This window comes from Macrobrachium nipponense, chromosome 7 (assembly GCF_015104395.2).
Source record: "Macrobrachium nipponense isolate FS-2020 chromosome 7, ASM1510439v2, whole genome shotgun sequence".
NCBI lineage: Eukaryota > Metazoa > Arthropoda > Malacostraca > Decapoda > Palaemonidae > Macrobrachium > Macrobrachium nipponense.
The window spans coordinates 20073569-20134931 of record NC_061109.1 but is presented as its reverse complement, the minus strand read 5'-3'; the positions used below and the strand labels follow the sequence as shown (position 1 = coordinate 20134931).

Genomic DNA, 61363 nt, shown 5'->3' with positions numbered 1-61363 from the left:
TGGAAGAGAAGATTAATTACTCTGATGTTGAAGGGTAAAAGAGGCAGAGGTAAATAAATGAATTATAACAACATAATGTTACTTTACTAGAGAAGATAGTAGATCTCATTTGAAAAGTGAAACAGATAACAGAAGGCCTTATTGATAGTGTTGGTTTAGGCAAGGAAAATTGGACCGTGTGCGTACTGTGAAGCAGTTTTAGAAAAGTTCGAAAGCAAAACGAAAATTCTTTGTCATCAAGAAAAGGTTTCGATAAACTCAATGGACAGTCAGTGGGATGTGTTTTGAAGTTATCAAAATCAAAACGAGAATGTATGAAGGGACTAATAAGCTAACTTTTACTATGGAGGGGAAAAGTATAGACGTTAAATGATGACAGATGAACCAGGGTACAGTGTTCTTTGGGGTCTGAATCCTGGTTGGAACTGCTGAGACGAACTGTTTACGTAATATCTGCGGAGTGCAAAACGGTGATAATGCGCGGATAGGTATAAACGCAAAGTGGTTAACATAGGTGGCAGAATAAAGTAGTTTTTTTGGGGGGGTTCAGTCATGTGGAAAAAGAATGGAGGGCAATAAGTGAAACGTGTATGATTGAAAATTATTATGGTGGACGCGTACACCGCACACTTCTGGATAGATGTGGATGTGCGTTCATATACCAGTGATGAACCTTCTGTTCCAGGTGTCTACAGCGGCCTTATTTTTTAAAACTTCTGTGTTCAATTTAATAGTGAGATTCTGAATGCGACACTAACCTCGTGTTGTTTTTCTCTCTGGAACCACGCCCTGTTAAGGAAAACGGCATATAACCAAGACACATATTGTATATATACGCTTTATATGTATAGGATGTACGATAACGTCGTGTTGCAGTAGCGATTTACGATCAACGCACGATAACTCTCGATTTCTTGACGATAGTTTGTTGTAGGACGGACGCGCCAGGTGCCATTTAGTGAAGACTTGTGCAATTTCATTGTATTTCGTCTATTGTTCTCGCCTGAGGTATGTTGTCTTCTTGCATGCATTCATATTTGACGGGGAAAATGCCTCTGGATTTAAATGGTTCGACCCAGGTGTGGAAAATGGTCAGAGTCAGGTCTGAGGTCAAGAAAATCGAACAGGGGTTTTGTTGGTCACGTCCCTGTCACAGGGACATGGAAACATCACAGATGTCCTACTAATTTAAAACGTCCCAACCATGCCAGGGAAGAATTAGGGGGCAAGAAATACCATAATAAGTAGTTTGTAATCAAATGGCTTTGGTTATTGCAATGCTTTGCAGTCTAACCTATTGACTTCGAGTAGACTCTAGTCCAGGCGAACCTAACCTAAGACCAACAAATTCACCTTAAATGGAATTAAGGATTACCCTACCTACTAGGCTAGTAGGGTAACTACTACTAGCTATACCTACTCTGTTTTTTTCCATCTGTCCATCCACCTGTGGTGTTTTTGTATGGTAACACTGCGTCCCGGGCTGTAAATACCTAGTTACGCTATGTGTAGTAAGTTTTTAGGTAAATAAAAGGATATCTGGGTGTACATTTGCAACTGAAAAGTGTTTTAATAATTTACTGTATGCGAATTACACCGTTAATATTCGAAATAGGATATTGTTATTATTGTTGAATGTAAGCTGAATGTAACTACTAGGCTATATCTAAAGCCCGGGACGCAGTGTTACCATACGCTACCACCACAGGCGGATGGACAGATGGAAAAAAACCGAGTATAGGTAGTATACTAATGACAGGTTCTTATTACGCTATAAGATACTAGGGTATAAAACCGCATGGTACAGGGGTGGACCATGTACGATCAATGTGTACAACCCCAAGAAAAGTACATTATAGGCTAATGTGTCTTGACACCGGAGTAGAGGTCTTTAGCTCTGTTTGATGCCCATCTCCGATGTCAGGACGCGTTATAATGTACTTTTTTTTTGGTTGTACACATTGATCGTACATGGTCCACCCCTGTACCATGCGGTTTTTTACCCTATTTGATCTTCACACCATGAAGGTTACTGCGCTTAATATCACAACCTTTTTTGGTGTTTAATTTTTTGGATAAAGAGGGTAAAACTAGGTAGACCAAATTCACCTCGAATGAGGGTTTCTCATTACGCTGTAAAGTACAATTTAATCTTCACGCCATGAAGGTCTTCGTGCATATAGTAGGCAGGCTAGGTAGCTATATCACAACATTTTTTTGTATACTATACTAGGGTAGAATACCACGGCAGGCCAACCCTCATCACGTTGGACGGGTCTTATTCACTCGATATTTAATTGGTGAAACAAGAATACAATTGCAACTCTAAGCATACCATTTAAAAGACTGAAGTTTCGTCAACATAATGTGATATATGAAAGCCCCATACGAACTAAAATAAGCATGTGAGCTCTTCGTAAAATATGTTTTCAAGGCAGTTTTGAAATCCAATATGGCGGCTACGTTTTGCGTGGACGGTTCTCATCAGTGACGGCCACCATCCTTTCCCCCCTTCCCAGCACTCATTTTGAACAATGTTAGCGTATATATGTAACGTTTATTGATCTTACTCAAGATTGCAAGTTGTAATCCAGCACAATAAAACAACATTTTGTTGTTGCCTATACTATTAGTGAAAGTATGAAACTTGTTATTCCGGGTTATGGGTTGGAAACTGAATTCTTCTTACCTTGTAATCGGTGGTTTTTATCCTTACTGCCATCACAACTGAAACTCCACAGTTGCTTATTTGATTGTAATTATACACATTTTGGTCTTAATTCACTCCACAGTGCACTTGAACCACGCTGTGGTTCCTGGTTCCTAAGCACTCACTCCGCAAACACAGTTACGAGCAGCAGACGACAACACTGATTATGAGATGCAAAGCTTTATTCCTTAATTGTTTACTTTACTCAATATTTAGTTTAACTTACTTCAAAATGTTTATTTAATTCATGTCTATTATCCCTTTTTTGCAACCAAATTAACCCCAAAAATTACAAATGTTTCGGAGTGTATACTTACGAGGCAGAACGACTGTGAGGAAAAATGACTCATCGTTGCCAATCTAGTGGAGCGTCACACATACGCCGATGCATTTACAAACTGTTTCGGTGAATTCTAGTTGTCATAGTAATGCAGTAATGATAAAATTTGCTGTAATATGTACGTATATATAATACAAATAGATACGCTAATTTCACTTATTTCCCCGGTTTTGCGTAAGTCTTATACCTAGTTTGGAGGGTAAACACATACCAATTGACAACACTGATAAACAATTGAAGAGCGCAAAACGCCGCAAAGAATGCCGTAGTCCCCTTGAATAAGTGCTGGTAAGAGGTTGGTTTACGATTGTTGTGATGAAAGTGCCCCAGCGTCTATGGGTACAAGTGGTGTGCAGATTTAGCACAGGAAATGGGAAGTTTGTTGACACTAGCGACTCCGTAAACATCAAGATGGCGTCAATCTTCGAAAACATTTTTAGTTGTAAGTAAAAATTTCTAAGCGTTTTGGTGAGATTTCCACTGCCGTAGCCACCCTTTCACTACCCTCTGTTTAAATCTTAAATTTGGCCTTAATTTCTAACTTTGGAGAAAATACTTACTTCGAAAGGAGAGTAGAGGTCTTTAGCTCCGTTTCTCACCAACAACAAGTCGCGACTGATGCCCATCTCCGGTGTCAGGACGCGTTATAATGTACTTTTTCGGAGGGTGGCAAGCGTTGAATGTAGGTGGCCTGTTTGGCCTGCTGTGATGTTTTACCCTATATAATTTTTGGGACAAAATAAAGGAGGGTAAAATTTCACTTAGGTACATAGCCTACTACCTAGGTAAAACCACAATCGCATTTTGGACCTTCCCATTCCTATGGTTTACTAGGGTAAACAACCGACTGGACTGGCCATCTCACCGACTACCGCGGTTTTGGCCACCCTCCGAAAAAGTACTTTAACACTTCCTGACACCGGAGATGGTCATCAGTCATGAGTTGGTGGTGAGAGAAGGAGCTCAAGACCTCTACTCTCCTTTTGAAGTAAGTATTTTCTCCAAAGTTAGAAATTAAGGCAATATTTTAAGATTTAAACAGAGGGTAATGAAAAGTGAGGCCAACACAGTGCGCCTACCTCCATGATGCTTTAAAATTTTTACTTACGATTAAAAATGTTTAGAAGATTGACACCATCTTGATGTTTGCGGAGTCACTTGTGTCAACAGACTTCGCATTTCCTGTGCTAAATCCGCACACCACTTGTACCCATAGACGCTGGGGCACTTTCATCACAACAATCGTAACCCCGACCTCTAACCAGCACTTATTCGTACTTATTCAAGGGGACTACGGTATTCCTTGCGGCGTTTTGTGCTCTTCAATTGTTTATCAATGTTGTCAATTGGTATGTGTTTACCCTCCAAACTGGGTATAAGACTTACACAAAACCGGGGAAATAAGTAAAATTAGCTTATCTATTTGTAGTATATATACATATTACAGCAATTTTATCATTATTGCATTACTATGACAACTATAGATATCATGGAAACAGTTTGTAAATGCATTGGCATATGTGTGAAGCTCCACTATACTCTGTTTTTGTTCCGATACGAATACAAACCATCGGTCCTTTACAATAGGAATGTAACTTGCGGCAGCTGGAACCGGTCGTAAGCTTCGAACAAGGGAGTTCGGTAGTTAACTGCTTGTCCGACAGTTTGCGTACCGTGCGACTGGGAGGTGAAGATCCACTTTGCTTTCGGCCACGCTGGTTGACAGACGTGTTCTCCACCTCTCTCTGCCCGCCTTTCGTCGTATGCTTTGTCTCTCTCAAACTTGGTTTGCTTTGTGTTGGGTGATTGAAAATACTGTAAGTACGTGTGCTTTTTGTTTGTTCCGGTACGGTATACAAACCATTGCAGAGGACGCTCTTCAACACCCGTGGGACAACCTCTTCGCGTATGCCTTTCCCCCATTCTGCCTGATTCGCAAGGTGATCAGCCGAGTGCTGGTCACCCCGAGTCTCCGGATGATCCTGGTGGCTGAGGCCCTTTGGTACTCAGACCTGTTGGCTCTGCTTGCAGAAGCACCGAGAGAGATTCCCCCTTGGCACAACCTTCTCGTCCAGCCACACTTAGAATGGTACCACCGGTCAATCCAGTCTCTACATCTTCACGGCTGGCTGTTATCCACCATCTCTTGCGAGCAAGAGGCTTTTCTCGCAGAGCAGCAACAGAGATGGCTGGACACGTCAGACAGTCCTCTGCAGCTGTGTACCAGGGAAAGTGGGCCGTCTTCTGTGGTTGGTGTCGTAGACAGGGTCTATCTCCTCTCAGAGCCACTCTTCAGCAGGTAGCGGATTTCCTCGTTTTTCTTCGCCGAGACAAGCTCCTCTCCGTCCCTCCCCACTGTCAAAGGATATAGAGCTGCCCTGGCCCTAGTCCTGAAACTGAGGGGAGTGGATATCTCGAATTCGTTCGAGATCTCCCTGCTTATGAGGAGCTTCGAGAGGTCTTGCCCACCCAGGGAACTCAGGACCCCGGGGTGGGACGTTACTCTCGTCCTTAGGAGTCTGACTCGAAGACCCTTTGAGCCACTCCGAGAGTCGTCAGACAGGGATCTGACCCTCAAGACCCTCTTCTTGCTGGCCCTGGCATTGGCGACCCTCTTAATGAGAGAATGCCTTGACGAAGTTTCTTGGCTTCACCTTGGAATGTTTCTTCCTTGGTGAAGCCTTGAAACGGGCAAGAGGGCTCTCGAACTTGGGGAAATTTTCCCCAAGTCTCGAATCTAAATTTCTCATCTTTAGTCTTTCACTAATTCCTTTTTTCATTTCGACCTCTTCCTATTTTTAGCATCCTACTTTCTTCTTGCTGTCCAAACCCTATTAGTAATATTTCTTTATTCAATTTTTTTTTTTTTTTTTTTTTTTTTTTGTACTAGTAAATAGCGTGGATATTTCCACATTCGTTACATCATGCAGGTTTGTTTGATGAATGGGAGAAGGGATCACGGTGGGAGGGATTTTCATTCAAAGCTATATGTGAGAGTATAGGATGACGTCAGCCGTCCCGATGATGGTATGGACTTTTGGCGGAACTGTTCCCGGAAGTTGGGTCATCGGAATCCAGGGGATCCAATCTTTGCGAATAGGACTCTCGGCTTATGCCGGAAGCCCGTCATTACAGATGCAAGGGGGATGATTCCATGATTTTATGGTCTCAGTCCCAACAGGCGGGTTTAGCTTACACCTGTGCCTCTGTATCCGTTTTGATGCGATCCTACGGGTAGGGTATGGAGCGGATCATCTGGGAAGTATGCTCTCACTGTGCGATAGTGAGAATGTAAATGCCCTTTACAACGTACGATACTTTCTTAATATTCTCAAACAGGTAAAACAAACAAACAAACACAAAACATTTAAACAAACAAACTAAAACCTTCTTATGGATAATTTGGCTAATTACCCCCCCTCCCCTGGATTTGCTGACTCTCCACCGGCACTGTTGACGACTTTAGCGACTTCAAGTAATGACAACTCGGTTTTGATGACCAGGGGAAACTAAAAGGGCCTTTCCTCCAGTTCCAGTATTTACACACTGGAACCATTTATTCCTTCATCCCCAGGATGCCAGGGGATTAAAAAATCTGGCAGTGCAAATGAAAATTGTAGAGTCTTGTATTGTACGGGCATTGCATTGATATGAATTATGAAAAATTTTTCACTCATTTTAAACCATTCGGAGAGAATTGAAAGAATGAAGCTGAAACTCTCAAAAGACAAAAAAGATTTGAAGCATATATAACTTTTCAGGATCATTCCAAGCTATGGTTGCCCTTTCCAATATCAAAAGTGGCAACATTTGCGGATTTTCTGGCTGTGCAAAATTGCATAATATTCAAAACGTTTTGGATTCTGAATTTGACTATATTCCAAAGTACTCTGACTTGTGTGATGCCCAGAAAATTGCTCCCAGGGTATTACCTGAGCCAATTTGGCATGTTGCTTCGCACAAGGATGGGTGCCAACAACGTCATTAAGGGATACGAATGCCTTGAGAAGAAAGTTGGTACCATTCCTCAAGGAAATTTGAAGCATTTTGGATATAATCTATTAATTAAGGCTTGGGAATGAATCCCAAGCTGTATTATTGAGAAATTTTAAACCTTCTGATTCAGATAGCATTGGGAAAGTTTATCCTCACAGCACCTTCAACCAGTCAAAAGGATTAATATATTGTAGAGATTTATATGAGTTTTCTGATGAAGACATACTGAAGAGATGCCCCTCTTCTGTTTATAAAGTTAAAAAGCTACCAGGAGATAACAATGCCATCTTGTTGATATTACCACACCTATCTTCCAGACTATATAAAAGTCAGACACCTTGAGCATTGCTGTCAAGAATTCCACCCACGACCTATGCAGTGTTACAAGTGTTATGATTTTGGTCATGTTATTGGGAAATGGCACCAATGAAAAAAGATGCTTCATTTGCTCCAATTTCATAATGCTTCTGAATTCCACGATACCTCCATAGATTGTGTATCCGAAAAATTTTGTTATCATTGTGAGGGAGCTCACTCTCCGAACTCAAGACAATGTCCTCTGTATAAATTAGAACAGACTGATAATAGATACTGCTAATGTAATGAACATATCACCTATAAAGCTGCAAGAAAACATATTTAGGTAATAATTCGACTTATGCGAAAGTAGCATCCAAGAATCAGCATTCAACTGATGATATACAAGTTTCTCATTTCTTGTCTGGTGCAGAATCAAGGATTCCTGATAATTCTACTTCTTCATCAAGTCGATCAGAATCCATCTGCATTGACGCTGGTATTTCCCAAATCATTACCAAAACGCCAGCATATAAATAGAATAATTGGAAAAAAAAAAAGAATGACATTACTACCCAAAATCAAACTAAAAAGAAGAGCAGATTTCTGTACAGAACAGATTCAACATACTTCGCCACTGATGACAGCCACCAAAGAGACGGAAGAACTTTCTGAAGTGGAGATGGTGGAACTAGAAATCCCAAAAGCAAAGTCAGAAAGAAAAAAACGTGTACTTGAAAGTACAACTCCTCCCAAATCAAAAAAATCGAATAATGAGATATGCTTAACAAACCAACAGAAGATACTCTTCAAGATACATACCTGAAAGGGCTTCTACCCATGTACCAAACCCAATTGAAGCAGAAATGGTAACATTGCTTCAACTCCCAACCTCTGAATCTGAACTTAATGTATCAGACAATCATATTACCACCCATGTGATAAAGGCCGAAGTACACGCAAATGCACACGGTTCTCAAGAAGCGGAAGGAATCCTTACTAACTATGTACCCCTTGAAGAAATAAATCCCTCACCAGTTTTAGGCAAAACTAGTAAATCAATGATATCCCATAAAAACACCTACAGGGCAAAACAGAACAACCCACAAAATGTCCTGTGGCTGTAATGATTGTTTTTTAGATGAATTCAATGACCTTAAAAATATAAGTATACATAATATGAATAATCTAATAGACAATTTTACTAAGAACAAAAATAAAAACCTGTATGGTAAATTAGAAAGCCACAACGCTGGTTGTATGTGTTGACCATCTAATAAAGAAGCTGCAACAGGCACCCTTCATCTTGAAAAATTTCTAGAAAAATTTAATCACAATCCAAAAGAAATTCAGGAAACGAATCGAAATCGAAGTAACCAACAGGGAGCCATAGCTAAAGAAGCAAAATCTAATTTAAAAAAAATACTGCTACTGCAGTTAAACAGAAACCCATTCCCGGCAAAATAAGCAGAAACAATACTCTACCTAGTGATATTCCACCTCCACTACCATAATGTACAATTCATACGTAATCCAATGGAATGTTAATGGTCTTAAAACCCGTTTACATCAAGGGGAAATTCAAAGACTATTAAAATATTATAATCCAATTGCAATATGCTTACAACATACAAATGATACCGTTCAATCAATAGGAAATTACAATTTAGCATCTCATTCAGTTCCTTCTGCTAATACATTAGGAACTGCAATCTATATTCATAACAGAGTAACTTACGATGCTATGTCCTTTAGAACCTCAGAATTTCAATTATCTGAAGTTAGATTACATTTAGATAATAACTCCTTTAATATTTGTAATATGTACAAACCAACCCTCTTGTAACTATAATTTGCAAAACTCTACCTAAATTATTCCCAAAAGGCAAGAGAATTTCCTATTATTAGGAGACTTTAATCTCCCCCAATCCCATCTGGGATCCAGCCATTGTGCTGATGTTGACACAGATGGTTCAAAGGTCGAACAGATGATGAATGACACACCTCTGTATATTGAATGGGCAGAGAGTAGCACTTACTACTCAAAAACTCATGGCCCCTATTCGTCAATTGATTTAACACTCTGTTCCAATAATATTGTGATAGGTTTGAATGGAATGTCCTAGATGACCTGTTTAACAGTGACCATTTTCCTATTTTGATTACCATATTAGGACATACACCAACTTCTCCGATCCAACGGTATAATACAAATAAAGCTGACTGGGATAAGTTCAAGTTTTACACTAGGCAAATGCCTGCCTTTGCTTATTCCCAGGATCATGATAAAACAAACGACGACTTTGTGAATTTTACCACACAAGCGGCTGATAAATCGTGCCTCTGACTGGCATTCGACAGTTTGAAACATTTGGTCCCATGGTGGTCAGACACATTAACCCAACTGATAAACGAAAAGCATGCAGTTGGAAGAAATTAGAAACCCTAAATAAAAGATTCAAACATTTGAGATACAGGTCCCCTCATGTTAGGGAATACAATAAACAAATTGGGTTGACATAGCCATAGAAATTAGTGTATTGAAACCATATTTTAATAAGATTTCCTGCTAAATTTAGGAAGGAAGTAATTAAAGGCAAGATAATTTCATGGCAAAAAAATACGTGTCAAGCATATCAGATAATACTTCTATGCAGAAGGTGTGGCAGAAATTTAGGAAGATCAACGGTTCTTACAGCAGACCAGCGAGATACGCATTAATGCATAATGGCTCATTAATACATGATACTCAGGACAATCTCTAATATTATCGGCCGTAATATTGAAAACATAAGCAGTATTGATAATTTAGATGCCCACTTTCGAGCCCTTAAAGAAGGGAAGAAGCAATACCATTGAATTTTGATACTGTGGAAGATATTTACTACAATAAAAGATTTACTGAAGAAGAGTTGGAATTTGCATTATCAAACTGTAGCTCAACAGCCCCTGGAAAAGATAATGTAAATTTTGATATTGATAAGAATCTAGCCCCTTTAGCCAAGGCCTATCTTTTGGATTTCTATAATCATCTTTGGACCAAACATCTATTTCCAAAGGCATGGAAACATGCAATAGTAATACCCAATAGCTAAGGCAGGAAAAGATCCTAGTAATCCAGATAATTACAGACCAATTTCACTAACCAGTTGTGTTTGTAAATTACTGAAAAGATGGTTAATAATAGATTGAATTGGTGCTTGCGTCGTAATAATGTTTTATCAATTTCTCAGTTTGGCTCACAATCGGAGCGATCCACCTTGGACTCTCTTTCACACTTACGAAAATTATGTACTGTAGAGGTTTTGAACGAAACAGATCACAATAGCCGCCTATTTTTTGACATTCAGAAGCATATGATACAACATGGAGGTACTACGATACTAAAATCCTGCATCAATAAAGGTTTTCGAGGACATCTTCCTATTTTTATCAGAAATTTTATAGATGGAAGAACATTTCAAACTCGTATTGATAATATTTGCTCTGAATCTTTTAAGCTTGACTGTGGTGTACCCCAAGGCAGTGTTTTAAGTGGAACACTTTTTGCGTTGGCAATTAACGATATACAGTAAGTCCTCGGTTACGCCGGTCGCGACTTTCGATGTTTCGTGGTTACGAACGCGCCCCCATAAAAAATATAAAAAATAATATTTTGCGTCGTTCCGTCTTACGCGGTTTAGCGTCGTAAGCAACGTAAACAAACGCGAACTAGTTCCGGGCGCACGGCGGAAGAATACGCTTTGTGGGGGAGAGGACGGCGTCGCTTCGCTACGCATTCATTCCTCGCCCATACGCCATTTTGGTTGTTTACACTGCCTCTCTCTCCCTCTGTGTTGTATCGTTTTTGTAACTTTTTGCTCTTTGTTATGGCTCCCAAGCACAAGGCGGACTCTTCTGATGGTAGTGCATCGAAGAAAGAAGGCCATCACCATGGAAATTAAAGTGGACATTATAAAGCGATCTGAGAAGGGAGAAACGCCAACAAACATTGGCCGCTCGCTTGGCCTTAGCCGTTCGACCGTTGCTACCATTGTCAAAGATAAAGAGCGCATCGTTGAACATGTGAAAGGATCTGCTCCTATGAAAGCGACAGTGATAACTAAGCAGCGTAGTGGTCTATAATTGAAATGGAAAGGTTATTGGTGCTTTGGTTGGAAGACCAAAATCAACGGCGTATCCCAGTCAGCCTTATGGTGATTCAGGAGAAGGCGAAAAGATTGTTTGAAGCGTTGAAAAAAGAAAAGGGGGAGGGAAGTGAAAGTGAAGAGTTTGTGGCTAGTAGGGGTTGGTTTTATGCGATTTAAGGCTCGGGCCAATTACCATAACCTTAAAGTGCAAGGTGAAGCTGCTAGTTGGGATGAGAAAGCAGGGAGTGAATTTCCTAAAGCGTTGTCTGAGATAATTAAGGAAGGGGGTTATTCTGCTCAGCAAGTGTTTAACGTAGACGAGACAGTTTTTGTTTTGGAACGTATGCCTACCGCACTTACATCGCCAAAGGAGGAGAAGTCAGCACCCGGTCATAAAGCCGCAAGGAGAGGGTGTATCAGGCTGAAAATCCAAGGGCACTCAAGGGCATTTGGAAGGGTCAACTACCAGTAATTTTGGAGTCCAACAAGAAGGCATGGGTGACACTTGCCAGTGTTTGAGGACTGGTTCGTAAATACCATTTTGTTCCAAGTGTGGAGCGGTATTGCGCCTCCAAGGGTATCCCCTTTAAGGTGTTGCTAGTGCTGACAATGCCCCTGGACACCCTGCCCAGCTGGGAGACTTCAACCCTAATGTCAAGGTGGTTTACCTTCCACCTAATACCACGGCCCTTTTACAGCCTATGGACCAAGGAGTGATTGCTTCGTTCAAGGCCTACTACCTACGAAGGACAATTGCTATGGCTTTACAGGTAACTGAAACCAAGAAGGACTTGACTCTGAAGGACTTTTGGAAATCCTACAACATCCTTGATGCTGTAAAGAACATTGCTAATTCCTGGGAGGAGGTTAAGCAAACAAACATGAATGGTGTCTGGAAGAAAATTTGTCCTCAATTTGTGAATGATTTCCATGGGTTTGAGGACACAGTTCAGCTAGTTGTCAAGAAACGTTGTTGCCCTGGAGTAAGGAAATCAATTTGGAGATGGAGGTTTGATGATGTTACAGAGCTGCTGGGATGTCCTCATGGCGAGGAGTTATCTGCTGAGGACCTGATAACAACTGGAGAAGCAGATGATAGAGGAAGAAGAAGAAGCACCCACCCCAGAGCCTAAGGCTTTCACAAGGCAGGACTTGACAAGAGGTTTTGCAGAGTTGCAGCAAGCGTTGTCAACTTTTGAGGCTCAGGATCCCAACTTGGACAGGTTCACTAGGGTTTCCAGATGCGTCATGGATTTGATGCAGTGTTACAAGGAGATCTTGGATGAAAAGAGGTCGCTCTCTGTTCAGACTAACCTGGAGCAGTATTTTAAGAAGGTAGAGAGGCCTGCAGGAGATCCTGTACCCTCTACCTCAGCTGCCTCTGCTAATCCAGACTCGCCTGCCCCACAATCTCCAGCACCTTCTGAATGTTCTGCTAACCAGACTCACCTGCCCCAGTATCTCCAGCACCTTCTGTAGTTCTGCCTCACCTAAAGACTCACCTGCCCCCAGCATCTCCAGTAGTATGTTCTGCCTCACTTCAAGAATCACCTGCCTCAGCATCTCAGTAGTATGTTCTGCCTCACTCAAGAATCACCTGCCTCAGCATCTCCAGCATCTTCTGGAGGTTCTTTTTCTCTTCACTAAACCTCCCCCCCAGTCCTCTCCAGCACCGCAGTTCCTCCCTCCAGTGTGCAAGCCAATCAATTAATAAAGGTAAGGAATTGTTCTCTCGTTGTTATTGATAGGTATTTACATTAAATCATGTGGTATTTTTTAATGTTCCAACTTACGCTGAAATCGTTTTGTGTTACGACGCATCTTAAGACGGATCAACGTCGTAACTCGAGGACCCCCTGTAGTAGATCAAATGCCACAGGGAGTGCAAAGTATCTTTATGTGGACGACTTTGCAATTTACTACTCATCCAACAATCTTCGTCATTTGCAAAGAATTCTAAATAATGCCATTCGAAAAATACAAGCTTGGACTGCGGTCGTTGGTTTCAGACTTTCGGCAGAAAAAACTCAGCAATAATGTTTTATAGGTATAGTAGATGGAAACAGAATCAAGATATAAATCTTACTTTGGGCAATGTAAAAATCCATTTCTAAGATAAAGTAAAATTTTTGGGACTGGTTTTTGATACTCATTTGAATTGGAAAGCACATGTATCTTACATCAAATCTAAATGTAATAGTGCTCTTAACAATATGATGAAATTATCTCATACAATATGGGGTGCAAGGAGATCAACTTTACTGATGATATATAAGGCATTGGTCTTATCAAGAATAGATTATGGAAGCCCAATATATGGATCAGGGTCTGAAGCAACTTTGAAGTCTTTAGATCTATTACATACTCGAGGCCTGAGAATTTGTAGTGGAGCGTTTAGATCATCCCCAAATCTCTCGGTTTTATGTGAAATTGGAGAACCCCCTTTGTCATTACATCGGGATTTTGTAACAATGCGGAGTGCATTGAATATTCTTTCTACAAGTTCTCCTACAAAAAAGCTCTTTTTTTCAGAGTGATATTTTTATAGATAATCATGAGCCACCATTCCGATTAGAGCAAATAGGCTGTTGCAGTCAACAAATAAATCATCAAAATGAACATCATTCAACCTTCTCTTTTCCCCCTTGGATCATGAAAAAAACAAGAATATGCTCTCATCTTTTTCTCGTTTATCAAAGAAATTTAACTTTCTTACCCCGAGTCACCATCAACAAATTGCCATAGAGCATATTCAAAGGAAAGGTCCTCACTACTCCATATACACTGATGGCTCTAAATCTTCAGTGGGTGTAGGAAGCGCTGCAGTGTCTTTGAAGAAAATGAGCCAGTTATCATTGCCAAACGAGTCTTCAGTATTCACCTCCGAGCTATATGCCATTTTTACTAGCCGATCAATATTGTTATAGCACATGAAGAAAGACTAAATTTAAAATTTATCATCTACTCGGATTCACGAAGTGCCATAGAAGCCCTCAAAAGCTATTCACATAAGAACCTGTTGGTATTAAAGATTAAAGAACTTTTAAACAATTTTCATCTTGAAGGGGTAGATATTGAATTATGTTGGGTCCCGGCTCATGTAGGAGTTGTTGGAAATGAAAGAGCAGATACTGCTGCTAAAAAAAAAAACAGCCGTCAACCCTGCCTCAATGGAATATTAATCTCCCCGTTAGAGATTACATAACTTTATTAAAAACATTTACAATGGAAAAGTGGCAAAGATTGTGGTCAGCAACGTATCTCAGAATAATAAAATTAAGGACAATTAAAGTCAACTTGGTTTCTCCATGGGAGTCATCTAATCAATACGACAAAAAACTGAGGTTATATTGACTTGATTAGGAATTGGCCATACGAGATTGACCAATGGATTTTTTAATGGGTTTACACCTCACGGCACTATTACCCATGTGCAATGAGTGTGATACTTTTTTTATCTATTAAACATATATTTTCGTTTGTTGGGTTTTTAAGCGAGAAAGAGAGATATGTTTTGGTCGCCGGAAAAACATTTCTGACATTTTTACTGAATAATACTAGTTGTTTTTCTGTTTTTAGAATTTTAAACTTTTTTAAGGAATACACGTTTAATTGATAGAATTTAAGTTTTTACCTAAGATTTTTATTTTATTACTAATTCTTTTTAAATTACGTAGATTTATATATAGTTAATTCTTTTTATCGCTTAGATTTCATATATATATTTATTTATTCATTAATTTTTTCACAGATTTAGTACTATATTGAAGATAAATAGATATATATGTATATATATATATTTATTTATTATTTATTTATTTATTTTTTTTCTTAAATTTGATAAATTTTAGAATTATTTATATCCCGATTTTTTTTGGGCCAGCCCTGTGAGAGTCAAGTTTGACTCATTGGACTGGTAAAACTCCTTTCTTTAATAATAAAAAACTGGCATTGGCGAAGAGAGTAGGGGAACTGCATGATCTTTCCTTCAACGTCAAGCATTCCAGGGGATGGATGGGGATCTGTGATTTTGTTCGATTTCGTCCTGAACTTCGTAGCTAAGACTCAGAATCCTTTGGTCCACCCTGACAATCGGTTCGAGTCTTTAACAATCCCCTCTAATGGATTTCCACCCGACAACGATACGGATGAGATGCTGCTTTGTCCTGTGAGGGTGCTACAGCGCTATCTGAAGAGACTCCGGCACCTCAGGCCCGAGTGTCGACGCCTCTTCGTTAGCACTGGGGTGACCAAGAAAGAAGTATTCCAAGAACACTCTTTCTTTCTGGCTACGTGAGGTAATCAGGAGGGTGTACGAAAACTAGATGGTAGCGAACGTGGGACATCTGTACCCTTCGTCTGAGAGCCCATCAAGTCAGAGGTATTGGTCCTTCCCTTGCGTTCCGCAAGAACTTATCCGTGGCGCAGGTCCTGAAGGCAGGGGTCTGGTCTAACCAGACACCACCTTCACCTCCTTCTACCTTCGGGATATTGCCCACAGGTCCTTGGACACTTTTTCCTTGGGACCCGTGGTGGCTGCTCAACAGGTTGTGTAGCTTACCCAGCACCCGAGCGGACAGAACAGCATCGAATCCTGGTGTGACTGCATGAATGGATGATGAATGAGAGTGTGACTGGCTTCTCTTCCCCATCTTTTTCTCACTTTACCTGTGGGCAGAGGGATGTGGTCGTCACTTCGCTGGAGCAGATGAGATGCAGGTAAGCTACTCGATCGAGCCCCATCCTATCCCTTTCATTAGGGATAGGAGCGAATATCCACCACTTCCCCAACAAGGGGGGGGGAAGTGGAAGCCAACAAGAGACAAACCATGACTTTATATTGCCTCTTGCAATAGGAACAAGTTCTTTCTTGCTAGTTTTAAGAGGTACGCTTGACTCCCTCTTATTACTTGGGTCCAGAGGTCTGACCATTGATCCTGCGGTACATACCCCGATCAATTGGGTAGAGGCTAGGACCCCTCCCTCTGCTCTTACAACAGGGAGGGAAAACCAAAAGTGGGGGAACACCAGTCTGTTCACAAAGACTCAGATTCCTCCCATCAAGAAGTGAGTCTTCCTATTGTAAAGGACGATGGTTTGTATTACGTATCGGGAACAAATGGCAATTTGTCGAAAATTGCATTTTCATACAATAACTTACCTGTCAGATATATACATAGCTAAGACTCCCGTCGTCCCCGACAGAAATTCAAATTTCGCGCCACTCGCTACAGGTAGGTTAGGTGATCTACCGGCCTGCCCTGGGCGGCAGGACTAGGAACCATCCCCGTTTTTCTATCATATTTTCTCTGTCGCCGGTGGTATCAACATTGTTGCTATTACCTCCTGACTTAGATTCTTATTTCATCCTTTGATCATCGTTTCTCGGCTTTTTGGTGACGTATCTGAATCGTGTTTTTGGGCATCGCTACTGTGGACTGTTTTTGGAATTGCTTTTTTTGATTTTTCTCAGTAGTCTGATTCAAATGTGAGTGTGAGAATGTGTGTGAATGTAGGCTGCAGGGTGAGGATACCGAAAGCTTCGGTTGATCCTCACACTGTATGCCGTAATGTAGGGGGTTTCAGTGTTCTGCTATAATACTTGTAATGAATGCGAGGGATTAAATGCAGAAGAGTGGAAGACTTTAACTTCTTATTTGAAAGAAGTTAGAGAGGGATAGGGTTAGACGTCTGAAAGGTGTGAGTTCAAGGCCTATTGAGCCTTTTACTGATAATTCTAATCCTACTGATTTAGATTCTCCCTATGTTTCTCATTCACAAAAGTGTACTTTTGGAATCGGCCTCGGAAATCGCCGATCTGAAAGCTACGATTCGAGACATGAAGTCCAAAATGGCGGACTTACAAGGTAAGGCTAGTGAAAGTGAGCATTACAGTGAAGTGAGTTCCCCCAGTGTTGTGGGCGGAGGGGGGGCGTGTTTGATCGTCCCTGCGACGCTCCCAGCCTAGAACCTCTTCCAAGCTCCCATGCCCAGAGGAGAAGGAAAGTCGAAAGCCTTAGGAGGTCGTGGGGAATCCCCAACGGTCAGACGTCCCTTCAGCTAGCTCTGTTTCGTGGCAGGCTGCTCAAGGACGCTCTAGAAAAAGCGTCCTTCGTGAGTGTTTCTGACATCCTCTCCCTCTCCCTCACCTTAACGAGGGTGGAAGGAGTCCGAATTTATCGAGGCCTCTGAAGCGTCATATGAAAGAGCCCGAAATTGATTCGAGCCCAGAGCGTTTCTCAGATGATGCTACCCTCTTCTATTAAGAAGGCGAAGGTGGCTTGTCAGCGTCACCCGACGAGTACGCAGAAGTACCCTTTCCTACTTCTCCACGATTGATGACGAAAGGCGTCATGCAGTTGACGTGGGGAGAAGCTTCAAGGAGAATTATTATGGCAGTTCAAGAGCAACTGGCCGGGCTCTAGTGGGAGTTTTAGCGCCTCGTAGGAAGGACGTTGCGCTTCCAATCAAGAAAAGTCTCGTCCTCTCTCCCCTGCTAAGCGAGAAGCGTCATGCAGACGTGAAGATTCTAACATCTTACAGAAGCTTCGGGTTCGAGAGCGAGAGCGGTTGCTTACGAAAGTTCGTAACGCCAGAGAGACGTGAGACGTCTTTTAGACATGAAGCGTCTTTGAAAGCTGTTGGTAGACGTGAAGCTCCAACCAATATTTTGGCGCCAAGTAGGACGCCTTTTGAGAGCGGAGCGTCTTCCAGGCGCGAGGTGTCATCCGGACGTCAGCAGCCAAGTAAGCGGGAGGCGTCAGCCAGGACGCTTGGCGGACGAGAAGCGTCATCCAAGCGGGAAGCGTCTTCTATTTATCGAGAGAAGCCTGATTTTCTTTTGGCGCCTTCCAAGGCTATTAAAGCGGGGAAGAGGAAGAATATCATTCCCTTAGCCCCTCTCCTATTAGGAGTTTGTCTCCTCCAGAGGAGGAACGTACAGAGGTGGGAGCGGAGACTCATTTAGATCCCGAGTTGGAAGGAAACTCGGATGAAAGAATATCAAGGACGAGAAGGGACTGTCGAACTATAAAGTTTTGACTGCCTTGCTTCTAGAGGAGTATGGAGACGAATGACTCCTGCCGCTCTCCTTCTCCGCGCTCTCTGTTTTCGAGTGCTAAGACGAAGAAGTCTTCGTCTTTTCTCAAAATGAAGCCCACCATTTCAATGAAGAGGGCTCTACAATCCTTAGACTCGTGGATGAAGTCTAAGAAGGACTTAGTAAGAACAGGTCTTCTGCATGCCTCCAGCGAGACTAGCTGGTAAAAGAGGCATTTGGTATCAGACGGGAGAGAATATGGGTATTGCTCTCCCGTCTACGTCAGAAGCAGACTTTTCGACCTTAGTTGACGCTTCACGTCGACAAGGCTCAACTCGGCACGGATTATGTGGGAGGGGCATTTCTGAACTGGACCATCTCCTCAAGGGACTCTTTCATGTATTGGAAGTTTTTCAACTTCTTAGATTGGTCCCCTTGAGGTGATGTCCAAGAAAGCCCATGATTCGGAAGAAATCGAACCGGAAGCCCTTTTGTATAGACAAAGCGGTACAGGATGGCTCTTTTGAAATCTCCTCTTTGTTTGGAGCATTGTTCTTCTAAAGAAGAGGACGGTATATGGTGCCTTTTTAACCAAGGCAGTACTCCCACGCTCAGAGGGCAGCGCTGCTGTATTCGCCTTTGTCTGACTTTTTGTTCCTTCTCAGTTGGTGAAGGACATTGCTCATTCATTAACTGAGAAGGCGACTCAGGATCTTCTGACGCAGTCAGCAAGGAAGAAGAAACCTGCTTCTACATCGGACAAGAAAGGACCGAGTACATCGGTTCAGCCCTTTCGAGGTGGTCCGAACCTCCATACCTCCCGCAAGAAGGAAGGCTCCGGGAGGAGAAGAGGTAGGTCTGCCTTTCGTCCCTTTAAAAAGGGAAAAATGAAGCTTCTCTCCATCCAAGCACCAGTAGGTGCCAGGCTCCTGGGATTTGTGGAGGCCTGGACGCTTATAAAACACAGATGCGTCATCGTTGTCTATAATAAGGAAGGGATAGTCGTATCCCTTTCCCTGAACACTCCTCCCCTATCAATACCAAGGGAACTACAGCCAAGTACAAAGGATCCTGTGCTGGGGATACTCTTCGATCGATGGTGGAACAAATGTGGGACAAAAGAGAGCGATAGAACTAGTACTAGATCAAAAACTCCCAGGGGTTTTACAATCGCCTTTTTCTGGTTGCGAAAGCCTCGGGAGGCTGGAGACCGTACTGGACGTCAGCTCTCTGAACAAATTTGTTCGGAAGGAGAAGTTCTCCATGGAGACTTCTGCTTCAGTCCTGGCGTCATTACGACAAGGAGATTGGATGGTGTCTCTAGATCTCCAGGACGCCTACTTTCACGTCCCGATCCACCCTTCATCGAAGAAGTACCTCCGTTTCATGACGGGGGGAAGGATCTTTCAGTTCAGAGCCTTGTGTTTCGGCCTGTCCACAGCTCCTCAGTCTTCACAACCAGCCTGATGAAGAATGTTATGGCGAGGTTTCTTCACCTCAAAGGAGTAAACATCTCTCTGTATCTGGACGACTGGCTCATCAGGGCCAGATCGAGAGACAGTGCTTGGAGGACCTGAAGTTAACTTTAGATCTGATCAAAGCGTTGGGATTGCTCGTGAACCTCGAGAAGTTGCAGCTGACCCCCAGACAGGACTTAGTCTATCTGGGATTCGGATGGATTCTCGGGTTTTCGAGTATTTCCTTCGCAAGAGAGAATCGCAAAAGGTTTGCGGATAGTCTCTCTCTTCTTAAGGAAGAACATACGTCGGAGAGGGAATGGTTGAGCCTTCTAGGGACCCTTTCCTCGCTCGAACAGTTCTTCCCGCTAGGAAGACTTCATTTAACGTCCGCTCAATTTCTTCCTCAAGAAGTCTTGGAGTTGGAAAACTGGACAACTTTCGGACGTCTTTCCCATTCCAGTGGAGATAAGATCGCCACCTGGAATGGTGGTTGCCCCCTCTGGAAGAGAACAAAGGGATCTCTCTAAGGACACAGAACCCAGACCTAGTGTTGTACTCCGACGCGTCGGAGAAAGGTTGGGGAGCAACATTAGGCTCGAAGGAGGTGTCAGGCACCTGGGAACCAGCACAGGTGACTTGGCACATAAACTGCAAGGAGCTCTTCGCTGTGCATCTGGCTTTGAAGAGTCTAGAAACCTCTGGTGTCGAACAAAGTAGTGCAAGTAAACGTGGACAACACCACCGCACTTGCCTACATTCGAAAACAGGGAGGGACTCACTCCTCGTCCCTCCTACGAACTGACGAGAGACCTTTTGCTTTGGACGTCTCACAGGAACATCTCCCTTCTGACAAGGTTCGTGCAGGGAGTAAAGAATGTGAGGGCGGACAGACTCAGCAGGAGGAACCAGGTCCTTCATACAGAGTGGACCCTACACGAGGAAGTGTGTCAAGATCTCTGGTCGCTGTGGGGGACACCTCTATGGATCTCTTCGCCACATTCATTTCCAGAAGGACTGGCAGTCTTTTGCTCGGTCGTGGAAGATCCAAGAGCTCTTATGGTAGACGCCTTCTGCTAGATTGGTCCTCGAGTAGACGTATATGCTTTTCCTCCATTCAAAATCCTGTGATTAGTAATAAAAAAGTTTGTGGCGTCAAAGGAGACGAGGATGACATTGATAGCCCCCTTTTGGCCGCCCAAGATTGGTTCACGGTAGGTGGTAGAGTGGATCGTAGACTTTCCAAGATCCCTACCAAGAAGGACGGATCTTCTCAGACAACCACACTTCAAGAGGTACCATCAAAACCTCCCCGCTCTCGCTCTGACTGCCTTTCGACTATCGAAAGACTCGTCAGAGCGAGAGGGTTTTCTCGGAGTTGCAAGCGCGATCGCGAAGAGCACGCAGAACCTCCACTACGAAAGTATATCAATCGAAGTGGAGGTTTTTAGAAGGTGGTGTAGATCTAAGAAGTTGTCCTCCTCCACTACCTCTATAGCGGAAATTGCTGATTTCCTTCTATTCCTGAGAGAGCAATCTCATCTAGCTGTATCCACAATAAAGGGATACAGAAGTATGCTCTCGCTGTCTTCAGGAATAGAGGATTAGAATCTGGCAGATAATAAAAAGATCTCCACGAATCTCATAAGGTCTATTTGAGACTTCAAAGTCGAAGGAACCGGTCCCTCCGAACTGGAACCTAGACGTGGTCCTCAAGTTTCTTTCATCTGAAAGATTCGAACCTCCTCATCTGGCTTCCTTTCGAGACATCACCAGAAAATGCCTATTCCTATTATCTTTAGCTACGGCAAAAAGAGTTAGTGAATTACATGCTCTGCAAGATAAAGTAGGTTTCAAGGGAGACTCAGCTATTTGCTCGTTTAAGACGCTGTTTTTAGCTAAGAATGAGAATCCCTCGAATCCCTGGCCTAAGTCATTTGAAGTCAAAGGCATATCGAGTCTCGTAGGAAGAGAAGCAAAAGAAAAGATCTATGCCCTGTAAGAGCGCTAAAGTTTTACATTCAGAGAAAGCATCAGATGGGAGGCTCTAGACAAGGTCTTTGGTGCGCGGTAAAAGACCCCACAAGACTGATGTCCAAGAATGCGCTGGCATTCTTTGTGAGGAACGTCATTACAGACGCGCATAAGGTCTGTTCTGACGAACAGTTACGACTGTTGAAAGTTAAAGCTCATGAAGTGAGAGCAGTAGCGACGTCTCTCTCGTTTCATAAGAATATGTCGCTTAAAAAACATCATAGATCAACATTTTGGAGATGCAACTCAGTATTTTGCATCTCATTACTTGAAAGACGTTCGTGGTGACATATGAGAAGTGTTTTTCTCTAGGTCCGTTCGTATCGGCGGATACGATTCTGGGTACGGGAGCCGACACCAATCCTTAAAAGTATATACTTTTCTTCTTTTTAGATATGGTCTGGGATCTCTTCGAACAATGGAGGACTTGGTTTAGCACGGGCGGCCGTCTATGTTGTTCAGTAAGAGAATCTAGTCATATCTGATTAGATGAGTATAATTTTTTTTTTAGAAATTATGTATGTGTGCGTAGTGGTTTTGAGTTACGGTTGTTGTGACGAGTTCGGGGATAACTCGGAACATCCTTAGTTCTAACATATGGTTAGGATCAGGTGTCGGGATTGGTTGTGTGCTCCTTCATAAGGTGTATTGTCATATAAGTGATCAGCACCCATTGACAAAGTCCTTTCAGGCTCTGCCGAGTAAGCGGATAAGACCCCATCGGCAGACCCACAAGAACTCTTGGCCATAGATCATATATCTCGCTAAAGTTTCTTGAGGTGATGCAGACTACTGGGCAAACACCCACGAAGTCTACCACCTATCAGGTAGGAACCAAGGTTTTATTTATACCTACAACATATGTTGTTTACCTGTCTATTCCATATAGTAGCTGTCTCTTACCCTCCACCGAAAGGTGCCAATCAGCTATGTATATATCTGACAGGTAAGTTGATTGTATGAAAATGATATTGTTATGTTACAATAAAGTTTCATACATACTTACCTGGCAGATATATACAATTAAAGGCCCACCCAGCCTCCCCGCAGGAGACAGGTGGAAGAGAGAAAATATGATAGAAAACGGGGATGGTTCCTAGTCCTGCCGCCCAGGGCAGGCCGGTAGATCACCTGACCTACCTGTAGCGAGTGGCGCGAAATTTGAATTTCTGTCGGGGACGACGGAGTCTTAGCTATGTATATATCTGCCAGGTAAGTATGTATGAAACTTTATTGTAACATAACAATATCATTTTTTCCTAACATTACAAACCTGAGGTCCTTAACACATAGTCCCACCCCCCTCATGCCACCCGCCCGCACTCTGCATTTTTCCTGGGCCTAAAGCAAAAGTGATTCTTCACCTCCCAGTCGCGCACTGTTGGACAAGCAGTTAACTACCGAACTCCCTTGTTCAAAGCTTACGACCGTTCCAGCTGCCGCTAGTTACCTTCCTATTGTAAAGGACCCTCAGGTTTGTATAGTTAGGAAAAATGCAATTTTGGACAAAATGCCATTTAAAGGCAGTTTTGAAACAAATCCAATATGGCGGCAATCGTGTGGCTGGCCAGTCTAACCACAAGACAATCAACCATCTTTCCCAGCCTTCCCAGCACTCATTTGAACAATGTTAGTTTATATATGTAACGTTTATTGATCTTACTCAAGATTGCAGTTGTAATTAGCACAATAAAACAACATTTTGTTCATGAAACTTACCTGGCAGATATATATATGGCTGTATTCTCCAAAGTCCGACAGAATTTCAAAACTTATGACACACGCAGTGGTCGGCCAGGTGGTTAGTACCCATTCCCGCCGCTGGGAGGCGGGTATCAGGAACCATTCCCATTTTCTATTCAGATTTTCTCTGTCACCGGTACTGTCAAACACCTGTTTTCAGTACCTGAGTCTTAGGATTTTGAAACTTCGGTTTATTGATTTGGATTTGTGGCTTGGCATACGCTATCGTGGTTTGATTTTGATTTTGGCTTTGACTGTTCTTTGGATTAAGATGTCTGGATCTAGTTCTGCTAGTTTCAGGGTGTGTCGTGTGCAAGAGTGTAAGGTGAGGCTACCGAAAGCTTCGGTAGGACCCTCACTCAGTATGTACGAGTGTAGGGGGCATGTTTTGTTGAATTCGAATAGATGATTAAGGAGTGTGAGAATTTGACTGATCTTGAAATGGAAGACGTGTGATTCTTATATTCGCAAATTAGAGTGTGATAGAATCAGGTCTTCCTCCAGGAGTGCTTCAGTTAACAGAAGTCAGGGTATGATTTGTCTCCCTCTAACCCTCCTGTAGACTTTGGTGGTCCTAACCCTGTGGTGTTGCCTTCGGGCACTGAGGTTGTGTCTGCAGAAGGGAATGTCTTGTCAACTATTATGGAGTCTATACATGCCCTGGAGTCGAAAGTGCTCGCGCTCCAATCCAGTGTTGTGAAGTGTGGTGATGGTGTTAGTGCCCACCCTTTAACGCCTCTAGGTCTAGACCTCTGTCGGACTCCAGGAATCCCAGGAATCATGGAGTGGGCAAGTCGAAAGCCGAAGGAGGGTTACGAGGACTCCCCACCACCGATCTGGCGTCCCTTCGGCAGAACCTGTTGACGTTTCCCATGCTGCCAGGAATCGTGCAAAAGCACGAATCCTTAAGGATTGTTTCGCCAAGACGTCTCTGGTTGCTTGTGTTTGACGCTTCTGTGTCTTCCGCGTCACGTTCAGGAAGCTTGTCAGGACGTTTTTTTCTTGACGCTCGTCGCTCTGCTCTTCAGGACGCTTCTCAGGACGTTCGACGCTCTATGCATCGACGCTTATCAGGACGCTCGCAAGGACGCTCCGCAGGACGCTCCGCAGGACGCACCTTTACCGGAGCTTCATAAAGCTTCAGAGCCTGCTGTTATTACTTAGCAATGCTTTAAGGACCCTTCTGTGCTCCGTGGATGAGGGAGAGTCTTCGGGTGATTCGCATCCTGCGGATGAAGAAGAGCCTGTTTCGTCATCATCTTCGGATTACAAGGTGTTGACCCGCCTTTTGAAAGACTTGTTTGCCGACAAGTTTCAGCCCTCGGCCCCTCGCTCTCCTCCTTGGCAGCTGGCTTCGTCGAAGACGAGGAAGGCGCCAGGCTTCGTCAAGAGAGCATTCAAGAGGATTCATGACTGGATGGAGTCCAGAAAGGCGCAAGGCAAGACTTCCTTTGCCCTTCCTCCAGCGAGGTTGAATGAAGAGCGGGCATCTGGTATGAGACGGGAGAGGAAGCGGGTTTGAGAGTTCCTTCCTCCTCCCAGGGCGATTTTTGCCAGCCTGGTTTGTGCTCCGAGGAGGTCTCTCCTTTCCTCGTCTAAGGTATCCTGGACCTGTCGGAGCTAGATTCAACCATCTGAAAGGCCCTGTTCAGGACGATGGAGGTTTTTAACTTCCTGGATTGGTGTTTGGGAGCCCTCGACCTGCAGTCTCGGAGCCCTGACTCTCTTTCTTTCGAGGAAACTATCCAGCGTCCTAGCCTGCATGGATAAGGCAGTCAGGGATGGCTCTGATGAACTGGCTTCTCACTTTTCTACAGGTCTATTGAAGAAACGTGCATTATACTGCAATTTGATACATTCAACTTCCCTGTCAGATATATACTTAGCTATAGACTCCGTCGTCCCCGACAGAAATTCGAATTTCGCGGCACCCGCTACAGGTAGGTTAGGTGATCTACCGCCCTGCCGCTGGGTGGCAGGAATAGGAACCATTCCCGTTTTCTAATTCAGATTTTCTCTGTCGGCCGGGCCATCAACATTGTTGTTGTTCCTCCTAACTTGATTTTCGTGTTTCATCGCTATTGATCTTCTAGACTGGTTTAATTGGTGACGTATTGGATCTTTGGTTGGGCATACGCTTTCGTGGACTGTTAATTGTATTTGGATTTGGATTTTTCTCATAATGTCGGACTCTAGCTTTCAGTTAGAAGACTGTGTGTGAATGAGGGATGTATGGTAGACCCTCACACGGTTTGTAAGGGGTTGTATGGTTGCTCTATAACTAACACCTGTAATGAATGTGTAGATTTGAATGAGGAAGAGTGGAAGACTTTATATTCCTATTTAAGGAAATTAGATATGGATAGGGCTAGGAAGGCTTCCTCCAGAAGTGTAAGTAGGTCTCGTTCTAACGAGCCAATTACTGTAGCACCTAATCCTAAACTTATAATTACTTCCTCATGTACTACAAAGACTGCAAATCCTGCAACGGAAATTGCAAATCTAAAAGCTGCCCTCAAAAGGATGGAGCTTCAAATGCAAGCTCTACAAGGTAAGCACAGTGAAAGTGACGTAAGTGTTCCCAGTGCAGTGGAGGGTGCGTCTGATCGGCTTCATCTCGCTCCCAGGCCTAGACCTCTTTCAAGCTCCCAGGCCCAGAGGAGAAGGAAAGTCGACAGCCTTACGGAGGTGGTGGAGATCCCCACCGATCAGGCGTCCCCTCGGCAGATTCTGTGGCGTCCCGAACTGCCAAGGATAGCTATAGGAAAAGCATCCTAAAAAAGAAAAAAGTGCTTTTTGTCATCAGATTCTTCGCCTCAAAGAAAGGGCTGGATTCGGACGAACTTTCACGCCCCTTGAAAAGGAGTTGGAAAGCTCCAACTTTGGATTCAAGCCCAGAATGTTTTCCTGAAGAATCGCCATGTGAAAGGAAAAGAGCTAAGAATACATCAGCTCTCAACTCGAAGTCTCCTACCTCCTCTAGACCACCTTCACCGCTCTTGGACAAGGCAGAAGAGAATACAGCTACCAGATTCTCTTAAAAATGCAGGAGCAGATCTCTTCTTTAGTAGGAGTTCTAAAAAGGATACTCCGAGAAGAAAGACACTTTCCTTCTGATAAAGAGATCGACGGGAAGAACAGACGTTTCTGGCACAAAACTTACGTACTCTACTCCTTGGACAGGAAGCAGGAGAAAAGAACTAAAAGCGCCAAAAGCGCCAACCTGGCGCAATGCGCCAGAAGTGCCAGAAGAGCCAGCCTGGTGCAGTGCGCCAGAAGTGCCAGCCTGGCGCAATGCGCCGGAAGCGCCAGCCTGGCGCAATGCAATGCCGGAAGCGCCAGCCCAGCGCCAGGCGCCACAATCAGCATCCAAACGGCAGACACGAGGATCTTCCATTGTTCAAAGAGACATGAACCAAGAGGCTTCTTTTAGCTTTGAACAGGATCACCTTCTCCTGACAGGACTCTAGATGTCGCACAGGCGGCCGTAGCCCCTGTCGGGATAGAGCTTTTCCTGTTAAGAGTGTTTTGAAGGGACATCCTTCTCCTGACAAGAAAGAGAAATGTCGCACAGGCGGCCATCGCTCTCGCCAGGAGAGATTATGATAGAGTCTTTTCTCAGGATCAAACCTCTCCCTAGCAAGCACGCAAGTTGTCGCACAGGCAGCCGTTGCTCTTGCAAGGGTGGTTTAGATGCTGCGAGAGACTCGTCTCCTATCGATAAGAGACAATCCTCTTCGGTTGATCGCTCTTCCCCCATTGGGATTGAACAAGAGGTAGAAGATGTTTCGGACTCTGAAGATCATACAGCTGCGGGCTTATCAGACTATAAGACTTTAGCAGCCCTTTTACTTCAAGAGTTCGGGGATTCTCTGAGTCCTGCTGCACCTCCTTCGCCTAGATCTTTGTTCACGAGTACCAAGATCTCGAAATCGTCCTCCTTCTTAAAGATGAGACCGACCATCTCCGTGAAGAAAGCTCTGCAATTTGTTGGAAACTGGTTTAAATCTAAGGAGGAGGCGGGGAAAACCGTCTTTGCCTGCCCTCCTTCCAAACTATCAGGAAGGAGAGGTATTTGGTATGAGACAGGAGAATCGTTGGGTCTTGCTCTCCCGACCTCGGCCGAAGCAGACTTTTCGAATCTGGTTGACTCTTCGAGGAGGCAAGCATTGTCATCAACTAAAACCACATGGGGGACTTCAGAAATGGACCATCTCCTCAAGGGATTGTTCCATGTCTTGGAAGTATTTAACTTCTTAGACTGGTCCCTTGGGGTTTTGGCCAAGAAAACTCAGGATACGGAGTTTCTGAGCCCCGAAGTCCTTCATAGTGTCTTGTCCTGTATGGACAAAGCAGTCCAGGACGGATCAGAAGTGGCCTCGCTCTTCGGAACGGGAATATTAAAGAAAAGGACTTTGTTTAGCTCCTTCCTAACAAAAGCAGTCACGCCTATCCAGAGGTCGTCCTTGCTTTACGCTCCACTTTCGAACCAACTGTTCCCTTCTCAGTTAGTAAGGGAAATTTCCCATTCACTGACTTAGAAGGCCACACAAGATCTTTTGGTCCAATCCACAAAGAAAGCGAGGACCTCCGTGCCTACTATGAAGAGAGAGTCACGTACCCCTCAGCAGTCCTTTCGAGGGAGTTCCTCTTCTCGACCCACCTCGAAGAAGAGAGGAATGGCGAAAAGAGGAAGGTCTGCATTCAGACCTATCAAGAAATCAAAGTAATATTTCAGTCCTTCAAGCACCGGTAGGAGCCAGACTTCTGAAATTTTCGGAAGAATGGACTGTGAGAAAGGCAGACAGCTGGTCCCTCTCCATAGTGAAAAAAGGATATCGTATCCCCTTTCGAGACAGACCTCCCTTAACGACGACCCCGAGGGAACTGTCGGCGAAGTACAGGGACCCTGCCATGAGAGAAACGCTTTTGCACCTTGTAGAACAGATGTTACAAAAGGAGGCCATCGAATTGGTCCAGGATCCGCACTCCGGAGGCTTCTACAACCGTCTTTTTCTGGTTCCGAAATCCTCAGGGGGGTGGAGACTGGTTCTGGATGTGAGCGCATTGAACCGATTCGTAGAGAACACAAAGTTCTCTATGGAAACATCCAAATCGGTTCTTTCTGCTCTCGGTCCCGGAGATTGGATGGTCTCCCTGGATCTGCAAGATGCTTACTTTCATGTTCCCCTGCATCCCGCATCGAAGAAATATCTTCGCTTCATGATGCAGGACAGAGTTTTTCAATTCAGGGCCCTGTGCTCCTCAAGTCTTCACGAGCCTAATGAGGAACGTGGCAAGATGGCTACATCTAAAAGGGATAAGCATATCACTCTATCTAGACGATTGGCTCATAAGAGCAAAGTCGGAACATCAGTGCTTGAAGACGACATTAGAACTGATACAATCACTCGGACTACTCGTAAACCTCGAGAAATCACAAATGATCCCCAGACAGAACATGGTCTATCTGGGGATTCAGATGGATTCTCGGGGTTTTCGAGCTTTTCCATCGCAAGAGAGAATTGCTCGAGGCTTGGAAAAAGTCTCGAACTTCTTAAGGAAAGAACGAAGCTCAGGGAGGGAATGGCTCAGCCTCTTGGGTACCCTTTCCTCGTTGGAGCAGTTCGTTTCCCTAGTGAGATTGAACCTCAGACCTCTGCAGTTCTACCTGAGAAGAATGTGGAATCAGAAGACAGGAGAATTGTCAGATTCGTTTCCCATTCAACAGGAGATAAAGTCCCACCTGAAGTGGTGGTTAACCCCCTTGAGAAGAAACGAAGGAGTGTCCCTTTTGATTTGGAACCCTCTCCTAGTGTTGTTTTCCGACGCCTCGGAAACAGGATGGGGAGCAACATTGGGTCCAAGGGAAGTGTCAGGTACCTGGACAAAGGAACAGGTAACATTGCACATCAATGCGAAGGAACTCCTGGCTATCCATCTAGCCCTGAAGTACTTCAAATCGGAAGTCAGAGGAGTGGTAGTCCAAGTCAACTCGGACAATACCACGGCTCTGGCTAACATCCGAAAACAGGGGGGCACTCACTCTTTCTCACTATACGAGATTGCAAGAGCTCTATTGATCTGGACGGAGGAACGGGGCATAATACTCAGAACAAGATTTGTTCAAGGAGTAAGAAATGTAAGAGCAGACAGGTTGAGCAGGAAGAACCAAATACTTCCAACAGAGTGGACACTCCACTCAGAAGTCTGCCAAGAACTTTGGTCCCTCTGGGGGAAACCGCAGATAGACCTGTTTGCCACGTTCCTCTCCAGGAGGATGGACAACTTCTGCTACTGGAAGAAGATCCCAGAGCCATAGCGATCGATGCTCTCCTCATGGATTGGTCAGGCATAGACGCTTTACGCCTTTCCCCCATTCAAGTTGCTGGGGGAAGTGCTAAGAAAGTTTGTTGCATCAAAGGGAACAAAACTGACTCTCATTGCTCCCTTCTGGCCTTCCCGAAGCTGGTTCACAGAGGTACTGGAATGGACGGTGGACTTCCCCAGATCTCTTCCCGAAAGGACAGATCTGCTCAGACAGCCCCACTTCGAGAGGTTTCACAAAAGCATCCTTGGTCTCTCCCTGACTGCCTTTCGACTATCGAAAGACTGGTCAGAGCGAGAGGCTTTTCTAGGAAAGCTGCAAGCGCAATCGCTAGAGCCCGCAGGTCCTCTACCCTGCAGGTCTACCAATCGAAAGTGGGGAAAGAATCCATTTCCCGTTAGATGGTGTAGGTCGAAGAAGCTGTCCTCATCCAATACCTCTGTGACCGAAATCGCCGACTTTCTTCTTTTCTTAAGAGAAGAATCTAAGTTGGCTGTTTCCACTATAAAAGGATATAGGAGCATGCTTTCAGCTGTGTTCAGGAACAGATGCCTGAATATAGAAGATAATAAAGATCTTCATGATCTCATTAGGTCTCTCGAGACCACCAAATTGAGATCTTCTCTCCCTCCGAGTTGGAACCTGGATGCGGTCCTCAAGTTCTTGACTTCAGACAGGTTTGAACCTCCAGATAAAAGCTCGTTTAGAGATCTTACGAGAAAGTGCATATTCCTTTTGGCCCTCGCAACTGCCAAGAGGGTCAGTGAATTGCATGCTTTAGATTCTCGGGCGGGATTTAAAGAAGACTCTGCAGTGGTTTCTTTTCAACATCTATTCCTGGCTAAAAATGAGAACCCTTCTAAACCTTGGCCTAGAAGTTTCGAAGTCAAGGGACTCTCTCCCCTCGTAGGTAGAGAGTTGGAAAGGTCTCTTTGCCCAGTCAGGGCGCTGAAGTTTTATCTAAAAAAGAAGACACAACTTCAGGGATGTCACCAGAGCCTCTGGTGTGCAGTAAGAAACCCCAAGAGACCTATGTCAAAGAACGCACTGGCGTTCTTTGTCAGGAATGTGATAACAGAAGCTCACATGAATTGCCAAGAGAACTCCTTAAAGCTGCTTAGGGTTAAAGCTCACGAAGTTCGTGCAGTTGCAACTTCCCTATCTTTTAGTAAAAATATGTCTATGAGGGACATTTTAGCAGCGACATATTGGAGATGTAACTCAGTATTTGCATCCCATTACTTAAAGGATGTAAAAGTAACATACGAGAAATGTTTTTCTCTTGGTCCGTATGTATCAGCGGATACTATGCTGGGACAGGGAGCGGATACTGATCCTTAATTAATTTTGTTTTTTTCTTTAATGATTATTTTTGTAACAAAATTGGTGTTGAGTTTTTTGGGTTGTTTGAAAGGATGTTGGAGAATGACTCCTTTCAATCGTAGTACTAACCCCGGTGATAGGATCAGGTGATCGGGATCAGTGTCGTGCTCTTTGATAATGCCATTAGGCAAGGTGTTTTGTCATGTAAGTGGATAGGACCCCATTGACAGACCATCAAGAACTCTTAGCAGGAGGTCACTACCTCGCTGAGGCTCTTGAAGCGATGCAGGCTCCTAGGCAGTAGCCATGAAGTCTTTCGCTAACACAGGTAGGAACCAAGGTTTTTTATTTTTATTACCTACAACGTATGTTGTTTACCTGTCTCTTCAGTAAATAGCTGTCTCTTACCCTACGCCCAAAGGTGCCAATCAGCTAAGTATATATCTGACAGGGAAGTTAATGTTATAAAAATGTTATTGTCATGATACAATAAAGTTTTATACATACTTACCTGGTAGATATATACGATAAATGGCCCACCCAGCCTCCCCTCAGGAAACAGGTGGAAGAGAAAATCTGAATTAGAAAACGGGAATGGTTCCTATTCCTGCCACCCAGCGGCAGGGCGGTAGATCACCTGACCTACCTGTAGTGTGTGCCGCAAAATTCTAATTTCTGTTGGGGACGACGGAGTCTATAGCTAAGTATATATCTGCCAGGTAAGTATGTATAAAACTTTATTGTATCATGACAATAACATTTTTGCGGCAAAATCGGTATCTCCTGCACAGAGGGCAGAGTTGTTGTTTGCCCCTCTCTCTAACCATCTCTTCCCGCAGTCGATGGTGAAGGATATTGCGGTTAGCCTTCAGGAAAAGGCGACTCAGGATCTAATGGCTCAGTCTTCAAGATGTCCTGCTGCCCTCTCTTCAACTCCGCTCGCGCAGACTTCCAAGAAGATGAAGCCCTTTCGTGGCGGAGCTTCCTTGAGAGCGTCTCCTCGAGGAAGAGGCTTCTCTAGAGGCAAAACCCCTTGTAAACCCAGGGGGAAGAAGTGACGTGTCGGCCCTTCAGGCACCGGTCGGAGCAAGACTTATTATTTGCGGAGGCATGGAAAGTAAGAGGGGTTCAAACAACTGGTCCCTCGAGATCATCGAGAGAGGATACAAGATCCCTTTTCTCGCAACACCTCCGTTAAGCTTGAAACCCATAGATCTGTCACCTTCTACCAGCCTTCGAGCAACAGATCCTGCTCGATTTGCTCGAGCAAATGATAGAGAAGAAAGAGCCCGTCGAACAAGTTCTAACATTAGATTCCCCAGGCTTCTACAACAGGTTGTTCCTGGTTCAGAAGCAGTCTGGGGGATGGAGACCTGTCCTGGACGTCAGCAGGCTGAACCTTTTTATAAAAAAGGAGAAGTTCAAGATGGAAACGTCTCAGTCTGTTTTAGGAGCATTAAGACCAGGCGACTGGATGGTGTCTTTAGACCTCCAGGACGCCTACTTCCACATTCTAATCCATCCTCAGTCAAGGAAGTACCTGAGGTTTGTGTTAAAGGGACAGGTCTTCCAATTCAGAGCTCTCTGCTTCTGGCTAAGTACTGCACCGATGGTGTCTTCTCATGAAGAATGTTGCAAAGTGGCTTCACCTCTCAAGGATAAGAGTGTCGCTCTACCTAGACGATTGGGTCATTCGATCATCGTTGGAGCCAAGGTGTCTGGAGGACCTTCATACGACGTTGCAGCTGACGAAGGCCCTCGGACTGCTAGTGAACTTCGAAAAGTCCCATCTGATCCCTACGCAGTCCATCGTGTATCTGGGGATTCAGATGGATTCAGCGGCTTTTCGAGCCTTTCCATCCCTGGAACGTCAGCAGAATTGCTTAGGAAAAGTGTCAGCCTTCTTGGGGAAGGAACATGCTCGGCAAAGGAATGGATGAGTCTGCTGGGACCATTTCTTCACTGGAGAAGTTTGTTTCCCTGGGAGAAACACCTCAGACTGCTCCGTTTTTCCTAGCGGAGAACTGAAAAACTGTTGTTGTGGGGGCACGATCCTGTAAAACTAGCAGAAGGATTGTCTCTCAGCCTTCTGAGCCCCGACCTAGTATTGTTCTCAGACAACGTCCACTGCGGGTTGGGGAGCAACACTGGGAAAAGGAAGAATTTCAGGCATCTGGAGAGGGAACAGATGTCCTGGCACATAAACCTCAAAGAATTGGAAGCAATTCGGTTGGCTCTCCGCCAGTTCTTCAAAGGGACGAGTTATTGGCAGAGTTGTCCAGATCAACTCGGACAATACCACGGCTCTTGCGTATATCAAGAAGCAGGGAGGAACACACTCTCGGTCCCTGTTCGAGATAGCGAGAGAGATCCTGCTTTGGGCGAAAGCACGGAACGTGACGATCCTGACGAGGTTCGTTTCGGGAGTTCAGAACGTCCGTGCGGATCTTCTCAGCCGTCGGCAGCAGCTACTGGTGACCGAATGGACTCTTCATCTAGAAGTGTGTCAAGAGTTGTGGAGACTATGGGGACGTCCCTTAGTAGATCTCTTCGCAACATCGAAGACGAAGAGACTTCCTCTTTACTGCATCCTATGGGATTGGACGGGGATGGACGTCTACGCCTTTACCCCGTTCAAACTCCTGGGAGAGGTGATCAGGAAGTTTGCGGCGTCGGAGGGATCGAGGATGACGCTAATCACCCCGTTTTGGCCTTCAAGCAACTGGTTCACAGAGGTCATGTCCTTCCTAGTGGACTTTCCAAGGACCCTGCCAGAGAGAGAGTAGATCTACTCAGACAGCCCCACTTCGAGAGGTACCACAGAAACCTCTCCGCTCTGAGTCTGACTGCGTTCAGACTATCCTATCGAGAAGTTGGCCAGAGCGAGAGGGTTTTCAAGACCTGTGGCAAGAGCTATTGTAAATCAGATTGCTGATTTCCTCCTCCATCTGAGGAATGTCGACAAGCTCGCGGTTCCCACGATTAGAGGTTACAAGAGCATGTTGTCGACGGTCTTTCGACACAGAGGTTTAGATCTGTCTAACAACAAGACCTTCACGATCTTTTGAGGTCTTTTGAAACCTCGAAAGTGCCGCAACTTAAGATTCCGTCATGGAACTTAAATGTAGTTCTAAAGTTCCTGATGTCGAGTCCTTTCGAACCTTTACATGCTGCTTCTTTAAAGGACGTGACAAGGAAGGCTATTTTCCTAACCGCTCTGGCTACAGCAAAGAGGGTTAGTGAGGTTCAAGCCATAAGTAAACATGTGGGCTTTAGAGGACATAATGCAGTATGTTCTTTAAGCCCTTCATTCTTAGCGAAGAATGAAAATCCGTCCAACCCTTGGCCCAAGAGCTTCGACATCAAAGGGTTAGTAGAAATCATTGGACATGAACCAGAGAGAGTCCTGTGCCTTGTCAGGGTTCTCAAGTTTTATTTAGAAAGGACTAAACAGTGTCGAGGTCCGTCACCGATGTCAAAGAACGCACTGGCGTTCTTTTTGAGGAGCACCATCAAGGAGGCTCATTTGTCCTGTCGAGATGGTGATCTTGGACTTTTGAAAGTTAATGCTCATGAGTGAGAGCGGTTGCGACCTCTGTGGCATTTTCAAAAGAACATGGCACTCAGTAACATCCTGAGTGCCACCTTTTGGCGAAGCAACTCTGTGTTCGCTTTACACTACCTGCGGGATGTGAAGACGACATATGAGAACTGCTGCTCGCTAGGACCATACATTTCTGCAGATACAATCTTGGGGGGCAGGAAGTAATACTCATCCTATCCTATAGAAAATGGTTAGGTGAGCTTTTAATATTGTTGTATGGGTTTATGGTTGTGGGGTCGGCCACCTAAGGTGGACTTCCCTTTCTTTAGCCTAAAAGTTAGGTGGGGTTAACTTTTGATAGGCTAGGTCAGGTGGTGGTTTTTGCTTCTTTTCCCTCGTAGTATGGTCAGTATGGTCTAGTCACATTGTGGTCACGCCCCCGTTGATAGATCATCTAGAACTCACCAGCTATACAGGTCACTACCTTGCTGGAGACTAGTAAAGCAGAAGCAGACTTGGGTGACAGTAATCACAAAGTCAGCTATGCTAACAGGTAAGGAACCAAGATATCAATCATCTGCATGCAATTTGTTTCTTAATTAATTCTATTCTGTCCCCTCCCACCTCCAATGGTGGATTCACGCTATTATATATCTCCCCCGACAGGAAAGTTTCATGAACAAAATGATATTGTTATGATACAAATTAAAAGGAATAAAGTGTACATACTTACTGGCAGATTTATATAATCAAGTACCCACCCACCTCCCCTCAGGGGACAGTGGCATTAGAAATTCTGAATAGAAAATGGGAATGGTTCCTGATACCCGCCTCCCAGCGGCGGGAATGGGTACTTACCACCTGGCCGACCACTGCGTGTCGTAAGTTTTGAAATTCTGTCGGACTTCGGAGAATACAGATATATACTATATATCTGCAGGTAAGTATGAACAAACTTTATTGTATCATAACAATATCATTTTGTTAACTATATTAGTGAAAGTATGAAACTCTTTATTCCAGGGTCAATGGTTGAACTGAATTCATTTTTACCTTGTAATCGGTGGTTTTATCCTTACTGCCATCACAACTGAAACTCCACAGTGCTTATTTGATTGTAATTATACACAGTTTGGTCTTAATTCACTCCAAATTGCATTTGAACCACGTTGCTGTTCCTGGTTCCTAAGCACTCACTCCACAAACACAGTTACGAGCAGCAGACGACTACACTGTTTATGAGGTGCAAAGCTTTATTTCCCTTAATTGTTTTACTTTACTCATTATTTGTTTTAAACTTTACTTCAAAAGTTTTTTATATAATTCATGTCTATTATCCCTTTATTTTGCAACAAATTAACCCCAAAAATTACAAATTTTTTTAATACATTCAACTTAACCCGTCAGATATATACATAGCTATTACTCCACCGTCGTCCCCGACAGAAATTCGAATTTCGCGGCACACGCAGCAGGTAGGTCAGGTGATCTACCCACGCCGCTGGGTGGCGGGAATAGGAACCATACCCGTTTTCTAATTCATATTTTTTCTGTCGCTTCGAATGTAACACGTTTGCAGTTCCTCCTGATGGATTTTCGTGTTTCATCGCCAATGATCGTCTGGGCTAAACTTTACAGGGGAAGTAATGGATCTTTGGTTTGGCATACGCTTTTGTTAACTTTTTATAATATTAACTTCGAAAATTTCGAAGATTAGTAACGTGTAACTACCGAAGTTTTCGGTAGACACTCATGCATTTCACGAAATATACTTTCATGCAAAGGGAATTACTTATATTTATTCATTAATACAAATAAGTGTTAGATTTGATTGAGAAATGTATATCTGTCTTCCTAGTTTGGGAAGTCAGAAAAGTAACTATCCTTTAGAAGCTTTATTAGCTCTTGTGTTAACGAGCAATTATAGTAGTAGCAGTACTAGTTAGTTGTTGCATTCTCATCACCTTCTTACTCCGCAGAATCTACAATATCATATTTGCAATTGTAGAATTCTTTGGATATAGTTCAAATACGAACTCTTAGAACGTAAGAAGTGAATATAGTGTTCCCCCATTACAATGGAGGGTGCGTCTGATCGGCGTCTGTCTCGCTCTCAGGTCTAGACCTCTTCCAAGCTCACAAGCCCAGAGAGAAGGAATGTCGAAAAACCGTAAGGAGGTTTCAGAGAATCCCACCGGTCAGGCGTCCCCTCGGCAGGTTCTGTAGAGCGTCCCAGACTGCCAGGGATAGCCATTGGAAAGGCATCCTAAAACAGTGTTTCTACCCTTTTTATGCCTACTGTTCCATGATGGATAGGAGAACTTCGAATGAATGAATTTGACGAAGATCCTCGTATAATGCCTTCTGGTAGAATTATTCAAAATGAGAATGACTTTAATCGATCCACCTTTCGAATCAGGCGACGATTTAGTTCTAATATTTGAGATCATTCGATAACATTGTGATAGTCATTGTTCGAACATGGGGGTATGAAATTGTTATTTAAACATAAGATTCCCCATCGGTACATTTTTAGATATAGATCTATTCTGATTAGAACGATTTAGATTATTTGTCAATCGAATGAATTATATGGATAAGCGTTGAGTGATAAAGGCATATATATATGACGTTTTAAGCTTCTAAGCGCTAAGCCATGCTTAGGACACAAATCGCCTTAGGCTACGGTATGGCAAGGCATACTCACATAACGAAATTTATGCTATAATGGTCAAGTGAAATCCTTACAAAATTTCCTATTTCATTACGGTTTTACCTTAAGGTAACAGTATTATAGAGTATTCTATTACGCTAGAGTATAAGTTATATGATGCTTTCGTGTCTTCGAGAAGTGATCGGAAGAAGCAAATCTTTATTGGTGAATTGAGAGTAGGATTGAAACTTTTTTATTCGTGTTAGAAGAGGTTTCCATGAATTACAGTACCCTTCTAGGACTTTCCTAGGAAGAAATTGGTTAAAAAGTATTGTTTTAGACGACACCTATTTAGTTTCTAGACTTGTCGAAGTCTCGTTCGCTTAATTATGCTTATATAAAACTTCCTGAAGCTCGATAAAAATTTTATAGATTCCTTTATTAAATGGAGTAACTGGCAACTCTGGAAAGAGAAGGCCAGTCGGCTTTCGAAGACTGCTTTCGCTTTGAATTGAGAGAGAGACCAGCGCAGTACCATGTTGTTCTCAGTCGTGAGCGGTCGGTTACAGCTCTCTCTCCTGCGGAATGGGATAACTAACCGTATCTCTTCCCTACAATCGTGGTCTTAGCCTCGGATTGAGGAATACTGAAGCTGTCATAAATAAATATTGTCTGCCTTTTGTTAGGAAGCTTTCAATAAGAAAGATATTACAACCTTTCAAGTCTGTTTACCGTAGATAACATGATTAAAGGATTCTAATGCAGCAGAACATTATATTATTTAATGCACTCATACTTACGAAAGCATGTCTTATTAGAGTACATACTTAGTGAGAAGAGAGATGTATTAGAGATTCACTTCAAGACTACGCTATGGTTAAGTCTTTCGAGAAACGACACAACCGTATTTAGAATCGGATATTGCGCAGAAGTTGTATGAGTCGAATGGGAAACATTCTTTTAGTGGGGAATGGTTTCCCTGAATTGGATTATACTACGTATATAAAGTTTTTTCATAAGAAGAACGGAATTAACATATGAAAGGGATGTCGGGTACCATAAAGACACAAGATGTTCTGGCACATAACATAAAGATAATTAGGTAGGAGGCGCTAGCCAAAATATTTCTCGTTCAGGAAAAAAAGGGGGGGGAAAAAAGGGGGGGGGGGATACGGAAGAATTAACCGAGGAACAATAATTCCCTTCCGAGTATACTCGGATTAGAGGAAAATGAGAATGAAAAATCCAACTATGGAAGTACTGTAAAATTATAGGATTCTTACAGCACCTCTTCTTATTTTTGATATCGAGATTTCCTGACCACGGTTGCAAGTAATGGGCCAGAAGCGTGACGCCTCCCAGGAGCGAGGCGGCCAAGCAAGCGCGAGGACGCTGCGAGACGCGAGACGCCAGCCAAAAGCGTGACGCCTCCCAGGAGCGAGGCGCCAGGCAAGCGCGAGGACGCTGCGAGGCGCGAGACGCCAGCCAGAAGCGTGACGCCTCCCGGAGCGAGGCACCAGGCAAGCTCGAGGACGCTGCAAGGCGCGAGACGCCAGCCAGAAGCGTGACGCCTCCCAGAGCGAGGCACCAGGCAAGCGCGAGGACGCTGCAAGGCGCGAGACGCCAGCCAGAAGCGTGACGCCTCCCAGGAGCGAGGCACCAGGCAAGCTCGAGGACGCTGCGAGGCGCGAGCGCCAGCCAGAAGCGTGACGCCTCCCAGGAGCGAGGCGCCAACCAGGCGCAAGACATCAGGATCTCCAATTTCTCAGTATTTGGAGACGGACTTTCCAAGAGTTTCCTCTTTGAGAACTGACACAAGATCAGTTTTTTTCCTGACAGGGACACAAGTTATCGCACGGCTGGCCCGTGCCCTTGTCAGGATTAACTGAAAATTGCGGAAGTCTTCTAACAAAGGGAAAACAGGACTTCTCATGTCAGGTGATATTAGTGGTCGCGTGAGCGACTTCTTTCCTGGCAAGAAAAGTTGTTTTGGGAGAAACTTGCTTTGCCAGCCATCAACCCTCTACTGACATTATTCTAGATATCGCACAGGCAAACGTAGTACGTGTCAGGATAAGTGGGTTCTGCTTTATAGACCTTTACATGGTGAAGAGAACCGATATCTTTAGAAGTCTCTCGCTTTCTTTTCTCACCTTATGAGACAAGTGGATAGAAAATATATCGGACTCATAAGTTAATCTGGGTGCAGGTTTTTTAGAAAGACCTTGGCAACCCCTTTTTTATTGCACGTTTCGGCTAGTCCCTTGAACCATGCAGCTCCTCTTTCTCCTCTTTCATTGTTATTAACAGGATGTTATATTATCCTACTCCTATGTAAACAGATAACAAGGAGTCAGAGACCTTGTAGAAGTTGGTATGGAAAAGACTAGTAAGAGCTCTCAGGAATTGGGTGAGAGTCTTTTTCAAGTATTTGAACTGTATTACGGCCTGATGTCCTAGGATAGGAATCTTGAATGATTCTCCTCGATCCTGGATCATTTATTAGGAGAATAGGATAATAATAATTTGTTGTTTTGCTGAATAACGATGATAAATTTTTCCGAATTCTTCACGTCGTTGCCCAGGCACAAGGACGGGAAGAAAGAATATAACAGAAGAGGGTAGCAATCTACGCCATCTTTATTTTATAGAAAGGGGAATAAAATTTAGTCTTTTTTTTTTTTTCCCCTAAAATATAAACTCTTTACAGAATGTAAGACAAAGGGCGTCAAAGAAAGAGAGGATAATACGTTATGCCTCATTTTAGACTTAGAGGAGGTTGGATTCACAGAGGTCACGTTCTTCTCACAGCAAGTTTTTGAAGTCTTTTCCAAGACAGTCTGAATATTCTTTCAGCATCTATTTTTAAATGGAACCTTAACAACCTCTCCACTCTGAGTCTGTCTGCGTGCAGACTGACCGAAGTGGACATGAATGAGAGGATGTTTCAAGGTAAATGACAGTAGTCATGAATAAGATATATGATTACTGCAGATCGTGCTAGAGGGAATGAGGAAACTGTCCTCTTCCGATACCTCTGTGAACCACATAGCGGTTTTTTCTTCCCTTTCAGAGGGAAGAATCACCTTTGTATATTTCTGCTATCAAAGAACGCAGTAAAAGGCTATATACTCTGTCTCTATAAAGGGAATTGGAGATAGCAGAGCATTAAGATCTTCGGGATCTTATACAATACCTCTATACGACAAGACTAGGAGATCTTATAATTACAATGGGATCCTATTTGGGCCTCAGATTCGTGTTCTGACAAGATGGAACTGCTCCTCATCAATGTTTCTCTTGGTACTAAAGGACCAAAATGACGAGTGAAAGTTTGGGCTTGGAATCTGGAATCAAATTCTAGAAAGACTAGGCATGGGTTCCTGCCAGCATGGTATGTTTGGCAAAAGAACTAAAACCTTTTATTCCTGGATCAATGCTTTCAGATAAAGGATTCGTTGACCAGGCAATGTATTTACATTCTCATCTACAAAGGATAGTTTAAAGGTTTAAACGTTTGCTGACAGAGTCTTTGGAATACGATGAGGGCTTAAAAAAAAAAAACCACTTCCCAGAAGGTTCGAAGAGATATTTAAAGAGCTAGCAATCAGGAATCCTCCCCCAATTTCAGCTCAGAATCTCCTTTGACTTCCAGGCTCTTTCCCTGCCTTCGTGCAAGGATAGGGAAGATTTTGCAACAAGAGAACTCTTCAACATGTAGGAAGAGTGCTCGTTAGCAACGGAAGTATCAAGTATGATCCTCCTCGAGGAAGACTGGTCTCTCGGACTATTAGATTTCCTATCGTCTAACTGGATGTAGCTGACTAAAATTTACCTCCCCTTGTTACGGAGGCCATAAGCTCAAAGTGAAAGAATTTCTTCCACCCTTTTCCATTCTCCTGATAAACGATTGTGGATGTTCAGACTTTCGGACAATGTAGCGCCAATCAGCGCCAAATGCCAAACAGGCGTAAAGACGCCAGAGCAAGACAGTCCAAATAAACACTGTCATTGTCTGATGAGGAGAAAGAGTAGGCCTCCAATCTGGCGCAGATGCGCTAGAGGCGATAAATCAGGCAAATAAAGTGTCCCGAGGTGGACATTGCCAGTTTTCATCGAGACTCTTAAACAAGCTCGAATCTCCAGCAAGTGGGGAGAAGTCAGCCAGGCGCGAGGAGCCAGCCAGACGTGAGGCGCCAGGCAAGCGAAGCGCCAGCCAGGCGCGAGGCGACAGCAGGCGCGAGACGCCAGGCAGGCGCGAGACGCCAGGCGGAGGCGCGGAGCCAGCCAGGCGCGAGACGCCAGGCAGGCGCGAAGCGCCAGCCAGGCGCAAGCCAGGCTCTGGGCTTCATCCAGAAGAGTTCTATTTCAAAGAAAGCCCTGGTCTTCTTTGGAACAGTGGAATCTCTAAAGCACTTCTTGAGTAACTCGATGATTCCTTCAAACAGCTAAGAATTAAAAGCGCTTGAAGTGCGGGCTTTTAACAATTCTTGTTCTTTCCATAACAATATGTCGTGAGAGACATATTAGCTGTAATAACGGGAGATGCAACTCTGTGTTGACTCCTCTTTGCACGAAGGAGATCAAGTGGGCCTATGAGAGATCCTTCTCTCTTTGTTATACGTGTCCACGGATGCGTTGCTGGGATAGGGAGACGACACTGATCCTTACTAGTGAATTATTTTTTTATTTTTTTTTAACATAAGTGTATTATTTTCTGGGTTTATTTGAAATGAGTTTGGGGATAGCTCTTTTCAAATTAAGCACAAACCCTCGTTAGGATCAGGTGATCGGGATCGGTGTTGTGCTCCTTAAATTATGCCAATAGGCATTGGTGTATTGTCATGTAAGTGGATAAGACCCCATTGACAAATGACCACTAGATTCTGTCAAGTAAGTGGATAAGACCCCATTGACAGATCTACAAGAACTCTTAGCTATAGGTCACATCTCGCTGAGGCTCTTGAGACGAAGCAGACTCTAGCAATAGCTAGGAAAGTCGAACCCTTCGTCTAAACACATAGGAACCAAGGTTTTATTTATTTATTTACCTACTAACGTATGTTGTTTACCTGTATATTCAGTAATAGCTGTCTTTTACCCTCCACCAATGGTGTGAATCAGCTATGTATATATCTGACGGGTAAGTTGAATGTATAAAAATGATATTGTTATGATACAATAAAGTTTTATACATACTTACCTGGCAGATATATACAATTAAATGGCCCACCCAGCCTCCCCTCAGGAGACAGCTGGAAGAAAAAATATGAATTAGAAAACGGGTATGGTTTCCTATTCCCGCCACCCAGCAGGCGGGGGGGGTAGATCACCTGACCTACCTGCTGCGTGTGCCGCGAAATTCGAATTTCTGTCGGGGACGACGGAGTAATAGCTATGTATATATCTGCCAGGTAAGTATGTATAAAACTTTATTGTATCATAACAATATCATATTTCTGATGTATACATACGAACAGACGACGCGACGAAAAATAACTCATCGTTGCCAATCTAGTGGAGCTTCACACATATGCCGATGCATTTACAAACTGTTTCCATGAATTCTAGTTGTCATAGTAATGCAGTAATAATAAAATTGCTGTAATATGTATATATACTACAAATAGATACGCTAATTTCACTTATTTCTGCGGTTTTGTGTAAGTCTTATACTACCCAGTTTGGAGGGTAAACACATACCAATTGACAACATTGATAAACAATTGAAGAGCACAAAACGCCGCAAAAAATTCTGTAGTCCCCTTGAATAAGTACTGGTTAGAGGTCGGGTTTATGATTGTTGTGATGAAAGTGCCCCAGCGTCTATGGGTACAAGTGGTGTGCGGATTTACTAGCACAGAAAATGCGAAGTTTGTTGACACAAGTGACTCCGCAAACATCGAAATGGCGTCAATCTTCTAAACATTTTTAATCGTAAGTAAAAATTTTGAAAGCGTTTTGGGGTAGTGTGCACTGCTTTGGCCACACTTTTCATTACCCTCTGTTTAAATATTAAAATATGGCCTTAATTTCTAACTTTGGAAGAAAACTACTTACTTCAAAAGGAGAGTAGATGTCTTGAGCTCCTGCTATCGACCACCACAACTCATGACTGATGACCATCTCCGGTGTCAGGACGTGTTAAAGTACTTTTTCGGGGGGTGGCCAAAACCCTGGTAGTCGGTGAGTTGGCCAGTCCACTCAGTTGTTTACCCTAATTTACCTAAATTTTTATCTATTTTTGTTTTGATTTATTTTTTCTTTCTAATAATTGATTTTTTCTGTATTTCCTATCAGTCTACTTTTTGTTACTTCTTTCGATTGAAGACCATAGGTAATTGTTTTAAGCCCCAGATGGCTTGTTCAGTATGAGTAGGGTTCATCTCCTGAGTAATAATGATAATAATAATATTAATGATAATAATAATTATTACCATCTGTTGTTTATTTTTTTATGTGTATCCTCAAGGAGCTAGTACGTACTAAACATGGCGACCATTTGCAAGCACACCAGTATTTACCTAGTGCCTCAGTGGCGTGGTTAGTATGGTCTTTGCCTGCCACCTCGGTGGCTGTGAGGTTGATTCTCGGTTCCATTGAGGGGTCAGAGATGTGTATTTCTGGTGATAGAAGTTCACTCTCGACATGGTTTGGAAGTCACATAAAGCCGTTGGTCCCGTTGCTGAATAACCACTGGTTCCATGCAACGTAAAAACACCATACAAACAAACAAACAAATCATTATTTACCAAACTAGAGGGAAGCAGCAGTAGTCTGTAGTTTTACCGCATCCTAACTTTACATTCCTTGACCATTGCACCCTAATTGGTATGGGGCACCCCTTGTGTCCCCCCCTTAGCATTGCACATGGCACATTGAGGTTGGGCGGTGCACAGCTACAAGGCACACTTATCCTCCTGTTCTTTTCCCAATGCCAGTATAGTGGTCCCCTTGCATTTGTGGGATGTATACCACAAACCCCCTGTAAATAGTTGGAACCCCAACAAAACACTGAAAACAGCCTATTTTGGTAGGTAAAACTCAGGAAAAACCCGCTAAAAATTTGTATACATGGTTTTTTGGTAATTCTATACTATAGCTCTGCCACTATTAATTTTGATGATTTTTTTTTTTTTTTTTTTTTTTTTTTTTTTTTTGATGAATTATTTAGTGCTTTAGCTAAAGCTGACCTTTTTTTAGAGGAGGAACAGTATATTTACCCTATTTGTTAACCTTTCCAATCTTGGGGGACCCCCAGTGGGAAACCGGGTTTTTTGGGTGGGGAATGAATTAAAGAATCCGTTTTAACATACGAATAATGTCACATGTAGAATTAGCAATAAAAAACAATAAAACAAGAAGGCCACCAGCTAACCTAAACAAACCACGTAACCTAACCTAGTAGCTGTATCCTTACCTAGCACCCCCCTGTGACCCCCCTTACACAGCCATATTAAATATAAGACAGCCTAAAACCCTTTGTGTACTTACTTAGGTTGGAGGGTAAAGGTGAGCTGCCATCTTTAAGAATTCATGGAGCCTATGATCCAATACGTACTTTAAAGTGCAATTTAAAATAGGCAAGAGCCAAGTATCCAACAAACTGATCCTTTCGACGAACGTATTTAGGCAACATATTCTTCAAATCCCGCCACTGCCTCTCAATAGTAGTAGTATGAGCTCTAGTTTGTGGGTCCACAAAGTTCAAGGAGTGGTTGACTCTTAAATGATGAAATCCCTCCTCATTTAGGCAATCGTATGCCTTCCAACAGTCGGAAATGATGGTAGTGCCAGGCTCTATATAATCCCTTAACACTGTTAAGTGTCACTTTCTCCCTACTTTCTACAGGAACAGCAAAGAAATCTCTATTCTCCCTGCAAATACCCCCAAACACCCACTGGCCTGTCACTACTCTGCTTACATTATATTTTCGCCTTCCAAATTTGCTCTCGTCGATTTCAACAGTTTTGCCTGGGCCACCAATCTTACCTCTCCGACTCAATATTCAATGCTCTATTAATAACCTCACGTATGAATAAGCACCAATCATTTTTAGTTTTGTGAGAAATTCTTCATTCATTTTCAACAAATTTATAACTAAATTTAACACCAATATAATTATATACAAGTAACAAATTAGATTCTATATCTAAATGAGACTTTTCAAACCAAGTTCCCATAAAAATGGATACGTACAAACTATACCTTTTTTTTTCCACTTTCTTCTTGTTTTTCAATACAACATGCCTTCTATCACACCGAAATGCTATTTTGTTAATATCAAGTTGGCACTTAGAACCACAGGGGGGCCAAATAGTGTCACTTTCACTTTTAATAATACCTTGATCTTGGCAGTACTTTATATTCTTTTGATGCTACCACAATCAATGCAAAAACAAAATTTTTATAAATTTAAATAACAATTGAGACAAGAACTTGGGAGAAAATCCACATAAATTGATGTCAAAGTAGATGATAAATGAGAAACTGCACCAGAAGTTGAAGGTTCACACGCCTCCATGGCTCTCAAAAGACTGAAAAATTAGCGGTGGAAGTTGTGTGAAAAGTGTCAAAAAGTGTTAGTTTCCTCGTAAAACTGTCACCTGATTGGGTATTCAAGTCATGTGATTCTAGTTTTGTTAAAATGCTAGTCCCAAGTAAAATGTGGATATTCATCATTGGTTAAAAACTATGACGTTTTGGTGGCGTTTTGCTACGTAGAATACAGTCGATGATGTAATAATGACATAATCTATGTTTTTAACGTACAAATGAACAAATGAGAGCTCAGTCTGAAGAGGAATTTGAGAGTTAAGAAGTCAATTGATTGATTGATTGTGAGCTATCTGGCGTCACAACTACCAGGGTCACTGACGCCGTTAAGAAGTCAAGGGACTTAGCTTTTTTCAGGTGGGTCAAATTTAATTTTGATTTTTAAACCACTTCTAGACCTAGCGTCGCTTAGATTTATATATCAAACGAAACCGTGGACTTCCCTCTTTTTGGTGGGTCAAATTTAATTTTGATTTTTAAACCACTTCTAGACCTAGCGTCACTTAGATTTATATATCAAACGAAACCTTGGACTTCCCTCTTTTTGGTGGGTCAAATTTAATTTTGATTTATAAACCACTTCTAGACCTAGCGTCGCTTAGATTTATATATCAAACGAAACCTTGGACTTCCCTCTTTTTAGTGAAAGTACTTAAATTTGATAACTTTGCTGGCAGAGCAGACGGTAAGAATTACCGGTTTTTTAACAGCTTTATCATAAAAGTACCATTTTATGATGAAAATGGATAAAAAAACCAGGAATTTCTGGATAGTTCTCCAAGAAAAATACCGCAAATAGGCAAATTTCCCACGAATAATGGGTAGATATGGTCCAGAGAGAAATCCGTGAATCTGGAGAACGCAAATATGGTGGCCCACTGTAATTGACTCTCAGCTGCTTATCAGTAGAATGGATTACCTTGCTTTGAGATGGATAAAGAGACATTTCACATTTTCAGTAAAATAGTAGGTGGCACTTCGGACTTTCCTTTTGAGTGATAGTGCTGTCAGTGCAGTTCATGCAGTGTTTTGCATTATTTGGAGGTTTTTACAGCATCCCTTCAGCCCCTAGCTGCAACCTATTTTTTTGTTCCTTTTACTGCACCTCCATTCAATATCCTATTCCATCTTTCTTTCCATCCCCTCTGAGCAGTTGTTTCATAGTGCAGCTGCAAGGCTTTTCATCCTGTTACTGCACCTTTAAGACTTTTACGCTCAGTTTTGCTTTCAGTGATGAATTTCATCATAGGTCCCAGTATTTGACTTCTGGCCTAAACTTTGTATTCATGCCATTCCAATATAGGCCACTTAGGATATCCATTAGTGGCCTTGTACACACAAGGCAGCTAGTGTTGAACTGTAGCATAAGAATTTATGAAGTACCAGTTGGTTGAAAAAAGTTGTTATTGTTTAGTACCAGGAAGAAAAAACACTCATCAACACCTCTCACTTCCAGTTTTAGCTAGTACCCTAGAACTTACAAACTGTACACTTTTAAGTAATAAAACACAGTGGGCTTAGAAAATGAAGGGGGCATCTCTCTGGTTTTTATTGGGAGATACATGGAGTTTTATTAATGTGCCTCTACTTTCCCAGGGAAAAACTACCAAAGTAACCTTTATTTGGTGATTTATGGTTTTAACTTTAGTGTGGGAGAAGAAATAAAGTACTGTGGAACTTCGGTTTTTGTACATATGTTCCGAATGTCTCACTAAGTCCGAACATACGAATCTGAAACAATAATTCCCAAAAGGAATCCAGTTACTGAGTTTGAGACACCCAAAAATAGAAAAAATAAGAAATACATTTTATGGAGAATAAACACCATTTTACATATAGAAAACGATGAAATATAAATATAAATGACTAATGAAATAGATAAATAAGCATTTACCAGCACTCTTATGGAAGACTTGCTAGTGTGTGGAAGATGGACAGGAGGTGGGAGGGAGGAGGAGAGGTTATTCTTTGGAAGGGGAATCCCCCTCCAGAAGGACTAGAGATATCAATAACCTATCTGGGGTTACTTCTCTTTGTTTTTTACTGGCACTATGACCAGCTTGAGAGTAACTGGACCCTTGTTGCACAACAAAATTTTCCAGAGACATTTGTTTCTGATATGTCTATAAAATTTCCCAAAATTAATTAAGAAATTGGAATTAAACATGTGGGGGAGACAGAGTACATCTTTGTTGGGATGATAATTCTCCACAAATGTTTTTACTTCACTCCACTTTGCAAACATGTCCTTAATCTCTGAAAAAGGCATTATGTATGCCTGTTCACTTATTGCACTTATTGAAATTTTCAAACTAGCCTCTGCCTACCTTAAATTCACTAACAGCAGCACTTGTAGGCATTTTCTTAGTGAGTTCAGCATGCAACATCCTTGCTTTTTCACAAATTATTGCCTCTGACACACTTTCTCCCACTAACTGCTTTTCGTTGATCCAAACCAATAACAATCCCTTATCTTCAATTAGTTGTGATCTCTGTTTTGTTAATGACGTTACCCCTTTCATAACATCAGCTGCCTTGATTTCTTTTTTGTTTGCTAGTATGGAGCTGATTGTTGATATGGACTTGCCGTACATCCTAGCGAGATCAGCCACATGTACACCACTTTCATGCTTTGCTAGAAGTTCTCTTAAATTCTATAGTGTGTCTGTTGTATTAGATGTAAAAATTTGTCATTTTTGGAAAGTTATACTATGTATTTACAGTATACGTAATTTGTATATACAGGCAGCCCTTGGTTAACAGCGGCGTCAGTTAACGGCTATCCGGTTTTACGGATTTTCAGTGCCAATCTCTGGTTAGCAGTGCTGATATCTGGTTAGCAGTGCCAATCTCTGGTTAACGGCGCCAATATTCAGTTTGTGGTGCTGTTAAGCAGGTTTTTAGTGCTGTTATTGCCGATTTTTGGTTAGCAGCGATTTTCGGTTAGCAGCATCGGCCGGGAACGGAATCCCCACTGTTAACCGAGGGCTGCCTGTAGTAAGTATATGTGAAATTGTATTAATGATTGTGCACTTTTTTTTTTTACATATACAGGTGCCATTTAAAGCTGTGTGCTTAGGGAATGGCAGTGAGAGGAAGGGTGTCTGCAGAATGGAAGAAACGAGTCAAGTCCGAATACACTCGCCTCAGATCCCTGAAAAGATTCAAACGTGCAGATGAAATTAAGGCCGCCTGGAATGACAACAGAGAAAAGCTTAATAGTAAGTGAGAGAGTATGTGTTGTCTTTAGGGGTAAGGAATGATTTGTTTGTGTAAAAAGTGTACGATTTTTTTGAAGATTTTTATGTTAATTCTAAATTGATATATTCATAATTGATTTTTCTTATATAATGTGATTGAATTGTCAGTTTGTAAGAATGTAAGTTTTGGTTGAATTATTTTAATTATAAAGGCTCTAATACGTTAGATGAATTTCATGGAGAAAAGTCCGGATATTATGGAAACACTACAGTATGTATATGTTTTATGGCATATAAATCATGCACTTTAATGGTTGTATAGAACTGATTAGGATAGGTTCTTAATGCAGATTTTTTTTTATTATTAATGTTAAAACCAGAACTTCTGGAATCTGAGGACCAGTCAGTTGTTGGAATGGGAGCTGTGTGGGTTTGTTCAGTTGAAGCTCCACCACACCAAGCTGTAATGAGACGTACCCATGTTACCTCTTCATGCAGTGAGCCTCTCTGTGTTCCTATCAAAACAATAAATGCAGTCAACCCCATACCTACCATGTACACATGGGCACCACTTCAACAGAACTTTATGGTTGGTTTTCAGCAAAATATTTTTATGCTAATTTTAAGTATACTGTACTTAAGGGTCATACAGAATCAAACAAGACTACTCATTTTCGTAACTACTGGAATTGCCATGGCAAATTTGACTTTCTTGGTCTTTCATAAAGTATTTGTATATAGAATCATTTTGAATCAACTTGAATCATTATTTGTAAAAATATGAGACTGTATTTTACCTTGTGTGATTAACATCTTTCACAGTGCATTCTTATATTTATTAGATTCAAAACTTTCATTATGTATTGGGATGATTGAAGTTTGACCCGTAGTTGCCCAGCCTCTGTACTGTGTATAACTGGTATCATTGATTGGGATACTTTAGTGCCTTTGGTATGCACCTGGTCCCATATTGGCCTTGATTCTGTGTACATATGATGCACAAAAACAGTTATCCAGTTATATTGGCTTCATTGAAAAATATGATCACTATAGAGTGCATACAGTATTTGCATTTTAAAGAATATGTATGGGATTTGTTGCTTAGGTAAGCCAAGTTTTTTTGATAAAAACTGAAACCGTTTAGAATCATAGGCTGCATCTGTAATTGAAAAATGGAAGACATTCTTGTTTAAAATTACAAAAAGTTTCCATAATATAGTCTCGCAGACATTTTGGCATGCAGTTGAAGTTCAACTGTTTGTTGATAATGATTCTTCAGTTAATGATAAAATATTTTGTTAGTATATAATTATTTTCTGATTTCTTATGTTCAGACGAGACCGATTTCATGAACAGTACCAGTGACATGAAGTTGAATATTGTTTCTAATGTTATTGTTCTCTCTATTACATTAACTGTAGGTGGAGGATGAAACTGAACTACACAACATTCCATATATGGGTGATGAAGTTTTGGATCAAGATGGCAAGTTCATAGAGGAGCTTATTCGCAACTACGATGGCAAAGTTCATGGTGACCGGGAAACAGGATTCATTGATGATGAAATTTTTGTTGACTCGTTGATACCTTAGTACAGCAATATCATGGTAATTATCCAGTCTAGTATACAGTAATTTAGAAGGATCTTTGAGTCATAGATTATAGAATCATGGGGCAACTCAGGTTACGGTACAGTACAGTTTAATTTCAGATGTTGCTTATGCACTTGGATGAAATTGTTGTTTTCTTTAAAGTTCCTTTGTCAGGCTCAGAATAATTGTTTAAAATATGTTTTATTGGGATTTTTGTATTTTGTTAATTTTAGATGATTATTTTTGTATTACTATACTGTATTTTAATTGGGAATTAGACCCTCTCTTTTCATTCATTTGAAAAATTGAAAAATGATGGCTGCACTAGCAGAATTCAGTTTGAAGTAAAGTTTTTCTACTCTGATGATATCTCTATTCTACTCTGATGATACCCCTCAGATTGGGACAGAGGTCACAGAATAATTACCCAGTATTCTTGTTATTAGTGGAGTAAGTATGAAGATATACTAGTAGGTTGTTTCCTGCACATAATACAACCCTCGGTCCCTTTACATAAGGAATTACTTTCGAGCATAGGGTGGAATTCGGTCATAAAGATAACAAGATAGTTAGGCAGTAACTGCTTGTCTGATAGTCAGAATCCTGCCTAACTGGACGTAAACATTCCACTTTGCTTTCGGCTGCCGTGGTGTGCAGTCGTGCTCTCGCTTTCTGCCTGTCGTTGTCGTACAAGAATCAAAACTGAGAGATCTTTCTGTTTGTGTTTTTATTTGCTTAATTATAAAGATTAGCAAACCCAAGACTCAAATAAGCCAAATCGCCCCCATTTTCACATGTTTGCCCTGGAGTGGGGGCAGGAAGTGTGGTGGCTTCCACTCGAAAATTGAGAAGACCCTCACATCCTTCACGTAAAGTGCCGAGGGCATGAGTGTTCAATGAATAAGCCTTGTGAAACTTGTACATATCTCTTGGTCGGCGGAGCAGTGGGGGAGATACAAGGGTAGAAAACGATCTCGGGGGACGTCTTCCCCGACGACTCCTTTGGTGACTATCCTTTGCCTTCCTTCCTCCCACCACGCAAGCTTCCCCATCTCGCTGTTTCCCCTTCGGAGGAAGTGTCTCCTTCCGCTTCTTCACTTAATTCGTTGAGCATAGAAGGGGGGGAGGCACACCTACTCAGAGTTGTACTCAGGGGCTCCTGCTTGCTCCAGAGGGGCTCCTTCTCCTTTGGGACGAGTAGGAACTCCTTCCACTAACCCGACTTTTGCTCCCTCAAGTGTGTCTTTCTCTACGGTTGGGGATTTGCAGCAGGCTTAGGTGAAGTTGGTCTTGCCTGGTGCTCCATCTCTCCAGGGGCTGATGGAACATTTTTCGTCAGCTCCTGTGACTCATGGGGCAGCTGCGGTGACAACAACGACTCTGTCTGTACCTGGATATGTGGCACCACCTCACCTAGTGGACGTATACACAACACGTTACCACAGTCACATCTTCAGTGGTTGTGTTGTCGGTGCCACATACAGTGGTACCTCGAGATAAGAAATTAATCCGTTCCGAGGTGGCCTTCGTATCATGAGTTTTTCGTATCTTGAACCACATTTTACATGTAAAATGCCTAATCATTCCAAGCCCTACAAAAACACCCCAGTAAATTATATTTCCAGGCCTACAACACATGTTCTAGGGTTACGACGCCGATCCGACGGAAGAAATGTGACTCCAAAAAGGCAAAATACTGTACATACTTGAGTAATACTCAACTGCATGTAATGTTCAACCCCATTTTTACTGCATATATTAGGACTTTAGCATATGTCCCTTAGCAATAAGCCTAGCCTATGTTAGCGGTTGCTACTGTAGCCTAGTCTATGATTCTGACATCTAAACCTAAGAAGCTAAAAGCTTAGAATATGCCAATAAAATGTATAAATAATCAGTATGTACTCATTTCAAATAATTATTAATTAATCATTAACTATAATACACACAAAAAAATAAAAAAACCTTCCAATCGTTTGTTTACATTCAGCTCTTACGAGTACTGAACGAACACCAAGCAATCACTTTTCCTAGGACACAGTAAGCCATAAGTTTCATACAATCAACTTACCTGTCAGATATATACATAGCTAAGACTCCGTCGTCACCCCGACAGAAATTCAAATTTCGCGCCACTCGCTACAGGTAGGTCAGGTGATCTACCGGCCTGCCCTGGTGGCAGGACTAGGAACCATTCCCGTTTTCTGTCATATTTTTTCTGTCGCCGGTGGTGTCAACATCGTTGCTACTACTCCTGACTGGAATTCGCTTTTCAAGATAATTGATCATCTTTTTTTTGGACTTTTTGGTGACGTACCTGATTTGTTGTTTTGCATTCGCTACGCCGGACTGGATTTGGACTTTCTTTTGATTTTTCTCAAGAATGTCTGATTCAAGTGGTTGTGTGAGAGTGTGTGTGTGAATGTAGGCTGCAAGGTGAGGATACCGAAGCTATCGGTTGATCCTCACACTGTATGCCGCAAATGTAGAGGTTTTGACTGTTCTATTTCTAACACCTGTCATGATGTGAGAGGTTGAATGTTGAGGAATGGAAGACTCTAACTTCTTACTTGAAGAAGTTAGAGAGGGATAGAGTCAGAAGGGCTGCATCTAAGGGTGGCGGGTAGTACAAGGCATATTGAGCCTTTTAATGATTCTAACTCTTCATTAAACTATGCATTTGATTCTAATTCTGTATCAGGGCCCTCACTTTGCTTTAAATTCAGATTCGGCCTCGGAAATCGCTGATCTGAAAGCTACACTTCATAGGAAATGAAATCCAAAATGGCTGCCATGAAAGGTAAGGATTGTGAAAGTGATTATTTTAGTGAAGTGAGTGCCCCCAGTGTTGTGGAGGGGGCGTCTGACCGTCTCTGCGACGCTCCCCACAGGCCTAGACCTCTTCAAGCTCCCCAAGCCCAGAGGAGAAGAAAAGTCGAAAGCCGTACGGAGGTTGTGGAGAATTCCCCCCGGTCCAGGCGTCCCCTTCAGCAGCTCTGTAGTTAGACAGACTGCTCAGGACCGCTATATAAGCGGAAAAGCGTCCTCAGAGAGTGCTTCTCTTCGTCCGCCTCTCCCTCTCCTAAACAGTGTGGAAGGATTCGGACCTTTCCAGGCCCCTGAAAGGCACTGGAAAGAACCTGTGTTGGATTCAAGCCCCGAAACGTTTTCTGAAGAAGTGCCTCCCTCGATCAGAAGGCTAAGAGGTTTTGACGTCCCCTGGCTTTGACAAAACTCCTTCGAGGTCTCCCTCTCTCCCGTTGAAGAAGACGCCGGAGAAGCTTTCCGAAGAGGATTATTTTGGCTGTACAAGAACAGTTATCCGCCTTGGTAGGAGTCCTTTCGAAAGATCCTCCTCGTAGAAAAGACGTGAGGCTTCCTGTCAAGAAGTCTCGTCTTCCTTCTTCTCCCGCCAGGAGTGAGGCTCCTGTGGGACGTGAGGTGTATATAAAGGCGTGAGATGTCTCCGATAGGGAGTCATACGCCGAATAAGAAGCGCCAGACAAGCGCGATTTTCTACAGAACGAGAAAGCGTCTTATAGGATTGAAGTGCCAGATAAGCGCGAGCACTTACAGGCGCGAGGAATTAGCCAGACATTGATACGTCTGCAGTCCAGCAAGCAGCGTGCAGCCAAGCGCGAGAATGCAGCCAGGCCGCGAGGAGCCAGCTCGAGGAGCCAGCCAGCGCAAAGCGTCAGCCAAGCTGAGGCGCCAACCAAGCGCGAGGAGTCTTACAGGCACGAGACGTCTGCTTTTATTTTCATAAGGGCTTTCAGTACACGCTCTTAGCCCCTCTCCTATTAGGAGTTTGTCTCCCGCAGAGAGAGAAATTGGGCAGGAAGACCCAGATCTGAAATTGAATTCTCCTTCTGATCCTTTCTTGGAAGAGGACTCAGAAGACGAGACTCACGACAGAGAAGGGCTGTCTAACTATAAAGTTTTGACAGCTCTCCTTCTTCAGGAATACGGAGATGCCTTGAACCCCTGGCCCGCTCCTCCTTCTCCTCGCTCACTTTTTTCATGCTCCAAGACGCCAAAGTCGTCGGCTTTTCGAAGATGAGGCCGACGATTTCTATGAAGAGAGCTCTTCAGTCTCTGGATAGCTGGATGCTAACCAAAAAGGAGTTAGTTAGAACGGTGTTCTGCATGCCTCCCGCTAGACTTACGGGCAAGAGAGGTATTTGGTACCAGACGTGGGAGAATATGGGTCTCACTCTCCCAGCTTCGGCTGAAGCTGACTTTTCCAGCCTGGTAGCCGCATCCAGGAGACATAGCCTTCATAATGCAAGAATAACTTGGGGTCTTTCGGATTGGATCATCTCCTCAAGGGACTTTTTCATATTTTGGAAGTCTTCAACTTCCTGGATTGGTCCCTTGGGGTGATGGCCAAGAAGGCCCATGCCTCGGAAGGACTCGATCCTGACGTACTCCTTTCGATCTTGTCGTGCATTGACAAGGCGGTACAGGACGGCTCAGGGAAGTCTCTTCTTTATTTGGAGCCGGTCTCTTGAAGAAGAGATCTGTTTTTTAGCGCTTTTTCTGATGAAAGCAGTTTCTCATTCGCAAAGGGCAGCATTGTTATTCGCTCCCAGTTCTGACTTTCTGTTTCCTTCGCATTTGTGAGGGACATTTCCCGTTCGCTGACGGAGAAAGCGACACAGGATCTTCTCCTTCAATCGTCTAGGAAAAAGAAAAAGAGACCAGTGACGATGGGAGAGAAGAAAGTGTTAATACGCCTCTGCAGCCCTTTCGAGGAGGTCCTCCCTCTAGAGCTCCCTCTAAAAGTAAAGCGACTGAGAAGAGAGGTAGAGCTTCTTTCCGTCCCTTTAAAAGGGGGAAAGTGAAGCTGCGTTCCTTCAAACACCAGTAGGTGCCAGGCTCCGGGGGTTTGCGGAGCCTGGATTCTCATCGATACAGACGCTTGGTCAATGTCTGTTCTACAGAAAGGATACCTCATTCCTTTCTGGACAATCCTCCCTGACGTCAACTCCGAGGGAATGTCCGCCAATTACAAGGACCCTGTGTTGAAAGATACTCTTCAACGAATGGTGGATCAAATGTGGGACAAGAAAGCAATAGAGCTAGTGCTGGATCAAAGCTCCCCAGGGTTTTCACAATCGCCTTTTCTTGGTTGCAAAGCCTCGGGGGGGCTGGAGACCAGTTCTAGATGTCAGCGCTCTGAACAAGTTTGTTCAGAAACAGAAGTTCTCCATGGAGACTTCTGCATCAGTCCTTGCAGCTCTTTGCCAAGGAGATTGGATGGTGGTCTCTGGATCTCCAAGATGCCTATTTTCACGTCCCGATCATCCTTCGTCGAAGAAGTACCTCCGTTTCATGACGGGGGGAAGGATCTTCCAATTCAGAGCCTTGTGTTTCGGCCTCTCCACGGCTCCTCAGGTCTTCACGAGCCTGATGAAAAATGTGGCAAGATGGCTTCACCTGAAAGGTATCAGTATCTCTGTACCTGGACGACTGGCTCATCAGAGCAAAGTCAGAGAGACAGTGTTTGGAGGACCTTGCTTTGCACTAAACCTGATAAGACCTTAGGATTGCTCGTGAACCTCGAGAAGTCCCATCTGATCCCCAGCCAGAACTTGGTCTATCTGGGGATTCGGATGGATTCTCGGGGTTTTCGAGTATTTCCTTCTCAGAGAGACTAACGAGAGGCTTAGAGAAAGTCTCTCTCTTCTTAGGGAAAGAACGTACTTCGGCGAGGGAATGGTTGAGCCTATTAGGGACCCTTTCCTCGCTCGAACAGTTCTTTCCTCTAGGAAGACTTTCATCTCCGTCCTCTTCAGTTTCTTCCTCAGAAGATCGTGGAACATGAAGACAGGACTTCTTTCGGACAGTTTTCCCATTCCAGTTTGGATGAACGCCACTTAGAATGGTGGTTGCCCCCACTGAAGGAAAAACAAGGGTACTTCCCTAGAGACTCAGAACCCGAACCTTGTATTGTTTTCCGACGCGTCGGGAAAAGGTTGAGGAGCAACCTTGGGAAAGAGAGAGGTGTCAGGCACCTGGAATGCTCTTCAAGTGTCCTGGCACATAAACTGCAAAGAGCTGTTTGCCGTACACCTGGCCCTAAAGAGCTTCGAGCCTTTAGTGAGGAACAAGATAGTCCAAGTGAATGCGGACAACACAACCGCCCTTGCCTACATTCGAAAGCAAGGAGGGACACACTCGTATGCCCTATACGAGCTCGCAAGAGACCTTCTTTTGTGGACATCCCAGAGGAACATCTCCCTTTTGACGAGGTTTGTTCAAGGATAAGGAACGTGAGAGCGACAGGCTGAGCAGGAGGAACCAGGTCCTTCACACCGAATGGACCCTCCACTCAGAAGTTTGTCGGAGTTTCTGGTCTCTTTGGGGACTCCTCATGTCGACCCTCTTTGCCACGTTCCTCTCAAAAAGACTGGAAGTCTTTTGCTCAGTAGTAGAAGACCCCAGAGCTCTAACAGTAGACGCCTTCCTTCTAGATTGGTCTCATGTAGACGTTTACGCATTTCCCCCATTCAAGATTCTGGGGCAAGTGCTCAGGAAGTTTGTGTCATCAAAGGGAACGAAAATGACCCTGATAGCCCCTTTTGGCCAGCTCAAGAGTGGGTTCACGGAGGTGCTGGAGTGGATGGTAGACTTCCCCAGATCCCTCCCACAAAGGATGGATCTTCTCAGACAACCACACTTCGAGAGGTTTCATCAAAACCTCCCCGCTCTCGCTCTGACTGCCTTTCGACTATCGAAAGACTTGTCAGAGCGAGAGGCTTTTCTCGCAAGGCGGCAAGCTCGATCGCTAGAGCCCGGAGAACTTCCACTATCCGAGTTTACCAGTCGAAGTGGGAAGTATTTAGAAGGTGGTGCAAGTCGAAGAAGTTGTCCTCCTCCAATACCTCTGTAACAGAAATCGCTGATTTTCTGTTATATTTGAGAGAGGAGAGAGAAATCTCGTCTCTCCGTAGCCACTATAAAGGGCTATAGGAGTATGCTTTCGGCCGTCTTTAGATATGAGGCCTAGATCTGGCAAATAATAGAGATCTACACGATCTGATTAGATCTTTTGAGACCAATAAATCTAAGATTACATCTCCCCCTAACTGAAATCTCGACGTGGTCCTGAAGTTCTTGTCCTCAGGCAAGATTTGAACCTCTGCATTTGGCCTCGTTTCGTGACTAACGAGAAAATGTTTTGTGTTTTCGTGCACTGGCGATGGCTAAGAGAGTTAGTGAACTGCACGCCCTTAGTGATAAAGTGGGATTTAAACTAGATTCGCCAGCTGCTCATTCAAGATTTATTTTTGGGGGGGGGGCGAAGAATGAAATCCTTCGAATCCCTGGCCGAGAAAACTTCGAAGTTAAAGGCTTATCTGGTCTCGTCGGCAGGGAAACTGAGAGGTCTCTTTGCCCAGTAAGGGCTCTAAAGTTTTACAGGCAGAGAAAGAAACAGTTGGGAGGTTCTAGACAAGGTCTCTGGTGCTCGGTGAAGGATCCATCAAGACCTATGTCCAAGAATGCTTTAGCCTTTTTTGTCAGGAACGTCATTACCGACGCTCATAAGGCTTGGCACGGATGACTCCTTTGAAAACTCCTGAGAGTGAGAGCTCATGAGGTGAGAGCAGTAGCTACTCTCTCTCTTTTCAGGAGAAATATGTCACTAAAGAATATCTTGGAAGCGACATATTGGAGGTGTAATTCAGTGTTTGCTTCTCACTATTTAAAGGACGTTCGTGTGACCTACGAAAAATGTTTTTCTTTAGGTCCTTTCGTGTCTGCGGGCACAATCTAGGTACAGAGCTAACACCATCCTTTAATGATGCATTAGTCTAATAGATATGTTCTAGACTTTCTGCTGAGCAGGTGCAGGTGCCGCACAGCGGCCAGTCCACTTTCGTTCAGTAAGGAACTCTTGTGATATAGTATATCTTTTATTAGATGAGTATCATAAATTTTTTTTTGGAAAATTAATGTGTGCGTATGCAATTTGGATTAGAGTTATGGTTGTTGTGAAGAGTTTGGGGATAACTCGGAGCAATTTTTTAATACTAACCTGGTCGTTAGGATCAGGTGGTCGGGATTGGTTGTGTGCTCCTTCATAAGGTGTGCTGTCATATAAGTGGATCAGCACCCATTGACAAAGTCCTTTCAGGCTCTGCCGTGTAAGTGGATAAGACCCCTTTGGCAGACCCACAAGAACTCATGGCCATAAGATCACATATCTCGCTAAAGTTTCTTGAGGTGATGCAGACTCCTGGGCTACAGCCACAAAGTCTACCACCTATCAGGTAGGAACCAAGGTTTTTTATACCGACAACATATGTTGTTTACCTGTCTATTCCAGAAGTAGCTGTCTCTTACCCTCCACTGAAGGGTGCCAATCAGCTATGTATATATCTGACAGGTAAGTTGATTGTATGAAAATGATATTTGTTATAATACAATAAAGTTTCATTACATACTTACCTGGCAGATATATACGATTAGGGCCCACCCAGCTCCCGCAGGAGACAGGTGGGGAAGAGAAAAAATATGATAGAAAACGGGAATGGTTCCTAGTCCTGCCACCCAGGGCAGGCCGGTAGATCACCTGACCTGCCTGTAGCGAGTGGCGCGAAATTTGAATTTCTGTCGGGGATGACGGAGTCTTAGCTATGTATATATCTGCCAGGTAAGTATGTATGCAAAACTTTATTGTAGTATACAATATCATTTCTATTCTTATTTCTATCTTTACCTAATGGAAGGAATACGAATTACTGACAGCTATAAATGAAACATACGTATACGTAACGTAATATTAAAACAGAAGCAGAAGAATTAAAACATAAAAAATGTATTTGTTGGCTTTGATGATAGCAGTCTAATTTATTTTATATTTTAGGATATCTAATTCACAATTTTTTTATTAAATGTATTGCATATACTCATTTCAAATAATTATTAAGTAACCATTAACTATAATAAAAAAAAAAAACAAAAAAAAAAAAAAAAAGCTTCCAAACTTCTGTTTACATCCAGCACTTACGAGTACCGAACAATCGCCAAGCAATCACTTTTTCCTAGTTACACAGTAAGCCATAAAATTTTCATTCTCTCTTTTCAACTACTGAAAACTACCAAACAGTATATGTAATAACCATTCATTTCTATTCTTTATTCTATGTACCTAATGTTTTTTTTTTTTTTATTAATGGAGATACCGAATTACTGACAGCTATAATGAAACATACGTATACGTAAAACGTAATGTTAAAACAGAAGAAGAATTATAAAGATACGTATTTGTTGGCTTTGATGATAGCAGTCTAATTTATTTTATATTTTAGGATATCAATAATTCACAATTTTTTTTTTTTGTACATGCAACTTCCCCGGCAGATATATACTTAGCTATAGTCTCTGACGTCCCGACAGAATTCAAAACTCGCGGCACACGCGACAGGTAGGTCAGGTGACCAGCCCACTCCCGCCGCTGGGTGGCGGAATAGGAACCATTCCCGTTTTCTAACCAGAATTTTTCTGTCGCCGGTAGCAACAACACCGTTGTTGGTACCTCCTGCTTTGGAATTCTTTTCTCGTTGGCCGAGGATTATCTGTTTGACCTTTGGTGATGTACATTGATCTTTGGTTTTGGCATACGCTTATCGTGGACCGTTTTTGGATTTTGGTTTGGATACTCTTTAAAATGTCTGACGTGGCCCTGTATTTAGAGTGTGTACGAAAAGAGGAATGTAAGGTGAGGCTACCGAAAGCATCGGTGGATCCTCACACGGTCTGTAAAAAATGTATGGGGAATGATTGTTCAGCGACTAACACCTGTGTGGAATGTCAGCTCAATGACCTTGAAAGATCGATGGTAACTCTCTCTGACCGTCATTCACATTCGGAGTCGTTCTGGGGTCCTAAGAAGAAACCCAGATCTTTTGTGGGTTTACCTTGGTCCTCCTTGTCCGAAGGCGTGTTGGACCAGGTGAATAATCTTGTTACCGGACAAGAGAATTCACCTAGGGCCAACAGATGGACAAGTTGCTTCTCCCTCCTGGTGGATGCTGTGGTAGACAAGCATAGAGCTGAAGACAGCGTTCGCCTTGTCCACCAGGCAGTTGCTAAGTCATCCTGGCTGTCTCCTGCAACTGTGGCTAGGCCCTCAAGCCAAGCTAGCTCTTCCTCCACCTCCAAGAAGACTCCTGTTTTGAAGGGGGTGCAAGGAAAACCCCAGCCTTCTTCCTTTTGCTCTGAAAGGGGAACAACAGCCCCCCTTTCAATCCCCCCCCCTTCTTCTGCAGGAAGGGAGGTAAGCGAAAGAAGAGAGGGAAATATAGGGATGGCATTCCCCCTCAGCTGCTGCCATCAGTTGGGGGGGTGGTGCCTGGCAAGTCATTGGGTAACATGGCAGCTCAATGGAGCTGAGACCTGGGTGGTGGATGTC

At 43.2% G+C, this 61363-nt stretch overlaps 1 protein-coding gene across 1 annotated transcript; it reads left to right on the top strand.

Annotated features, from left to right (window-relative positions):
• The first annotated feature begins 864 nt into the window (after window positions 1–864).
• Window positions 865–50943, top strand: LOC135217738 (histone-lysine N-methyltransferase E(z)-like). Its single transcript, XM_064253738.1, has 4 exons — window positions 865–1008; window positions 49206–49372; window positions 49732–49940; window positions 50773–50943. Exons 2-4 carry the CDS (start codon window positions 49234–49236, stop codon window positions 50941–50943), a joined length of 519 nt encoding a protein of 172 aa, XP_064109808.1. The 5' UTR covers window positions 865–1008; window positions 49206–49233.
• Window positions 50944–61363: the final 10420 nt, after the last annotated feature.

Excerpts from the sequence above, each read along its gene's own strand:
- LOC135217738 (XM_064253738.1), top strand. The coding sequence starts at position 49,234 with ATGGCAGTGAGAGGAAGGGTGTCTGCAGAATGGAAGAAACGAGTCAAG. Across the intron at positions 49,373-49,731 it reads CAACAGAGAAAAGCTTAATA|AACTTCTGGAATCTGAGGAC; the intron begins GTAAGTGAGAGA and ends TGTTAAAACCAG. Across the intron at positions 49,941-50,772 it reads CACTTCAACAGAACTTTATG|GTGGAGGATGAAACTGAACT; the intron begins GTTGGTTTTCAG and ends CATTAACTGTAG.